Genomic DNA, 72,089 nt, shown 5'->3' with positions numbered 1-72,089 from the left:
AAAAATGAGATAAAAGATGTGGTAATAAATCAATTGAATGAGATAAAACAAGGATGCTAGAAGAGCTAAGAAAAGAAAGCAAGGACAAAAGAGCATGTTAGAACGAATACATTATCATAGAAATAGCAAACAGAGCATAATTTATGCAGTAGCCGACTTGATGTGTGATGTGAAGAACGAGCTTAAGAAAATCACGTAAACTTCAGATGAAAACACAAAGAAATAAAAGCAGTTAGAAGAAGAAGGAAGAGAGGCAGTGAAGAGGCAGAATATCTTTTAGACTGAAGCTGTTGGTTGTCGGCTCCATGGTGGTTCTCAACCCCCTTCTCCCTTGCTCTATATATGGGATGAAAAAGCAAAGTACTCAATAGCTCAGCCTCTTCAGGAAGATATACAGCTTCTGACTTGAAAACATGTTGAAACTACTTTAAGTGAGAGAAGCAAATTGCAGAACTGTACAGAAAAATTATTGTTATGTCACACACACACACATACTGCTATGGGTTGGATTCCACTCCCCACCCCCAGCCTTTGCCCCCCAATTAATATGTTAAAGCCTAATCCCCAGTATTTCAGGATGTGACTGTATTTGGAGATAAGGTCTTTAAAGAGGTGATTAAGGTTAAATGAAGTCATTATGGTGGGACTCTAATCCCATTTGACTAGTGTCTTTATAGGAAGAGGAATTTAGGACCCAGACACACACAGGGAAGGCCATGTGAAGACACAGGGAGAAGATGGCCATCTACAAGCCAAGGAGAGAGGCCTCAGAAGAAACTAACCTTGTTGACACGTTGATCTCAGACTTCTGGCCTCCAGAATTGTGAGAAAATAAATTTCTGTTGTTTAAGTTACCTAGTCTGTGGTATTTTGTTATGGCAGCCCTAGCAAATTAATACAGCGTGTGGGTAGTAACGTAAAACTGGAAGAGAATCTATCAAACTTTTGTTGAGATTATTTCTGAAGGGGTGGTTCTATAAAGGAATTGTAACTATACAATTCATTTTATACGTTTTTGTTTGAGTATATTGCACTAAGCACAATTTCTTCCTTAATGGAAGTAAGGAATTTTTAAAAAATTAGGTAGGATAAAAGAAAGGAAAAAAGCTAAAACACATAGTGACCAACATGTCTCTGTACATGGCCACATGTTTTCCTCTGAGTTGTCAACAATGCAACTCACACAAGTACATCTTGTTGCTTACACAGTTCAATGTGTCAAGGTGATAAAAGCCCAGATCACTGGTTAAGAGGTACCCACCTAGTACTGATAGGTGTATCAGTCAAGAATTTTCCACCTGTCCTCACAAAGGTGACATTGCAAGCATTCTAATGATTCAAAATATGGCTGGTCCCATAGGGCTGTTTTTCTATCAACACTCAATATCACAGGAAGTGCAAGCAAAGGCAGTTTTATGGCTCCAGGATCAAATTGTACTCTCCAGTTAGTCATACCTCTCACCTGGCCTGCTTCGCTTGTTTATATACTTGTCTGTTCTCTGCTGATACTTACATTTGCAACCCCAGTGTAAATAGACTCAGCATGCAAGGGGGTAGGGGCTTATGGAGTGAGACCCTCTTCTTCTTTCTCTCCCTGACCTGTGCTTTGAGCAAAACCAAAGGAGTGGTGCCTATGACCAACTATGGAAAAACTCAGTATTATCTACTTAGTATAGTTCGGTCTGGGGGCAAGAATGGAGGGTGGGAGGTGTTTCCTGCAGGGGGTTGAGGAAAGAACCTGGATTTCGTTTCTCCTAACATGGACTGAGTACTTACTATATGTGAGTCTGCTCTGTTAAGTGCATTTCATTTATTATTTTATTTAAGCATTGCAACAACCCTGTGAGGTAGATTCTGTTAGAGTCTCCATTTTTATAAATGGGGCAGCTGAGCCTGAAGGAGGTTAAGAGTTGGTCAAATCTCTCAGCTAGTTGAGGTAGAGGCAGGATTTGAACCCATGTTGGCCGGCTCAAAAGCCGATGTTTTCTTAATCACTGCACCTTGTATAAGAAGGCTTGCCATCAAGTTCTAGTGCAGCTACTTGCTAGATGAATGATTGTGACAAACCACTTCCTGTCTCTGAACGTAATTTTCCCCCTTGGTAGAGAGGGGGCTTCACCTAGGTACCCTCCAAGGGCCCTCTAACTTAGCCATGCCAGGCTCGGCCCCATGCCATCGTTTTGGTGAACGGTCTGTATGGAAGACCACCAACAGATGAGCCCTTGCCTTCGGCCCAGTATTTGGAGTATAGATATTGTTGCCAGGGAAGATGGGGTGTCTTCTCTGCAAGATCAAGGGCTATGACCCACTCCTAGCCAGGCTGCGCTGCAGGATCCTGGGGAGTTTTAGGACCCTGCCTACCTCCTCTTCCCTCACCATCCCTACTTCTGCCTCTACTCTCTCTCCACTGCCGGCTTCTCAGCATTGTCCTGCCCCTCAGCTGATGCCTAAAGATTGACAGCTGCATTTCCAAACCAGTTAGATATGTCCCAGACCCACCTGCAACTAGAGGTATTGGGACCAAAGAATCTGTGATGAGTAAAGCCCTTCTTAAAGGGCCATTTTCTAATGCGACTTCCCATCCTAGACCAGACTCCATAAAGAAGATGACTGTCATTCCCACCCTACCTGACACTTCTCAGGTTAACACAACCGAGTAAGCCATGCTTTTCATTTGTTTGTTTTCTGGCCGCTTGCCGGATCTTAGTTTCCTGACCAGGGATCGAACCCTCGCCCTTGGCAGTGAAAGCACGGGAGTCCTAACCGCTGGACTACCAGGGAATTCCCAAGCTGTGCTTTCTCTAAAAGCCACTTTCTCAACAGTACTCCATGGCAGGCTTTCCTTGGAGAAAGAGTTGTAGTTGGTTTTCTTCAAGGTTTTCCCATGCCGGCATAACTCCCATCTGCATTCTCTCCCATGTATGCCCAAAACTACCTGGGAAGGTAATAGAATAGAGGGGGTTATAGTTGATATTTCCTGAACCCAGACATCTGCGTGCAGCATTTTAGGACAAGAGAAGTCCCAGGGATAAGGAAGAAGGGCAGAGTGCATTTATTTCAAGTCCATGCTGGGGACAGTGGCAGAGAGGCTAAGACGCTGTAGAAGCTAGCAGGGCAGAGGTCACTGAACTTCCCATGCTCAGGGGTCACCTGGACGGACTCCCTCAGGGTTCAAATGGGAAACTGAGGCTTGGAGAAGGGAAGGTATCTGTAAATCAGTGACAAAACTGGATTCCTGAATGTCATTTCAAGGTCATTTTCACTGCGGCCCTCGTTGCATGTGAAAATTGCCACCTCCTCCTCTCCGACTGCACAGCTTAGAAGAGGCCAGTGCCTGGTGGATCTGGGTAAGGTTGTGTTTTCAGCCCTGATCTCTGGGGTATGCACAGGCAGGGCCTTTCAGAATCCAAGTGACACTTTCTTCACTTGGCCCTTTTAAATTCAGAACTTTTCTTTTTTTCCTTTGGCCACATCACAAGGCATATGGGATCTTAGTTCCCTGACCAGGGATTGAACCCATGCCCCCTGCAGTGGAAGCATGGAGTCTTAACCACTGGACCACCAGAGAAGTCCCTAATTCAGAACTTGTGTTAAAAAAAAAAAAAATTGAGAGCTATCAGAACTTAGATGGCAACCTATACAACTTAGTCAAATTACAGAACACCAACATTCTCTCTCTCTTTTTAAAAAAATGTAGTGGTTATTATAGATTTTTTTCCGAAGTACCTGGCTTTACTGGGGGCGTGGGGGAGAGCTAGACTGGGAGTTTGGGACTGACATGTACACACTGCTATATTTTAAATAGATAACGAACCAGGACCTACTGTATAGCACAGGGAACTCTGCTCAATAATAACCTAAATGGGAAAAGAATTTGAAAAAGAATAGATACATGTATATGTATAACTGAATCATTTTGCTGTACACCTGAAACTAACGTAACATCGTTAATCAACTATCCTCCAATAAAAAAAAAAAAAAAAAAACAAAGCACGTGACTTGACTTCTTACTCACCAGACTTTCAAGACTCTCATTGATTACAGCTGAAAGGCCAAGTCCTGTTTGCTGACTTTACAACCCTCCAAGGTCTGGCCACGTCCACATTTCTAGTCTTATCTCCCACTCTGCCACCCTCTACGCTTTGTCCAAGCTAAACTTTATTCTTTTTCATGGATATGCCCAGCTTTATCACACCTCTTTGCTCACATGATAGCCTCCCCTGCCTGAAATGCCACATCTCTAAATCACTCCCATTTTCCAGATCTACCTTTGAAATCCCTCTTCTTTGAGACCTCTCTTCAAATTGGGAGTGACCTCTCTGCCCATGTCTGAGCTCCCACTGTAAATTCTCAATTGTTTTTCTTTTCTTTTTTGGCTGCGGAGCATGTGGGATCTTAGTTCCCTGACCAGGGGTTGAACCCGTGCCCCCTGAAGTGGAAGCATGGAGTCTTAACCACTGGACCACCAGGCAAGTTCCTCGATTCTTTTCTTACAGCATCTATCACTTCCTACCTCACCGCATAGTCATCTGGTAATCTCCCAACTGGACTGTGGACTATGAGGCAGGACTCATGTCACATGAAGCAGCTTTGATTGTCCACAGCACCTAGGATGTATTAGTGAGTAATAAACGGAGGGTACATGAGTACACAGCATGAGTAATCAACTGAGTGAATACAGTTCCAGAGACTCTGAGGCATGAAACCAAAGAATGGGACACAGAGATGGAAGGGAGTGGAGCAGAGCTACTCAAGGGGTAATTTATGGTGGTGTGGAAATTGATTACCTTAGGCTAGAGACTCAATGGAGGGCATGTAGAGAAGGACAAAAATGGAGAAAGAAGTGAGTACTATGGTTGTGGGAAAGAACTGTGGGCTGCCCACCCAGCTGCAGGGAAGGAAAGGGCCAGATATGGCTCCCTCTCCACCCTCTCCTGAAATTCTCATTCGTGTAAGACCCCAAGTCCTACTTGCTTTGCTGATAGTTTCATGGTAGGGGCTAGGGGAGAGGAAGCGGTTAGAGAAGTAAGAGTGGAGAAGCAATACTAATCAAAGAGTGAAGTGACAGTTATGAGAATCATGAGACCATGCCCTAATGGGGTCATTGCCTCAGGGGGATTAGGAAGCAGAGATGCACTTTTACTGTCATAAGGTAGGGTGTGTTTTTTTCCCCCCTCTGAAAGAAATAACTGGGATGAGGTGAGACTTCTGCTCTCAGGGGCTGGGACACTGACATTGTAGGGAAAGGTGGTTCCAGGTAGATGAGATGGCCAAGTGCCAAGTTTGGAAACTTGTCAGATGTAACACTCAGTGATATGAAGACACCTTGAGAAAAGGGGCTGTGTGTGCATGTGTCATGTAAAGATAGAGCTGTGTAGCTGGAGGGCTCCCACATTGGATGTGACAACAGCTGAGCATAACACTGTAGAGGAGTAGCACTATATCCCCCATCAGGCTCTGGTGAGAGGGCATTTTGTGTGTGTGTCGGGGGGGGGGGGGTACATGGGCCTCTCACTGTTGTGGCCTCTCCCGTTGCAGAGCACAGGCTCCGGACGCGCAGGCCCAGCGGCCATGGCTCACGGGCCCAGCCACTCTGCGGCATGTGGGATCTTCCCGGACTGGGGCACGAACCCGTGTTCCCTGCATCGGCAGGCGGACTCTCAACCATTGCGCCACCAGGGAAGCCCTAGAGGGCATGTCTTGATAGTCAAAGCACTTTCTTCGGTGGCCAAGGTCCTCTGGGTTTCTAGAACACCATACATTGGTGAAAGTGGTGTCCAATCCCCATCATGTTTTTGCTGATGGATTAGAACAGCACAGAACTGTGGACATAGCAAGTATTGGAATTTCTAGCCTCTCTAAGGGAAGACGGCAAGGGAGAAGGAGGTCTGGAATGGTTATTGTATGAGTTTTCTATGGATGCTGTGACAAATTACCACCAACTTGGTGGCTTAAAAATACAAAGTTATTATCTTACTATTCTGGAGGTCAGAAATCGGAAATGGGTTTCACTGGGCTAAAATCTGTGTCAAAAGGGCTATTTTCCTTCTGAAGTCTCTAGAAGAGAATCTGTTTCCTTGCCTTTTTTCAGCTTCCGGGGCCACCTGCTTCCTTGGCTTGTGGTCCCTTCCTCCATCTTCAAAGCCATCAATATAGCATGCTTAAATCTTTTCTGCCTCTCTCTTCTACACTTAAAGGACCTTAGTAATTACTGTAGGCTCATCTGCATAATCCAGGATAATGTCTTGGATTTTAAGACCTGCTGTTTAGCAACTTTAATTCCCCATGCAACCTTAATTTCTCCTTGCCATACAATAGAACATGTTTACATGTAACATAACATATCCCCCCCTGATCCAGGGATTAGAATGTGGACATCTTTGGTGGGGGGCGGAGAGGGAGCTTTTCCTGACTATCACAGTAAACAAAGACTGTCTGCCATAGAAAAATGGAGAAAGTATCCTTACCCTTACTTTCCTTCTGTCATTCTCATCAAGTAAAAAGATCTTTGGATTCAAAAGAGAAGAATCAACACTGTTTGGACTCAAAGCTCAAGATAAATGAAGAGGCAGTATGAGCTCTGGGCTCCTGGATCAGAATGGAATTCACCCCAAGATACTAAGAGAATTTAAGAATGAGATTTCCAAATTGCTCATGGAGAGCTTTGAGGATTTATGGGGGCTAGTAAAAGAGTTAGAAATGGACAAAACCAAGTAGCAATTTTTAAAAGGGAGAAGATAGATTCTCTAGACTGTAGGTGAATGAGTTCAACATTGCTTCTGGAAATAATTTTGAAAGAAGTATGGAAAAGAAGGTTTCAAAGCATCTAGAAGAGTTCATCACAATTATGAAACAACATGGGTTCATCGAGAACAAAACATATCAGACAAATCTTATTTCCTCCACTGACATAGTTTCTCCATGGTAGATCTAGACGGAAGATAGACATCATACATCAGCAGGCTGTAAATATGTCACAGAGTTTTGTATGGTTCACCTGTACGTCATCAGTGGTGTGCTGGAGCAGGCTCATGCTGGCTCACAAGAGCTATCTGTGCACATTTCTCGCCAATAACATGTTCAGTGGCATCACATTTATAGTCTGGAATCTGCCATGTTGGAAGTAGTCACACCACGGAAATCATCAAGCACTACAAACCGTGTTTCCCCCCCGCCCACCCCCTGGGCTGTTGGTTGTTAAACATTTACCAGCACAACATTGCCTGTACTGCAAGTATCTAGCACAATGCCAAGACAAAGCTTGTGCTGCATAACTGTTGGCTGAAGCAATAAATAACCTGAATAAGAAGCTTGGCACCGTGTCCCATAGTATGATTGTGGTCAAGAAAGAGACATCTTAACTGGTTGCCAGTGCAACAAGTATCAAAAGGTGAAGAGAAAGAAAGAAAAAGAAAGAAAGAAAGGAAGGAAGGAAGGAAGGAAGAGAAAGAGAGAGAGAGGGAGGGAGGGAGGGAGGAAGGAAGGAAGGAAAAAGAATCTACATCAAGTTGAAGAGAATTTTCTAAGAGTGGAATAAAAAGCTCTGTCCTTTGTCCTGTGAGTCTTGAGAAATCTTTGTACCACCAGGAGAGAGTGAATATGTTGTACGATACAAAGAAATCTTCACCCACAAATGAACTTATCTATGAAATAGAAACAGACTCACAGAACTGACTTGTGGTTGCCTAGCGGGAGGAGGTGTGGGGGAGGGATGGATTGGGAGTTTGGGGTTAGCAGATGCAAACTATTGTATATAGCATGGATAAACAAGAAGCTCCTACTGTATAGCACAAGGAACTATAGTCAATATGCTGTGATAAACCATGACGGAAAAGAATATAAAAAGGAATGTATATATATGTATAACTGAATCACTTTGCTGTACAGCAGAAATTCACACAACATTGTAAATCAACTATACTTCAATAAAAAATGTCTATTTCTTATTAAAAAAAAAGAGAAGTCTTTGCCATCTGGAAGGATGAGCTGAACCTAGTGAGATGAAATTTCAGAGGCAAATATAAAGTCCTGTTGTTGGAATAAGTGAAAACTAAAATAATTAATCATGCGGGCTTCCCTGGTGGCGCAGTGGTTGAGAGTCCGCCTGCCGATGCAGGGGACACGGGTTCGTGCCCCGGTCCGGGAAGATCCCACATGCCGCGGAGCGGCTGGGCCCGTGAGCCATGGCCGCTGAGCCTGCGCGTCCAGAGCCTGTGCTCCGCAATGGGAGAGGCCACAACAGTGAGAGGTCTGCGTACCACAAAAAAAAAGAAAAAAAAAAAAACTAATCATGCATGTACAGGACGGGGTGGCGGTGGGAAAATATAGCTTAGCAGCATGAGATGTGAAGAGTGAGTCTCAATTCTCCAAACTGGTCGTATGATGACTAAAGCACTGTGTCCACATCCAGGCACCACATAGCTGAGCATTCAGAGAAGAGTGACTAGAGTGATGGGAGATATAAAACTTGTTACGTGAGGTGTGATAGAAGGAATTTGGAGGTTTTCGTTGGAGAAGAAAAGACTCAAAGGAATATAATGTTGACACCAAATATTTGGATGACTATTACAGAGACAGGGCCATCACACTGCTCAACTCCAGGGAGCACCATTTACATTGTAGTCTACGTGAACTGCAGCACCCGGAGCTGTGCGGTGCGTGTCTACACAACCAGAGCGCTACTCCTGCACGTGGGCAAGGGGTTGCTATTCCACATAGCAGAAGTCCCTGAGATTGTAGTTCAGCTCAGTTTCAACAAGAACCTCGAAACTTCTTGGATAGATTCGAAGCAGAAGCTGGAAGGTCACATGTCTTGGAGGTACAATAGGTGATTCTGGCAACAGAAAGGCAGAAGAGTTTTATTGGATGACCTTTAATATTTTTCCAATTCTGAAATTCACTAACACAAAAGATGGGAACTATCATTTATAGAGCTTCTCTTTGTGCTAGGCATTGTGTTAGATACTCTGTATACCTGATTTAATTTAATCTTCAAAACCTCCCTACAAAGTGGATACTATTATCCTTAACTTACGGATGAAGAAACTGAGACGCAGATGAATTATTTGTCCATAGTCATCCAATTACTATGTAGCTTAACCAGTATTGAAATCTGGGATTATATGACTCCTTGTTTCTTCCTGGACCACTGGGGGTTGGGAGGAAAGCTAACCACTTCACCCCCTCTAGGACTAACTGGGTAACCGGGTGACCAGTGTCGATATCAATATTACAGTCAGGGGACTTGTGGAAGGAAGTTCACAGGAGAGAACATGGAGCCATAGCTGTGGGCTCTGTTGACTGGCCAGTGGTGCCCATGCCTTGTAGGAAAGATTTTATACGTTGCCAGAGTCCGTTTTGCTGGATCACACTCTCACTTCGCGCCTTCCCTTGTGCTGTCAACATCAATTCATAATGCCCCGAAGAGAATGAGGATGCTCACAGAAACACAGTCCCTGATGGAATCTACCTCTTTGGATTAAATGATGTGAGGCAGGAGTCTCTTTATCCTGCCTCTTCACCTAAGGCACTGAAACCCAGGTCTTGATGGTGACTCTGTGGGCTCATAAGTCAGCCCCAGGATTGCCTGCCGGGAGCCACTGACAGCCTGGAGCAAGTCATTGGGAGCTATCACGCCGCTGATAAACTGGGAAGTGTGATCTTTTTTTTTTTTTTTTAATTTATTTTTGGCTGCATTGAGTCTTCGTTGCCTCGCGTGGGCTTTCTCTAGTTGTGGTGGCAGGCAGGGGCTACTCTTCATTGCGGTGGGCGGACTTCTCATTGCGGTGGCTTCCCTTGTTGTAGAGCACGGGCTCTAGGTGTGTGGGCTTCAGTAGTTGTGGCTCGTGGGCTCTAGAGCTCGGGCTCAGTAGTTGTGGCGCACGGGCTTAGTTGCTCCGTGGCATGTGGGATCTTCCCGGACCAGGGCTTGAACCCATGTCCCCAGCATTGGCAGGCAGATTCTTAACCACTGAACCACCAGAGAAGCCTGGGAAGTGTGATCTTTGACTCATCCATCCATTACACAAGTAATCGGCACGGTAGCGCTTGGGTGTGCACCATGTGTCACCACATGCTATAGCCACGCCTTTCCGTTGCTGGATTAGCTGGCCTGGCTGGCTCTTGAAGCATTGGGAAAATGTTTGTTGACTTGGAAGACTCAATGCCTTTTCTATTACCTAATGAGCCATATCAAGACTGCCATTCCTACCTGCTAGTAATCCAGTGTGAGAATTTGGCTGTGGGCTGATGTTGTTTTGTGCAATTCCTTTGAATTTCTCTGGAGCCACCCACTTGACATGTACTCACATCTAGGATTAAAGTCTACTTATTATCAGAGGGTAAAAACCTATCCTCACAGTGAGCACAGCTAAAATTACAGTCAGGGACTCATCTCTCATTTCCTTTTCGGCTCTCAAAGGCACAGTTTATTTTTGGACTTGCTGTTTTTCCATCTGAATTATCTCCCTGCCATCCGGGCAGTCTAAACCCCATCATCATTTTGTTCCCGCCCTTACCCCTACCCAAATTTCTTCCGAGTCAGTAATTTCACCACAGGATCATAAAAATTGTCACTGCAGATAAGGAAATAAAGCAGAGGAAGGTTCGTCTTACATAAAAGAGCTAGTGAAATGCTCTTGACACCCAATTACCATGTTCCCTTAAATGAAGAACTGTTGTAATGTGTGTCAGGAATGATGGGAATGAAATTGGTAAAAAGCAGTGCCTATCTTTATTTTTTTAGAAGGCTCTAATGTTGCCTTGGAAGTCACCAAGCCCAGAACTTTATGAATAAAGGCTAAATGAAATGGTGAGAATGCCTGAAGGGGGACTATGATATACACTGGGTAACAACCCATGGTAGGTTCTGACCCCCAGCTCTTCAGACGATTCCAGAGATGACCCTAAAACAGAGGGGCAGTTTGGGTCTAATTCTTTGTAGGCAGCGTCTGCTTCCCCATCTCGCACCATGTGCCCTGCACTGGGAGGTCTGCCTCTTTCTATAGGATCTGTTTGCTATACATCATCTTTCTGCACAAGCTGAAGGTACTGTGTTTTTTTTGTTTGTTTTTTGATTTTTTGTTTTTGTTTCTGGTTGTGCCACACAGCTTGTAAGACCTTAGTTCCCCTACCAGGGATCAAACCCATGCCCCCGTGCAGTGGCAGCACAGAGTCCTAACCACTGGACCGCCAGGGAATTCTCTTGAAGGTACTATGATGCTGAGTCTGGCAATAGCTGAGTGAGGCCAGCACTCTGAATCTCTAACCCAGGGACTCTTAGGATGCAGTCTACTGGGATCCTTCTCTTCTAGTAGTTGTATTCATTACAGATTGTGGTGATATAAAGGGGTTTTAAATGCTCTCTGGACAAAACAGTTCCTTCCTGCTTGAGGTCAGAACTGAAAATGACTTCTCCATTTGCACAAGGCTCTGGCATCTCCTGTGCACCGTTACTAAATGCCTCTACAGCCATAGTAAGTTGAGATATTGCTTTTTAATCCCCCTTTGCCCAATAGCTCTTATTGCATGGTCACAGTTCTCTCTTCCTCTGGCAAGTAAATGCTGGAGAGGGTGTGGAGAAAAGGGAACCCTCCTACACTGTTGGTGGGAATGTAAACTGGCGCAGCCACTATGGAGAACAGCATGGAAGTTCCTTAAAAAACTAAAAATAGAAATACCATATGATCCAGCAATCCCACTCCTAGGCATATACCCAGAGAAAACCATAATTCAAAAAGATACATGCACCCTAATGTTCATTGCAGCACTATTTACAATAGCCAGGACATGGAAGCAACACAAATGTCCATCAACAGAGGAATGGATAAAGAAGATGTTGTACATATATACAATGGAATATTACTCAGCCATAAAAAGAATGAAATAACGTCATTTGCAGCAACATGGATGAACCTAGAGATTGTCATACTGAGTGAAGTAAGTCAGACACAGAAAAACAAATGATATCATTTATATGTGGAACCTAAAAAACGGGTACAAACGAACTTAGTTACAAAACAGAAGTAGAATCACAGATGTAGAAGACAAACTTATGGTTAACAGGGGGAAGGGATAAATTGGGAGACTGGGATCGACATATACACACTACTATATATGAAATCTGTAACTAATAAGAACCTGCCGTATAGCACAGGGAATTCGACTCAATATTCTGTAATGACTTATATGGAAAAAGAATCTAAAAAAGAGTGGATGTATGTATATGTATAACTGATTCATTTTGCTGTACACCTGAAACTAACACAACATTGTAAATCAACTATACTCCAATAAAAATTAAAAAAAAAAAAGAAAGACAGAAAGGCAGAAGAATTGGTAAATAGTTTGAGTTCTCCAACTGCCATCTGTAAGAGAGGTCAGTGAGGTGCTGTCTACGTCATTCTACTGGAGAAATCAGAGGAAGGTTTGATGGAGAGAGATGTCACCTTGCCTATATCCATTCTCCATCCAGACAGGCTGTGGGCTACCACACTGGTCATCTCATATCATGACTGCAGAGAATTCCAAACACTGCTTCTTCCTCATGAGAGCCATCCTTAATGGATACTCCCTGAAAGAAAGAGATTCAACATAAAGTTTGCTCCATGGAGGAGTATACCTATAGGCTAAAGCCCTAGAAGTGGAACCATTAGGTCAAAAGGCATGTGATCTGTAATTTTCATACCCCAAATTGTACCAGTTTATACTTCCACCAACAGTCTATGAGAGTGCTTGTTTTCCTGTGCCTTTGTAAATAAAAAGAGCTTTTAAACTGCCAGTTTTATAGGTGAGAAAATTAAATAAAATTAAAATTTAAAAAATTAAAATTAAATTTTAAATTAAATTTTAAAATTAAATTTCACCTAACGGTGAAAATTCATGTTTTACCACCAGAGACTCTTTGGGAGGAGACCTGGATTTTGCAGATGCTTCCTAAGGATTTACTCATACCACCCAGGGACAAGGGGATGGAAGAGGAGAGAAGAGTGGCAGAGCGCAAAAAAGGGGTGAGGAGGATAAGGAAGTAGCGTAGCAGTCGGGGCAAATCAGAGTGAAGCTAGAGGTTATATTTCTGAGCTAATATGGGGACATTCCTGCTCTCTTCCCACTCAACTTACCTCCTTCCATCCAACACAAACATTTCCACCCAGCAGCTCCACTTCCTGTAAATAGGGAGTTTATGCTCTGGGCATTTAAGCATTTTCACTGCTCATGCCATGTTAGACCTTAGGACAGACACTAGACACGGATGCAATGACTGCCCAAGAAATCCCTGCTTAGAGTGTCAGGGAAAAAAAGGAGCTGGTGAGGCTATACCTGAAGGTTTCTAAAGCTGTATCATGATTATTTGAGATGGAAGAAGTGACCACAGGGAGTTCTGGGTTAATCAGAAGACCTCAGAGGGGATAAAACTATTGGATCAAAAATTATAATACTAATTTATATGGTTTGTACAGGTGCCATAGCCAGTATAAAAGCTATTGGGTTAGCGCCTTTGGGTTGTAAGGTACAAAGGGGTTCACCTAGACTACCCTGAGTGTTGGTAGTTTATGAAGTATACGTTTTAAGAAAGGGTGGGGGCTTCCCTGGTGGCGCAGTGGTTGAGAGTCCGCCTGCCGATGCAGGGGACACGGGTTCGTGCCCCGGTCCGGGAAGATCCCACATGCCGCGGAGCGGCTGGGCCCGTGAGCCATGGCCGCTGAGCCTGCGCGTCTGGAGCCTGTGCTCCGCAGCAGGAGAGGCCACAACAGTGAGAGGTCCGCATACCGCAAAAAAAAGAAAAAAAGAAAGGGTGGTATCTTGACCATACAGCCAGATCTCTGGCGAATCTATAAACAGCACAATAGCTAGCCACCCCAGGGCCCAGAACACAGTTTGGTAATTGGAGGGTAGTACAGGATCCTACATGGGTCTGACAACTGGGTGATCTCTAACCCTCCCTCAGCAGCAGGAGAAGCTGATTTCTACCCTAGAGCTTCACCATCATTTGAATCCGGCTCTTCCATCTTTTCTTCTACTGTCCACAGCCCTACCTAAAAAATGCCCTTTATTCTCCACCTGACCTCACAGCCTCTGCTCACTCATGGTTTCAGCTCATGCCTCTTGCTGCCTGTTCTCTGTGCCTTTTGCCCCTCCATTCAACTGTTCAATGTCCAATGTCTCATATTCAAAAATCCTCAAAAGACAGAATCTCATTGATTCAATCGGTCACTGGAGTGCCTACTGCCCAATTTAGAGAGTAGCACATAACCTGGCTACCCTTGTATCAGATACCCATTCAGGGATGGCCAGGCTAGAGGGGTCACCAGTGTGAGCATGGGACCTAAAAACGAGAAAGCTTTAGAAGGGGCTCATGAGTATGGGGCTGAAGTCGTTAGACTTCTTTAGGACAACCTGACTAAAAGTCTGGGTTTGCATCCCAGCTTCCATATGATGGTAACTGCTTCCCTTATGACCTTGACAGACAGGCCTGTCAGGTATGCAGGTATTTATTGTACATCATCTCTAAGGTTCTTCCTTGACTGGTGATTCCATGGGTCCCCAACTAACACACCTACTCGTCCAGGCTACTAGTCCTCCCTCCTATATGATTGCCTCACTTACTGACTATTCTAGATAAGACAGAGACCACTGTCTCTCTTTCCTCATCAGAAGGGATTATACGATCGCATCAGCTGATGATCCATGACGCAGGATGTTGCTATGTAGGAGGCACAGTGCTGAGAGGGACGAATGTGTGCTCCCCTTCCCTTACACTGTCACAGAGAAGAGGAGAAAGTATGGGCAGATATGTCCAGCTCCTCTGTGCTTCCTGCGGGGAGGAAGATGGATTAACCAGAAGAGTGAGAATGTGGAAATCTTCTTTTGGAGCAGCCTACTGTCAGCAGACGCAGGTTCTCTGCTCCTTCAGGCAGTGAACTTACCAGTGTTCTGCCCCTCATAGAGGGAGGACTAAAATGCAGGGGATAGATAGTAGGAAGTCTCAGAGGTGAAGCTATGGTCTCCTTTATCAGCCAGAGAGCTAGTATTTTGATCTTGGACTGTGTAATGCCTATGATTAAATCTCAGTGGCTTTGGGAGCTGGCTTAGGAGGGAGGAGTATGGGTAATGAGCATTACCTCTTTCCAAATACACTGCCATCCCTAGGCCTCTATGCTGAGAGAGCATATGCCACACCAGCTCTGAGTACAGGATATGGCGATTTGCCTTAAGGCTCCCAAAGCAACATGAGGAAAGAAGGACATCCCGCAGGAATACTGGCCTCCAACCAGGGAGTCCCAGGTGCATGACTCTATCCAGAAAGATGCTCCTTCCCTCATCTTCCTTTGTGGCTTAATGTATTGAAAAAACGCACTGGTTTCGGAGTCAGGGGATTTGAACTCAAACTTCAGCTCGGCTGGTTACTAGTTGCATAACTGCACGCAGGTGAGTCTACTTCTGAGACTCAGCTTCTCCATCTTTAAAATGGGCCTTGGAGCGCTTCCCTGGTGGCGCAGTGGTTGAGAGTCCGCCTGCCGATGCGGGGGACGCGGGTTCGTGCCCCGGTCCGGGAAGATCCCACATGCCGCGGAGCGGCTGGGCCCGTGAGCCATGGTCGCTGAGCCTGCGTGTCCGGAGCCTGTGCTCCGCAACGGGAGAGGCCACAACAGTGAGAGGCCTGTGTATCGGAAAAAAAAAAAAAAAAAAAGGGCCTTGGAATACCTACCTCAGAGAGTCCTTGTGAAGATTTCATTCAAGAGAAAACAAGCGGGAACCACGTTTGTAAACGCTGCCGAGGGGAGTGGTTTCCATCAATCCTGAGGATGAGCACAATCTCCTTACCCACCCTCCTCCCTCTGCTTTTCCTATTAGGTCCCTGTGGTCCCAGGCAGGAGGTGAAAAAGACACAGTAGTTCTCTCCATGACTGTAGCATTTCTAAGTTTCCCATGAGTCCCTTAATATAGAGCAAAAGAAGAACAGGGGCCTCAGCCAGGCCAACTGGGGCTAGATTAGCCTGGCAGGTGGGAATTCTGAAAACAGTGGGGAATCCACTTGTGACTCTTCTCATCTGTAAAATGAATATAATCATGCCAACCTCATAAGATTCTTGGAATAAATAGGCTCATGGGTCTGGCATGTGATTAGATCATCAAATGTTACTTCTCTTCTTTCCATCAAACACGGAGTAAGACACTACTCTTCAGAAATGTTTCCTATAGAAGGAACATGTTCTGCATAAGTGCAACTTTTGAGGACCTCACAACAAAGGAAGTTAGGGAATGTCAAAGACAACCTTCAATCCACACAGAGAAGATACTCTCATGTGACCTCTAGACAGATTTGAGTTTGATCGTTCTTTCATTCAAATACCAGAAAAAATGATGAGCAGTGACTTTTAAGAGATTAAAAATGGTGATTAGAAAGCCATGTGAGTTCCTTGCCCACAGTCAAACCAGGAATGAGACTGCAAGGCATGTCTGCTATCCTGGATCTAGACACCTGATCTAGTCTAAGCCTCAGTGTCCCAACACAGACTAGAGCGAAGGTCTCTTCATTGGCCTTGTCGTGACCTTAACTGAACTTGTCTCAAGTCTTTCCTTTATATAGTTTCCCTACTGCTACCAGTTTAATTCTCCCAATGTAATTGTCAGTTCCCTGGTCAGAAACCTGAACCAATTCCACAATCACACTTTCTAGACTTTCCTTCCATTCCTTCTTTTCATGTATCTTTCAACCCTTTCAATGGAACGAGTCCCTATATGGCTCAGGCAGAGTCACCAGTTGCAAGCAACAGAAACTGTCTCTGGATATTGGGCAGTTTGCAGACCAAGAGAATCAGCCACAGTTCCACATTTCCGGGGACCCAAAACCATGCCACAGAACTGGTTTTATGAGAAAATCATCTAAGTTGTTTCCCCGGGCACTAACCAAATACTGTGGCTTCTCTGCTGCCACTTCTGTGGGAGAAATTCGATTTTATTGCAAACACAACTGCTGCCAGTATCTGTGGCATCTCTTTACCAAGAATTCAGTCTTGAGGGCTCTGAGAGTCAAGTTACTTGTTACTTTATCGACAGAAAAACCATGCAGTACTGCTTCCTTACGTTGGGCACTTTGAAATCTATGTCTACATGGATAAGCCTTATTGGTGGAGTCTGGGTTACTTACATTTTATGCCACAGTTGCCAGAAAAGCTGGGAAAGAGAGTCTTTTGGGCTTTCACCTTGGGGACGTTAAGTGGGACTTAGAAGGTGGTAAATTTCCAAAATATACCAGGGCTGCTCAAAAATTTACTGGGCAGCTAGAAAATGTGACAAATATCTACAGTATAGTCAATCTTTTGTTTGCCCAGCGAACAAAGCATATATCATTTTTGTATTCTTAAGCTTACCAATAACAACTTTCCTACCTGAGATAACGCAACTATCCCTCAAATGAAAACAGGCTTATCCTCTGTCCAAAAAAGGAGTCAAGTCAAGTTCTCATCAGTTAGGGCATCCAGCTTCAAGCCCAGGATCTCTGTGTGATGTATATTCTTACTCTAGTTCCATCTGGGTTCTATCTTTATATCCTGTAACCTATGCATTATATTGTAAAGATAGCCACCGTTACCACACCCTCCATATAAATTAGTAGGGGAGTAGAAAAGAAGGAAAAGGATAACTAGTTATGACACATCATGGAAAAATTACAAGTACACATTATATCCTCCCCTCACCACAACTAGTCAAATGGTCAGAGTTGGTATTTATATGTCTTCTTTCCTCCATCATCTACCCCATGCTCCTTTGCCCTCAGTTAGCATGTTGGCTGGTTGCTTCTATACATGCTATGGTGACATAAATCTTTATTTGCCTGTATTTGGTTTTTGCAGTTTTCGCTTAAATTTTACTGGACAAAGAAGTACCGGGAGGTATAAGGTATATCCTGGACTTCAGACGTACTCTTCCCTGCCTCCGTTCTATAACAGCAACTCTATTTCTCCTCGATTATCAGGATACATCACTCCCATCCACACCATAACCCCTTGTTCTTCAAGTAATATAAGAAGCCCCAAATGGCCAAGTAACTGTTTCAGCTTTCACTTCAGTGGCATCCTTTTTGTGTCCCGCGTGGACAGATTTCTTGATTGTTTATGAAGACTTCTAAACTAGCAGAGTTCATAGTTGTGAAAATTGGCACCACATTTTTTTTCTAAGTGTGTTATTAGATGTAATAGTGAAAGATGCTACAGCCACCATTTCTAACCCTTGGCTACAGAACCTACGTATTTGGGCTATAGAAGAAATAGCACCACAGGTTCAGAGCATGTACTTCAGCCCAAATTCTCAAGGTCTTGTCTTTAACCCTTGCCATAACTGAGTCTTCAATAAACAATTTCACTTGTCTTTAAGGCTGGCTGCTTCTGGGTGACTGGGATACATGGTGAGACACCTGAATCCCATGAACACCAGCCCATTTTCTTCTTAAATGTTTAAATGAGTTTCTTGGTCAGAACCAATCGAGTCTGTGACACCTGGAAAAAGCATGGAGAGAAGGGAAGACAAATTAAAACCCAGAAAAAATGTCTCTCCAGGGAGGACTATCCTCTGTAATGGAAGGAGTCCAATGAAATTAACCTGCCACCAGGTAGCCTACTGGTCCCCCTGCGTTATATCATCACATCAGGGGTTTTGGTTTGGTTTTACTGCTAGTAAGTGAGCATTCAGTAATAGCAGTAGCCAGGCCAGCCTTGATGAGGGGAATCCATGTTCTTGAGGTGTGCAAAACCTTCATTCTTGCCACCATGACCTCCTCTGCAGTGGAGGCTTTTGGTGAGTATTCACATGGGACACAGCCTCACACTCTCACATGTCTTGTGAGGTTCTTCAACAAATTTCTTCCATTAACTTTTTGCCATCAATATGTTTTGGTCATTCCAACTTCTTGAACTCTGGCCAAACCATTAGCCATTTCCCATGAATCTACATTGCACGTTCCCTACGAATCTACGCTATAGATCCATGCTGAGACCACCTTACTTTACAGGCAAAGTTCTGCCTATGGGAGGATTTCTCTCTCTCACTTAAGGATGGTCTTTCAGGCCTAACCTTAAGGGGGCCTAAAAGGCTTAGCGTTCTACTTCCTTCTGATGCCAGAACATCACAGAATCATCTGCATTAGGCCAACTAGTTATAAAAAACTCTGCATGAGGTCATAGATATGTGTCAAGGAAGAGGTGGCAGTGTGACGAGTAGAGGCACACTGAGAATTTGAGTAATCTGAATTTGTAATTTGTGCCTTTGGGACATTTTGATGGGGTGTTATTAAGTATGCTTGGCCTTACGGCTTGGTGGATCAGATAACTTCCAGTCCACAGTGGACAGTCCATATTGTATGAACTCGGTGTTCACTGATAGGAATCCAATCACCATGTACTAGTAACAAGCCAAGACTGCCTCTCCAAAGGAGAATAGTTACTCGCCAAAGAGTGCTTGGCTTTTCTCCAAAACCCAGGGGACTCTGTTGTGGTTCTCCAGTTGAGGTCTACTACAGGTGCCATAGAGCATCCTATATCTACACACACACCTCAAACACCACTGGGTCCGCAGGAATCCCAAGTGCTGAGTGTTAAAAACAGCTGTGGAGTATGTTCCTTGCTCTGGGTCCTGCTCAATCCTGAAAGCAGTAAAGGAGTCAACAGCATGCTTAATTGTGGTATATAGTGCCTCTAAAATCTAAAGAAGTAATGTGTTTCTTTCTTCTTCCTTTCTTTCTCTTTCTTTTTTTTTTTATTGAAGTATAGTTGATTTACGATGTTTCAGGTGTATAGCAAAGTGATTCAGCTATCTATCTATCGATCTATTCTTTTTCGGGTTGTTTTCCATTATAGGTTATCATAAGATTGAATATAGTTTCCTGTTCTCTAAGTAGGTCCTTGTTGTTTATCTATTTTATATACAGTAGTGTGTATCTGCTAATCCCAAATTCCTAATTTATCCTACACCCCTCCATCCCACATGTGCTTCTTTCTTAATGGTAGAAGTTACAAGGTACAGTCACTCATCTTTTCCTTTGAGGGTGAGATCCCAATTCCTGAACTTTATGAGGGATTTGTACTTTAATGAGGTGGCAGCCCCCTATCTTTTCAGGGCATACATCTCTCACTTTAGGCCCAGATGTGTCCTTTTTTAATTTTATAATTTGTTTTTATAATTTAGTTTTTTATTTTTGGCTGCATTGGGTCTTCATTGCTGTGCCTGGGCTTTCTCTAGTTGCGGCAAGTGGGGGCTACTTTTCATTGTGGTGTGCAGGCTTCTCATTGTGGTGGCTTCTGTTGTGTAGCATGGGCTCTAGGCACGCGGGCTTCAGTAGTTGTGGCACATGGGCTCAGTAGTTGTGGCTCACGGGCACTAGAGCGCAGGCTCAGTAGTTGTGGCACACAGGTTTAGTTTCTCTGAGGCATGTGGGATCTTCCTGGACCAGGGATCAAACCTGTGTCCCCTGCATTGGCAGGCGGATTCTTAACCACTGGACCACCAGAGAAGTGCCTAGGCACAAATGTATCTTACCCAAAGTATCTAAAGCATCTGCTACATCCTGGCCTCCAAGCCTTATTAGTTTGATGTCATCAACATAATGAGCCAACACCACGTCCTGTGAAATAGGGAGAAAGTCAAGCATGGACTAAATCACGGCACAGATGCAGAGTTGACATAATCCCAAGGCAAAACAGTGGAGGTGGACGGCTCTGCCTGCCAGGTGAAAGCAAATTGCAACTAATGCTTTCTTCTTATTTGAATGAACAGAACAGTTACTGCATCTATAGTTGCATACCAGGTGTTAGGAACTGTGCTGATTTACTCCAGCAAAGAGACCACATCTGAAACAGCAGATACAATTGGAGTCACTACCTAATTAAACATTTAATAATCCTCTGCAACCAGCAAGGGAACTGTACTCAATATTTTGTAATAACCTGTAAGGGAAAAGAATCCGAAAAAACTAGATGTATATGTATGTATAACTGAATCACTTTGCTGTGCACCTAAAACTAACACAACTTTGTAAATCAACTATACTTCAATTTTTAAAAAATCACAATAAAAAAATAATCCTCTGTATTGCTTCGAGATCTATCTGACAACTGCATAGACAACAGATATGTTAAAAAGGAATACAAAAGGAACCATAACCCCTGCAACTCTCAGCTCCTTTTTGATTTGACCGCACACGCATTTCTGAGAATCTTCCAGGAATGAGACATTTTTTTGGCTTGTTCTCATGGTGGGGAGGGGAAGCTCTAAAGCTATGCTGTCCAATACCATAGCTACTAGTCACATGAGCACTTGAAACGTGGTGAGTCTGTAATGAAATGTTCTGTAAGTGTAAAATGTGCCCCCTGTTTTGAAGACTTAGTACAAAAATAAGTACATTAATAAGTTGTATGTGGATTATATGTTGAAATGATAGTATTTTGGATGTATCAGGTGAAATAAAATGTCCTATTAAACTTAATTTTACCTATTTCTTCTTCTCTTTTAAAAATATGGCCACTAGAAAATTTAAAATTAGATTTGTGGCTCACATTATATTTCTATGGGACAGTACTGCTTGAAGGCTTCATTTGCTTTTCTTACTGTAATAGCCCTCTTGACAGAGGTTAGGAAACAAATCTGGAAACTATGCCAATGGCTGAATTTATTTATTCCAGCTATACGGTCACCATAAGATGAGTTTGGGGTCTCATAGGGCCCATGGTGAGGCAGATTAAAATGAAAGCATTTATAATCTGATCGCCATAAGGCTGCCACTGACTGGTAATCCATCGTGGCATTCTAGTTTCCCATTATTTCAAAGCCAAAGGTTGGGATATTTTCTTTCCCTAAGTGTACATTTACCCTGATCAATAGTTGTCTTTTGGAGAAGAGGAGGAGGAAGAGGCACATACAAACCTGTTAAGTTATCAGAGTCCTTTGTCAGGGGTATGCAACCTTCCTTTCATTTAAGGGGCTCAGAGTTTCTGAAATAAGTCAGGCCTGGGAATTGAATGAGGAAGTGGGATTCTCTATTGCAGCAGCCAAAGTAAGGTCTCTTTCCACCAGACTGGGTTTTTTTTTTGGTGGAGGGGTGGCGGGTGGAGGAGTGGTTCCTAAATCAAGTAAAACCTTGTGGTTGGCTGCCTATGTTTCACTTCTGGATCTTCTGTTTAGTTAATTGGCTACAGTCAAAGAGTCAGACCAGATTACCACAGTAGCACCTTTGCCAATTATGATAATTATACACACCATGACTCGGAGTGTTAAGTGTGATATTTGGCCTTGCTTAAGTGTCCTGCCCTCATCCTATTACCATTGTCGGAATCAAGGAGACAATTTCAGCACAGCTAGCTCCTCCCATCTGCATCCTTGGCCTACATGTGCTTTTCAAAGTTTCTAGGTCTTCTGAACCAAAGTATTTTTCAATGGTTTGGTGATATGAGTACAGGGGGCTCCATATATGGGTTCTGCATCCACGGACACAGAGGGCCGACTGTCCTATGCCATTTTATATAAGGGATTTGAGCATCTGCAGATTTTGGTACTCACAGGGCCTGGGGAGGTGGGGGTGGGGGCGTCTTGGAAGACATCCCCCCTTGGATACTGAGGGATGACTGTATATTCCTTTTTTTTTTTTTTTTTTTTTTTTTTTTGGGTACGCCGGCCTCTCACTGTTGTGTCCTCTCCTGTTGCAGAGCACAGGCTCCGGACGCGCAGGCCCAGCGGTCACGGCTCACGAGCCCAGCCGCTCCGCGGCATGTGGGATCCTCCCGGACCGGAGCACGTCCCCTGCATCGGCAGGCGGACTGTCAACCACTGCGCCACGAGGGAAACCCTGACTATATATTCTTGATCTTTATTGCGAGGAGGGCTGAATCACCCATGGTAAATCCATGCCCAGATTCCTGTCTTCCGAAGTCTTTTTATTCATCCCTCTTTATTATATCCAGGAATTTCTGACTTCTTGGCTTTATTTGGTGTTGTCCATCTTTGAGTCAGTTTGAAGTCTGCCAACTGAGGAAAAACAGTTAGACTCACTCCAGCTGCTGGAGCTACCATTTTCATCCAACAATCGCTGGAAAGAATATCAGATCGAAAAATGTAGCCTAATCTTTGTTTATGTCTCTCTTTCCTTGGCCAAACCCTTAATCTCGCATACATTCTCCAGGGTTTTGCTGATAAATTAGGAAAGACTTAAAGTCTTTTTATATCTTAGCCTTATTCCAGGTTCTGGGTCCCTGGGCACAGGCTAGGCTATAATTCTCATTGTAAGTCTGGAGACAATCAGAGATGGTAAAAGGATGGGGCATGGAGAGAACTGGCTCCCTTTTGCAAGGTAAATCCCTATAGCAAGGTCTCTGTGGGCTCCCAGACAGGAGAGGAGGAGGGGGGAGGGGAAAGGGGAGGGGGAGGGGAGGGGAAGGGGAGGGGGAGGGGGGAGGGGAGGGGAAGGGGAGGGGGGGAGGGGAGGGGAAGGGGAGGGGGGAGGGGGAGGGGAAGGGGAGGGGAGGGGAGGGGGAGGGGAGGGGAGGGGAGGGGGAGGGGAGGGGTGGGGAGGGAGGGGGAGGGGAGGGGTGGGGAGGGGGAGGGGGAGGGAGGGGGAGGGGAGGGGTGGGGAGGGGAGGGGAGGGGAGGGAGGGGAGGGGAGGGGGAGGTGAGGGGAGGGGAGGGGGAGGGGAGGGGAGGGGAGGGGGGAGGGGAGAGGAGGGGGAGGAGGAAGTGGGGGAGGGGAGAGCAAGGGGCAGATAGTTGGGGGAAGGAGGAGCTGGACCTGCAGCCAAGAGAGGCTCAGTGGGGATGTGGGATACTCTGAGTCACATGAATTCCCCCAGGTCAGTGCTTGGCACCTACTTCTTTCTAGTCACTGCCCTAACTTTTGCCCTAGACCTGATGAAGCTCTGAATTTAACGGAGGTTTGAATTTAACATGCTGTAGAATCAAACTTTGAATATTAGGAGGCAGCAGGGAATGCCAAGTTGGTCATCATATTCAAGAGTGAGTAGGAGACTGGATGGGGAGATAGAACCAGTAGCACTGAGAGCCAGTCATACGCAGAAGCAATTGGAGAATGATGTCCGGGAGAGCTCAGGTAAAGGTGGGAAGTCAGATGAAATGGCTGTGATCCTGACATGGACTTGTCTTGGGTGTCAGCCTCCTGGGACCTTTGGAGCCGGGGGGGTGGGGGTAAGACCCTCGTAAAGGCAGACTTAGGGTTGGTATGAAAGAAAGATGGATTCTCATTGCAGAAACTAGGCAGCTTACAAGTGGTACATTCCCATCTGACCTGTACAAAAGGAAAAAAACAAAAGTTTCCACCCACACTTAGGTCACAGGGGTAGATAGGATTTCTGTAAATAAACAGAATTCCTCACTGGGATTAGAGCAACAACTTTCCTGCTGGCTTCTCTACCTTCAAGTTCATCCTCTCTACAGGCTCATTCATCTCCACACAGCAGCCAGGGATATCTTTCGTTCTTTTTGATGCAGACCATTTTTAAAGTCTTTACTGAATTTGTTAAAACTTTGCTTCTGTTCTATGTTTTGGCTTTTTGGCCGCAAGGCATGTGGAATCCTAGCTCCCCAGCCACGGATCAAACCCACACCTCCTGGGGTGGAGAAGGAGAAGTCTTAACCACTGGACCGCCAGGGAAGTCCCAGGGATATCTTTCTAACACACAAAACCTTTAATGGCTCCACTCTGCCTTCAGGGTAAAGCCCAAACTCTTTAACTAGGCTCTCAAGGCTCAGCAGGCTGCATCCTTGCCGACCTCTCCATCCTCATCTCATTGTCCCCACCTCCATCCTTACCCCTATTCTCAACCCTACAGCTTTTCACCGAAAGCTGACACTGAATTTCTTACAGGACTCTGGAGCAGATGGGGAGAAATGTTCTTTAAAAATGCAAAGCCTTCTAATGAGGGTGGATGCTGTCAACAGAAGGACCGTAATCACAAATTTTCTGCTAGGCCTTTTCATCACTAAAGGAGAAATTGTTCCTTTTGCTCAGCTGAGCGTCTTGATGGATTTTTGGATGTGCACAGGTGAGCCTGGAGCTAAGTCTGAAATCTGTAGTTAATCTGGCCTGTGTGAAGAGTGAGATGAATATGGGTAGGGAGAAAAAAAAGACGAGGCGCTGAGAAGGTAAAGAAAGGAGACAGCTAGGTTAGAGAGAGAGAGAGAGATACTACTGCTAGTAAGAAATCCTCAGTGAAAGAACAAAGGACTTTTGGGACTTCCCTGGTGGCTCAACAATGAAGAATCCGCCTGCCAATGCAGGGGACACGGGGTCAAGCCCTGGTCCGGGAAGATCCCACATGCTGCGGGGCAACTAAGCCCATGCACCACAACTACTGAGCCTGCGCTCTAGAGCCTGCGAGCCACAACTACTGAAGCCCACTCACTTAGAGCCTGTGCTCTGCAACAAGAGAAGCCACAGCAATGAGAAGCCTGCACACCACAAGGAAGAGTAGCCCCAACTCGCTGTAACTAGAGAAAGCCCGTGCACAGCAAGGAAGACCCAACGCAGCCAAAAATAAATAAATAAGAAAAGAACAAAGGGCTTTTCGTGTCTAAGAGGCAAGTTCAAGTTGTTTTTTTGTGCACTGCACTCCCTCCTTCAAGACTCACAAACCTAAATAAAACTTTGAACCATTTTTACTTCTCCATTTTCTTCTTTCACATCCCTACTCCTAGGTTTTGAGAGAAAAGAATTTTAGCTAAGGCTATTGAAATTTCCCCTAGAGTAGGTCTTATGTTATTCAAAAATTCTTATTATTCCAGGTCACACTAGCACTGTCCATTTAGATTATGACTAATACAAGGTTCATTAATCACCACCATTTTCCTGTATTTTTTGTCATCTTCCATGCAGAGGTTTTTGTTTGGGGTTATTTTCTTGAGAACTTTCTTGACAAATTTCCTCAGAGTACAGGGGTGTAGATTTTCCAAGGCACTGTGTATTAAAAAATGCCTTCTTTTTGCTCTCATATAATGATTTGACTGGATATAAGATCTTCAGCTCATAATCCATTTCCCCCCCAAATAGCCTATAGATATCACACCTTTGTCTCTCAAGCGCCTCCAGTATTGCTGATGGCCTCTCTCTTTTTCTTGCCAAGAACTTGTTCTTTCTGGCTGATGAGGGTTAAATTAATCCTTGAAGCTCAGAACATTCACCGGGATACTTCTTTGTGTGAGTGTGTCTTTTCATTAAACCCACCTGGGACCAGGGGAGTCCGTTAAATGTAAATAGTCAAGTCTTTCTTTAGTTTTCTTCTATCTTCTCCTTTCTCCTTCTGGAACTCCTATTATTAGACTAAGTCTCTGCCTAATTGGTCCTCTATGTGTGGTATTTGTGCATTTTTCTTAGTAGTTAGTCTGCTTTGTTTTCTTTTGCTTTGGGTTATTGGGACAACCCCCTACACCCACCCCAAATACTAATTTAGTTTTCAGAAACTATCATTCTCTTTCATTTCTGCATTGAATCTCAATTTAGAAATCGTGCTCCTTAGTTGCATAATTTCATTTTTTATGCTCTAATTCTATCTTCTCAAAAGTTCTCATTATGGTTTTTCCCTCATTATGTTTTAATTGAATTTCACTTCTGTGTCTCCCATGAATTCTGCCTCTATTGCCCACGTCTTCTGGCCATTCAGTTTGGGCTCTTCCCTAAAAATGACATGTTCCCTTTGTTTGTAGTCCATTTGCCTGATCATTTGGCAACTCGGCCGCTGGAATCCCTCAAGCAGAGTGGACTGATCGCCACTGTAACGTGGGCCAACAGTACTGGGACTTTTCAGTTTAGGATTTAGGTTGTGGGGAGAGGTCATTGTTCTCAGATGTAAGAAAGCTAAACCTCCCTTCTAGCGCTCCTGGCATCAGTGCAATCACCTCCATTTCCCCCAGAGATGGTTACTGCAAGGAAGAGGAGGTAAGGCAGCCAGATCGGGATCCTCACCCCTGGGTGTCAAACAATAAGCTCTTAGCTGTGTCTGGACTCTTCATTTGTTGCCTGACTTGTCCTAGATGGGAGGCGCTGAGATGAGGAGTGACTGCACAGGTTGTCATTTTCCCAGAATTCCCTAAGGATGGGCAAGGGCAGCACTTCTGGCCCAAATCAGTGGGACTCAAAGGCCAGAGACTGCTTCCTACATTCCCTTGGCAGCTCTGGTTCAACCTCATTAGATACAGCAATGTTACTCCTCCACCACAGTTTTCCCCCTGGGCTGGTCCATGAAAACAAAGTAAACATTTTAAATTCCGGTTACACTGGTGATAAGTTCAAAATCTGCAGTTTCTCAGAATCAGGGGCATAGAGAATAGACTGGTGGTTGCCAAGGGGGAGGGTGTGGGAGATAGATGAATTGGGAGTTTGGGATTAGCATATGCAAACTGGTATATATAGAATGGATAAACAACGAGGTCCTACTGTATAGCACAGGGAACTATATTCAGTATCCTTTGATTAAACCATAATGGAAAAGAATATGAAAAAAATGTGTATATAAGTATAACTGAGTCAGTTTGCTATACAGCAGTAATTAACACAGCATTGTAAATCAACTACACTTCAATTTTTTAAAAAGACAAAAAATACTGCAGTTTCTAAGGAAAAGATGTTTTTTGCGGTATGCGGGCCTCTCACTGCTGTGGCCTCTCCCGTTGCGGAGCACAGGCTCTGGACGCGCAGGCTCAGCGGCCATGGCTCACGGGCCCAGCCGCTCCGCGGCATGTGGGATCTTCCCGGACCCAGGCACGAACCCGCGTCCCCTGCAACGGCAGGCGGACTCTCAACCACTGCGCCACCAGGGAAGCCCAGGAAAAGATGTTTGAATTGAAAACTTTGTTAACTTTTCAACTAGTTTTCCTTTGTTTCTGTCTCTTTCGTTACCAGACCTCTTGTTTGCCAATCAACATCTGCTGTTTCGAATGGCCCGCCTTGCAGACTCCTGGGTGTCCTGGCAACCTCTGGGGACTACACTCCTACTGGGCCACAGTCTGGTTCCGGATCACAATTCCAACGTGTGGAGGGGGAGGTTTCTTCCCACACTGCCCAGCAATGCTCGGGACACCAGCTAGGTGTCCAAAAATTCAACTCAATTCTGATACTATCTACCTGGAGATAGCATCAGATCCCACAGGTTAAGGACTCAGTCCCATAATACTGCCCAGCCCCCTCTTCAGACACCAATTGTAAGTCCAGGTTGTCACCTGTGCCTCTGACCTACTGGCTATAGATGGGAGGCTCTCACGACCCCCTCCTTGGGTTCAGTTAATTTGCTAGAACAGCTCTTAGAACTCAGAGAAACATTTTACTTACTTGATTACTAGCTTATTAGAAAAGGAACAGGCAGATGGAAGAGACGCATAGGACAAGGTGTGGGGAAGGGGTGTGGAGCTTCCAGGCCTGCCATTCTCTCCAGATCTCCATGTGTTCATCCACCAGGAAGGTCTTCGAACTCTGTCCTTTCGGGTTTTTATAGAGGCTTCAATACAAAGACACGATTGATTACATCATTGTCTATTGGTAATTGATTCAACCTCCAGCCCCTCTCCCAACCCCGATGTCAGGGTGGGAGGGGTGGAGCTAAAAGTGCCAACCTTCTAATCACAGGGTTGGTTCTCCTGGCAACCAGTCCCCATCTTAGATGTGGTCCAAAAGTCACCTCATTCACATAACAAGACACCTTCGTGGCTCTCATCCCTTAGGGAATCTTAAGGGTTTTAGGAGCTTTGTGCCAGGAATGGGGATGAAGACCAAATATATGTTTCTTATCATAAACCACAATATCACAGCCACTTCACCTAGAGATCGACAAAATGAGGCCCTAAGAGCAGAGTCTCAACCTTCCTCTGCCCAAGGCCACCACCCTCCTCTGCTCCACTGTCCTTGACTTCCATAAAGTGCATCCCCAAGTGATAGACCTCCACTGAAATGTTCCTCAAAGTGTACTGGAAGGTGCGCGCATCGGAATCTCAGGAGAGCTTATACAGGCTGAGAGTTCTCGACTTCATCTCAGGGGAGTAGGGCCCTGTGGTTGGCATTTTAAATAATTTGTTTTCATACTGCAGTCTGGGAGCCATGGAAGCTATACAGCCTTGTGGAAGAAAATTCCCTTTCAGATGGCCAGTTCTAGCCCCCCACACTCACTGCTTTGAGTGCCCCAAGTCAGCAAACACCTGGGAAACTGCCTCTGAATTATACAAAACCAGTTGTCCATTAAAAGAATGATAGCTGGGAACATTCCAGCTGGGTAAAATTCCTTGAGTGTTGCCCATGTCGTGGGTGCAACTCATTCCACAGAGCATGTGCAATGCCCTGCCATAAACGCCAGGTTCTCTCAGCCTTGGGATTTCATGGATATTCTCGCAGGAATGCAGGCCTGTGTCCTGAAGTCTTGTAACTGCCTGCCATGCCTTGCAGCTCAGTCCATTGGTGCTAACATTCTGGACAGTATTATATGGGCTACACTAGCACTATTTATAATAATTCAAATTAATCAGATTGATTTTCTCCTTGAATGCTAGAATATTCACTCTGAACCATCAAGGGCTGAGGGTCAGTTGTCCTAGAAAAGCTCATGCAACCCTCTGCATTAGATTGTGAACAATTCTCTTCCTCGAGCCTTGAAGGAAAGAAGAGCTACTTTGTTGACTGGGTAGCGAAACTTTCGTTTTTACTTAGTGACCACAGCCTAACACTGGAGATCCTTATGATACTAACACAAAGTTTTTATTGAGAATGTGCCTTTGCATATATATTATCGCCTTTAATTCTCAGATCAACCTGAAAAGGAGGTAATGCTGGTGTCCACTGAGGCACAGAGAGGTACAGGGAGCAAGTGGTGATGCCAACAAGTGGATGCAAGCAGTCTGGCTCCACAGTCTGCATTCTTAACTGTTGTGTGATTAGCTATAGGCATAAGATTCATGATCAAGGCATACTTATCCTTATTCATTAATTCCTTCAATATAATGGACTTCGGTGTCAGGTCGTAACCTAGGTGCTTGGGACACAAAGTCGGATATTACTGACCCTCCTTGCTGTGACATTCCCAATCGAATGATGAAGACAAACAACTGAAAGGTCAATTAAAATAATGAGCGTTGGGATTCCCTGGTGGCACAGTGGTTGAGAGTCCGCCTGCCGATGCAGGGGACACGGGTTCGTGCCCCGGTCCGGGAAGATTCCACATGCCGCGGAGCGGCTGGGCCCGTGAGCCATGGCCGCTGAGCCTGCGCGTCCGGAGCCTGTGCTCCGCAACGGGAGAGGCCACAACAGTGAGAGGCCCGCATACCAAAAAAAAAAAAAAAAAAATGAGCGTTAAGTGAGGGGTGAGGTTATGGAGGCACAGACACAGGGTGGGGGAGGGGGGGCGGTACCTAACCCACAGTTAGATAAGTCACGGAGGAGTTGGCTTCTGAGTCCCAAGGTCAGGGTGGGGGGTTAGTTAGAGGAGCTGGGGGACCCTGATGAGGAAGCAGAGCAGAACAAAGGCCCAGAACAGGAAAGGGCAGATGTCAGGGAAGCTACAGGAAGTTTACTACCAGGAGAGTTTATATGAATGGGCTAGGCAAGTGGCAAGGGACAAGACTGGAGGGATTGGCAGGGACCTAACTTAAATGGCCTCTGCGTGAGAAAAACTTGAGCTTTATCCTGAAGGTCACACCAAGCCATTCAAGCTTTTTAAGAGGAAGAGTAACTAGGTCGGTCAGCTTTTCTTCATATTAAAAGGATACTGGTGTCACAGGAGCGATGATGGCTTTGCCTGCCACTCAGCTCTCAGATCACAGAGGCCCAAGTTCAATTGGCACAGGGGCCGCAAACCTCCTGGACAACAGCATATCTGGCCAGAAAGAGTTTGTAAAGAATTATGAAAATGCTATGTGCATCTCTATGGTGTAACTGACTAAAACTGACTTTTAAAAAAATGTAGAAAGTATGAACTATTACCAATGAAATAAACCGAAAATGTTATTGAAGTGCCAGGCCCCTAAAGTTTTAATGATAAATTCTTTCAAGCTTTCAAGGAACAGATAATTCCTAGCTAAATAAATTTTTTTTCTAGAGCATAGATTAAAAAAGAAAAAAAATAAAAGGCCAATTGACTATGTAGTTAGCATAACCTCACTCTACAGCCTAGAAAATATTTCATAAAATACTAGCAAATAAAGTTCAGAAATGTATTGGAAAAACAGTACCCAAAAGCTTTTTTTATTTTTATTTTTTTTGCGGTACGCGGGCCTCTCACTGTTGTGGCCTCTCCCATTGCGGAGCACAGGCTCCGGACGCGCAGGCTCAGCGGCCATGGCTCACACCCAAAAGCTTTAAGTAAGCCTTATTTCAGAAATGTAAATATATGTAGACTCTGAAAATAATGTTACTTCAGAACTGAAAAGGGTTTTGTGCTAAAAGAGGGAGGGAAATAACATTTGGGAAAACTGATCTTTGATCTGGACACCTGTGTGGGCCATTTAGTTGCACAAATGTTAACCAATTATTTCCATGCCTACCCCGTCTTGCCTTGGGGAAATATCCGAAAGGCAAAGATTTTAGCCGTGTGTTCTGGTTGGCAATGTAAATTGTTTCATATGGTTAAAAAGAAAAGAGGTGTGTAATAAGCAATAGGAAAGCCTTAAGACTCTCAGGTAAATAAGGTTAAGAAGTGGAAGAAATTTCAGTGGCTAAAAATCATACATAAATAAAGAATACTCAATCATAACCAGTCACTTAAAAATCTATAAATTAGACGATGAGGTACAATATTTTCATCTGTCAAATTTAAAAAGATTTAGAAAATGGCAGTCCCGAGTTCTAGCAAGAATGCCAAGTAACGAGCATTTACACACAACCTCTCTTGAAACATTTCGGCAATACGTGTCAGCACACTGGAAGGAAATAATACATTAACAGTGACTTTTATTTTTTCTTTATTTAAAAAATTGAGATATAATTCCCATACCGTAAGATTTGCCTTTTAAAATGTACAATTCAGAGGTGCTTTCTTGTTTGTTTTGTTGTTGTGCAACAATCATCACTATCGAATTGCAAAACACTTCTATCATTCCAAAAAGAAACCCTGAATCTGTTAGGAGTCCTCTTTCCTCCCATCCTCCAGCCTCTGGCAACTACTAATCTACTTCCTGTCCCCATGGATTTGCCTACTCTGGACATTGCATACAAGTGGAATCATACAGTATGTAGCCTTTTGTATCTGACTTCTTTTACTTAGCATAATGTTTCCAAGGTTGTGTTGTGGCATGTATCAATACTTCACTGTTGCAATTTCCAAATATCTGTGCCCATAGCTTTCATTTCTTCCTCACATGCTCCTTAAATCCCAATGATCTGACTTCTGCTCCTTCCACTCTACTGAACAGCCATGTTTTTTGTTTTTGGGTTTTTTGTGGCCATGCCACACAGCTTGCAGGACCTTAGTTCCCCAACCAGGGATTGAACCCAGGCCCTCAGTATTGAAATCATGGAGTCCTAACCACCAGACCGCCAGGGAATTCCCAGAGCAGCCATTCTTACAACTTTTTTGGGCACAATGGTTACTCTCAGGGTCAGGAGCGATTTCTGGCTCTATCTGAACATCCCACCCTTTTCTCTTTCCCTGAAGAGAGTATAATGTAAAACAAGACAGACCATCCATAAAGAAGCTATGTTCTCACATGCTGACACTTCACCTATCATTATGCGACGATTCACAATGGCCTGAAATCCAACAGCATTGGTGCCCCTGCAGGAAGTATGTCTGCTCCTGAACTCACCAGCCATCGTTCCTTTTCGTCCATGACCCCCCTGACCACTTCCTTCTTGAAACCTCTCTAAGGCACCCGTGGCACTCGTTTCACTACTTCTTCTTTGAAAGGGGAGAGGAGCTAACCATCACTTTATATGCATTAGCTCCCCATTTCCACATGGTTAATAAACGTAGGCTCAGAAAGATTAAGTAAACTGCCCTAAATCCCATAGCTACCAGAAGGCTGTCTGACTCCACATTGGCAGCCTCTTTCCCTGGATGCTTTTCTCCCATTGTATGTCTAAATAGGTCCCCAAGATTCTCGTCCATTGACACTCTATCTTTGGTTATCACATTCATTGTCTTCAACTATCACGTCTATGGAAAGGACTCCCAAGTCTCCACTTCCAAGCCTACTCTTTTCCGTGCTCCAGAGCAGCCTGTCAATGGTCTGCATAATTCTCTAATATCCTGCCTATGTTCCTTCCACTGGCCTGGTGTTGGTCAGCCATGAGGGAAGATGACGGAGGTTCCAGGGCTGATGACAAGGGTAAGAAAACAATGGAAACAAGGTGGCAATGAGAGGTGTGGAGGCAGCAGTGGGGGCAGAACAGATACTTCCAGTCCTGGTATAAAGAAATGATATCCTTAAATTGTTTAATTACAAGTCCATGCTGTTAGCACGGATGTCTTAATGATGAATCGACTAAACAGCAGAGCACATGACACTACCCACAGTCTCTGCCAATCTCTCCCAGGACAGGGCAGGGGTCGTGTAAAGTGTTTAGCATATTTTGGTTCTTAGGCAAGTAGCTGCTTAGGAAACTGTTAAAGTTATACATTTTTATTTGTTTTTAGAAAATGTGGAGATAGTGATTGTAAGGTATCTTGCATATATTAGGTTTTTTGTTTTTTTTTGTTTTTTTTCCCAGTACGCAGGCCTCTCACTGTTATGGCCTCTCCCGTTGTGGAGCACAGGCTCTGGATGGGCAGGCTCAGCGGCCATGGCTCATGGGCCCAGCCGCTCCGCGGCACGTGGGATCTTCCCGGACCGGGGCATGAACCCGCATCCCCTGCATCGGCAGGCGAACTCTCAACCACTGCACCACCAGGGAAGCCCCCAGATATTAGTATTTTTAAGGCAAATTACTCAAACGCATTCCTTGCAGCTCTGCAGGGATAACTGCTCACCATTTTGCAATGTTTGTTTCCTTTCCAACAAAAAGAAGTTGGTGTAGTCATAAACTATAACTTGAAATGAATAAATAATCCAAACACTATATCCTACTAAACATGAGAAGGAAATGTCTTAACTATTTTCATAAACATTAACAGTTTGTGGTATGTACTAATCTTATCTATCAAATAATATATGTAAAGCATTTACCTTAAACTAGCTTTATAATTATTCCTGTTTGGCAGGTTTGAATCTGGTTCTCTAAAACAATGTTAAGAGTTGGAATATAGATGGTTATTGAAATTATGGCTTTTTAAAAAATTTTAAGGTTTATATACTGAGTTTTAAAGCTGTTGTAGGCAGAATTTTAAACAACAGGATCTAGTGGAGTGACCGATGATGCTGGGACCTGATAGATGCAGGGGCTACACCCAGCTCAGCCGACAACTGTCCACCTACCCTCTGTGACCACAGCTTTCACAGTGGGTGTCTCAGCTTTTCACTCTAAAATAAGGGCAAGGGCTTTTCAAAGTTTGCCTAGCTATAAAACTCTAAAAGACTTACACCAACTTTTTGTTGATCGTTTCTTAAATGTTAGTGTTAGAAGCATACTTTACAAACCAGGAGGAAAGAGCTTGTTTACTGGGTCAAGGTGCTAGGAGTGGGGCCCCTGGCAGGCCACAGCCAAACCCCTTCTAGAGTCTTTCTCCCCTGGGACGAGCTCTCCATAGGAGCATTCTTCTCTCACGGGCTGGTGGTAAAACAGGCCTGGGGGTGCCTCTAAGCTTGGGAGGAGCCTGACCCTGGACAGTGTGTGGGATGACACGTAGTCTGTTTCTCTGTTAGATGTCCAGCAGCAAAGCCATTCCTTTCCTTTCCTTGGATCTGCCTTTCCTCGCCATTGGGGTGGTAAGATCTCAAAGGCTGAGTTCAGGTTGTAAGCGCAGGCGAGAGGGGACTAAAGGACGACTGAGTCTTTTCTAAATGTTATAATGGGCCAGAGCTTCTCAAATCTCCTTGCACAGAGCAAAGAGCAGTGCTCAGGCTCCACCCAGAATAATTAAACCAGACTCTGCAGGCAGGGCCCAGGCATCTGTATTTTTTTTAAGTTCTACTGGTGATTCTAACATGCAACCAATACAGAAAAGCCTGACTTTTAAGTTATACATCTCACCTGTAGCATGGGTAGAGGGACGATTTCAAAATTAACACTACAGAATTCTTCAAATAATTCTGCTGTGAATGGTGGAACATGTTAGATTATTTATAAAAATATAAAAGACAAGAAATGAAAATACATTATTGCTAATGTTTTGATTGTATTCAAAGTTTTATTTTTTGAACAAAAAACTTAAGACAATGATTTTAAATAATAAACATGGTATATTCTAGACACTTGGTGTTTTTTTTTAGACAGTTTATTAAATTTGGACTCCTACAGTTCTGCTGTGATGCTTTCTTCATCATTATAATAACATTTATATTATTTCTTGCCATTTTATCATTGCTCTAAACTTGCTAAACAAAGAGTCACTCTGTCTGGTTAAGTGAAGCTTCACTGGAAGGAAATACTCCACTACCACATTAAAAACACACATATACAGAACAGTCATTTTTTATATTTACAAACACAAGAAGTCTGTCCAGCCATTTGGGTTTTGTTGTTACACTGCCCATACCGAGATCAGCAAAAAGCTAAGGAATAAGCAAGATTTCACTTCAGCAGTGCAAAGGATGGCATCAACCAAACTTCGTTAAACAAACCAACAAATTACAAACACGGTCAGCAAAATTCAGCTTGCATGATACTGACTTAAAAAAATAAACAGAGTGGGTCACAACTAGACTGGTTTTCGCTATGCAACTTTCCTCAGGGAACAATACTACCCCCGTTTCACGTAGAAAGGAGTATGCATCAAAGCCTTTGTTCATGAAGAAAATGCCCTTCAAACAAATTCATCATAAGGCAAAAAAAAAAAAAAAAACAAAACGGAAAAACTGAATGAAACAGTTTGGCCCAGAGAAAGCTTGTATATACTGTGTACACTCAGTATACACCCATTTACAGATATACTGCAATTTAAACCATGTATATACTCATTAGACAATTAAATGAAATTGGCTCAGTGAAAAAGTGTCCATTTTTTATAAATATGTAGTTATTGCTAATATGTGACACATTATGCTTTGACATGGAAATTGCAGTAACTTAAGAGTTTGAAGCTGCCATATTGCCAGTGTCAGCCCTGCAGCAGGCATTCATATGGACAACATGCCATCCAATCCTGAAGAAAGAGCAAAACGTCCACTACAAAAAAAAAAAAAAAAGAAAAGAAAAATGAAAGGCTTATGCACTGTCCCTTACATTTCTGCCTATTCCTTTTTTTTCTTTTAAACAAAAACAAGTCCAGCTCACCACAAGTTAAGCACAACCTGACAAGCGAGTTCAGCGGCATCATGGGGAGAGAAGAGTGAAATACAGCATGCATTTACAACCAGAACTGCTCTAGTCTATTTTGTCATACAAACTGGAATACAAAAATCCAATTTAAATAAGACTAGACTAACAGTAATAGTAAATTAAAAAACAAAACAAAACAAAACACACACACACACACACACACACAGACCTAGTTGGATACTGATTAATTTTAAGAGTAAAACTCATCCTGTCCCCTCTTAATACTCTACTGCAATTTATTTATTGATGGCTAGAATATTTATTTACTTAAAAAAGATATTAAATACCTGTATCATGAAATTACATTCTTTTTTAACAATAAGACAGACCGTGTAAGAAAATAGCTCATGTGTGAAATGTGTCTGAAATGCATTTTTCCTCACAACTATCAAAACATCCATTCACACTAAAACAAACCCCCCACCCCACCCCCTGCAAAAAGTTAAGGAAAGATGGGATGGGTCAGGTGAGGAGCAGGGAAGGAAAGACTTACCAGCACAGTGATTAACAATGGTTCAAGACAGAACCAACAAGAGTTGGTCAAAAAGATGCCTTCAAGACATGGCTACAATTAAAAACCAAACTCAACCACTTTTGGTTCGTTGCGGTGAGACCGAAAAAATATTTCTCACAGATTCATATAAATACTAGACTCCAGCTTTTTTGTTATTATTATTTTTAAAGTTTTTCCATTTGTTTTTGCAAGGCCTAGCTACCATATTACAGTTTATATTTCCTCTGCAACGACTACAAGAGGTAGGCATAAAGCATGAAAAAGTTTCTCAGTTAGTACCTCACTGCAGGCAGTTCACTGCATTAAACCTTTCACTTTAGACATGAAAAGGGACTGCACCTTCTGGTCTTTTCGAGCCCCCCAAACAAAGCTGTTGCCATCCCATACATATTCTAAATGAGTGTACTCACCAATAAGAAACTTTCTCTACTGAAGGATACTGTCATAGTGTTTGTTGCAGAACATTCATATATATATAGATAGATTTATTTATTTATGTATTTTTAAAAAGTAAACAAACAACCAACAACAAAAACCGAACCCAGGTTCCTAGAACCAATTCTCTTGATTCTCTACTTCCACAAAATAAAGTATAACGATTTGGCCAAGACTACAGATGTGTTTTTTTTTCTTTTCTTTCCTTTTCACAGATACAAGTGCCATGCAAAATAAATTAGAGAACAGATACCAAAACATACATGTGATAAAACTACTGAAGGTAGATTTTTTAAAAGCATTTATATAAACATAATTTATAATCCTCTTTTTTTCCTTATGTACAGTCACAAAGCTGTAGTTAGACATCTAGGATTTCCTCGGCTGTGCCTCCACAGCGCAGTCTGTAGCGACCAGTTCTCCAGCTTATCGTTGGGTCCCATAATGCCGACAAAAAAATGTATATTGTCATGGATTCACGGATGAACCAAGCTACAGCATAATCAAGTTTTGAAAAACACAGTGTGCCACCCTAGGAATTAAAAAAATAAATTATGGACTGTCAGACTGAAGACACAGTTTAAGAAATGAAATTCTTCAATTTCACTCTTTTAAATACACTATATAAAGTCAAGTCTGCTTCTTAAGATAATTCAACTGTCATGCTATATTGGTTAAGGAAATGTTAATTAGGAAGAAAAGCAGCATTAAAATAACTGCTATCCTAACATATTCTTAGTTTGAAGACTTGTTGATTTGCTTAACATCATTCTTTTTTTTTGAGCCTTAATAAAAGTGATTGTATAATCAGCTGAAAGTTGAAAATCAAGTTCCATTTTGTGTCCACGTTCCACTAAGGAAAGTAATGCTTAAACCTGATTTTAACCTTCACTGGGAGGCTGAAGAATGGCTCAGATAGATTTTCTTCAACTTCTTCTAAATCAAAAGTGTTTTAGTTCCACCAAATGACTGCCAACTTTCCCAAGCCTATCCACATACCTGGACACCCCTGAGTTGAATGTAGTCAAATATAAACCATGCCAGGCAATGACACATGAAAAATACCATAATATCCCATCTGAATACATGGTGGGCTGCCCATCCAATAATTAAACTGGCAACAAAGCATTCTGAAATTGGCTCACAAATTATTGTTGCAGGAAGCATGTTAATTCGCAATTTGGTCCACCTTAAACAAACAAACAAAAAGGGATTTTTCTTTAAACAACAGCCTGGTTACAAGACTAATCAATTTTTCTCAAAATGATCAGCATTTTATCCTGTTATATAAAAGCCTTTTATATAAACTTTAAAGAGTATTTAATGAATCTCTTTTCTATTTTTATTTAGTATCTCAAAGAAAAAAGTCTATCAATTCATTTGTATGGCCTATACTCTGATGAATAAAGATCATAAAATTCAAAGGGTAGAAAGTTAGAAAATAGAGATTGGCATAAAAAATTCAAAGTCTCAACACCTCTTTTTTGAAAGCTTTCAGTGTTACAAAGGAAAGAAAATATACTTAGACAAATTTATTTTAATAAGGAAGTTAACCTCTCTTTTCTGGAAATAAAAATCTGACTTTTAGTTTTTTTGTTAAAACCAAGTTAAAACCATGTAAAAATTACTCTCCCTTCCCCTTTTCTTTTAATAAAGTATAAAAAGAAGAAATCCAGCTGATTTACCTGATCATTCTGGATTGAAACTGAGAAATTGAATACGAGCCAGAGTTTTGCATTGCAACTTGAGTGGACATGGCAAACCTCCAACCTCTGAAAATTAAGACAATTATAAAATGAGCTATGATGATGAACACATGCAAGCATGACTGATTATGCATTTATTCATCCCTATAAAGAGTAAGAAGCGTCATTTCAGTAGCCAAGATATGGAAGTACACACACACACACACACACACACACTAGAATATGACTCAGTCATAAAAAAAGAATGAAATCCTGTTATTTGCAACAATGTGCATGGACCTAGAGGGTATTATGCTTAGTGAAATAAGTGAGACAGAGAAAGACAAACAGTCTGTTATCACTTATATGTGGAATCTAAAAACTAAAACAAATGAATGACTAAACAAAAAAGAAAAGACTCACAGACTTAGAGAACTAGTGGTTACCAGTGGGGAGATGGAAGGAGCAAGGGGTAAGATAGGGGAAGAGGATCAAGAGATATAAACTACCTTGTATAAAATAGGCAACAAGGATATATTGCACAGCACAGGGAAATACAGTCATTATTTTGCTATAACTTTAAATGGAGTATAATTTATAAAAATACTGAATCACTATGTTGTATACCTAAAACTATATAATACTGTAAATCAACTATATTTTAATTAAAAAAAAAAGTGAGCAACTGTCAGTGTTCAGGGTGAGCCTCGTCCCAGGATAGCACCCTACGTAGGGTATATCATACTTGTACACATTTTAGTCATTACAGAGGCCCATGATAGTACCGCCTAAGAAATGGAAGGAACAACCCCTCAGTTCACAGTTTAATAAACTTAAAATACAGACATTCTGAAAGCACTAAATAGAGTGGGTCCTGTATTTAATAGTTTAGTCTCTGAACACTATTAATCAAAAAAAAAGGGCAGGGTGTGAAACCAAAAGTGGTATTCTGTATCTCATGAGAAACGCTATGAAACCATGGACCACATTAACACCATCAGGAGAGAAGTTTAAAAACATACTTCACATCTTTAGTAAATTATCAGACAAGGAAATGACCCCCTTTAAAAAAGCAAATGAGTGTCACTGTGTGATACGAGAAATGTTATTAAGCCAATCATGTGAATCATTAGGTGGCTTCTTAGCAAGGTATGAAATAATCTACTGAGAAATTTCAAAATCTGAAATCATATTCTTTAAATTTTCACCTACCGGCTTATGACTGCACTGACATTTTTAATTCTTCTAAAACACATAAAAATTTACATCCATAATAATGAAAATTTATAATCACAGAGAAGCTTCAATTTAATAACTTCAAACCATGCAGTTTTTTTTTTAGGGTTTAAATGTATTTATTTTATTTTTAAATTGAAGTATAGTATAACATTAATTTACTATGTTGTGTTACTTTCAAGTGTACAGCAAAGTGATTCAGTGTGTATGTATCTGTATGCTATACAGTAGGTCCTTGTTGTTTACCTGTTTTATATAGTGCATATATGTTAACCCCAAACTCCTGAGTTATCTCCCCCACCCCTCCTATCCTCGTTGGTAAACATAAGTTTGGTTTCTATGTCTGTGAATTTATTTCTGTTTTGTAAATAAGTTCATTTGTATTGTTTTTTTAGATTCCATCTATAAGTGATATTATATGATATTTGTCTTTCTCTGTCTGACTTCACTTAATATAATCTCTAGGTCCATCCACGTTGCTGCAAATGACATTATTTCATTGTTTTTTATGACTGAGTAATAGTCCATTGTATATTCAGACCACATCTTCTTTATCTATTCATCTGTTGATGTGCATTTATGTTGCTTCCATGTCTTGGCTATTGCAAATAGTGCTGCTATGAACATTGGGGTGCATGTATCTTCAAATTAGTGTTTTCTCCAGATATATACCCAGGAGTGGGATTACAGGATCATATGGTAACTCTATTTTTAGTTTTTTTAAGGAAACTCCATACTGCTCTAGAAACCACATTAATTTGAAGAATGTAGAGAAATTAGAACATTTATTTGCTTCATTAGTACATAACTGAATAATTAATAGGAATTACATTCTAAAAGTATTAAACTATTCTGTACTCACTAGCAAAAAATAAAATAAAATAGCTCTTAATCCATGGGTTTAACAAACAGAGTAAACCAACAGAAGTTAGGAACCAAAAATGTAACAGCCTAATTTAATTTAGTTTTCTTACCGGTCAGCTATTGCTTTGGCCATAAAGTAATCTTCAGCAATGTACTGAGCAAAAGCTATAAGCCCTCCTGCTTGATCTAACACATCCTTTCTCATTAAACAAGACATTCCCGTCACACATTTGAAACCAGTGACATTGGCAGAGATATAGGACCTTGGATGAGAGGTTCCAAAATACACCTGCCAAAACAAAGCCAAAAACGTATGTATACAATTAGAATTTTATGTTAAAAGTATGATGTTTATAAATTCTTTTTCCTAATGAATTTCAGTATGATTGGGTGAATATTCTATTATTCTTACATAAATTACCTGAATAAAAAGTGGTACAAAGTAATATTTACATATAGCAAGCAGTCAATAATTTCTTATTTGATTGACTACACTTGTTATTATCACCATTACAAAGAAGTATTTACTTCTAGGAGGGAAAAGTATATTTTATTCTCAAATAAATACTGTCTTCTCTAAAACTCCAAGATTTAAAGATTTACTGAAGTAAAACTTAATTTGGATTTGAATCAGACAGGTAAAAAATATCACTCACTTCATATAAAATATTAATATTTAATGTGTTGTTTTCAGAATGTTCATGTAGATATACACACATCTACATATATAGGTATACGTACGTACATGTATATGTGTATATGTATGCATGTGGCTACACACATGCGTACATTCATACACACAATATTTATAGGTACATCAACCAATAGAACAATCCTATTTCTTAATTCCTTTTCTTGTGTCCTTTTATATAGCTAGCTATTTCCTGCCGGTGTCACTGAGCTTCCCAACTTCCCCATTTTTCAATGTATTTTTCATAAATAGGGTGGATACTAATATTCTGTCTTCCATTTTACTGCCCTTTTCCTAGATGTGCTTTGAAGTAATGAGAAATGCAAACTACTAAATTAACGGTAGAATTAAATGGTCATCACCCAACTTATCAGATATAAAACCTATTTATTATTTACATCTTAGATATGCTGCCTTTTGTAATTAGTCATCTCTCTGTATCCTAGGGGAATTGGTTCCAGGAGCCCTGTATCAAAATCCACCGATGCTATGTGCGTATTATCTACACCTGTCAGATTACTTATAATACCTAATACAATGTAAATGCTATGTAAAGAGTTGTAAATACAATGTAAATGCAAAGTAAAGAGATGTAAATACTATGTAAAGAGTTGTAAATACAATGTAAATGCTATGTAAACAGTTGCTGGTGCAAGGCAAATTTACACTTTGCTTTTTGTAACTTTCTGGAATTTTTTTTTCCGAATATTTTCGACCTATGGTTGGTTGAAGCCAAAAACGTAGAACCCATAGACTTAATACAGTTAACTTCAGGTAGCTCATCCCAACTCTCAGCATAGTCTCAAGCTTCTGGGAGATTAGGGATCTGATAACAAGAATATTATTTAATACATTTTTATGCGGGCCTCTCACTGCTGTGGCATCTCCCACCGCGGAGCACAGGCCCAATGGCCCACAGGCCAAGCCACTCCGCAGCATGTGGGATCCTCCCGGACCGGGGCACAAACCCGTGTCCCCTGCCTTGGCAGGCGGACTCCCAACCACTGCGCCACCAGGGAAGCCCAAGAATATTATTTATAACCATTGCACTTACCTGTTCTAGTGTGGCGGCAAAGCCCTGTCTGTCTGCTACATAGGGCAGCCCGTGAACCAGGCCTACTTTCTCTGTCATTTGGTTAACCATGTCCGTGAGTGTGTCTGGAATCACTAGGATGCAAAAGAAAAAAAGGTGCAGAGGGAGAGAGGAAAAAATTTCCTTTTAGTAAAGTGCCCACTAATGTAAAATATAATTTATGAGTTATTAAATTCTTAAATGTTTTTCTTTGTATGTGGGTCTAATAAAATGAATCTCAATCACTTTTCTGAGTAGAATACAAAATTTCAAAGAGGTTAACTTATGGTAGTGAATTTATTCTGGACACTTGCAGGTTGGTACATACCTAATATGTAGCAGGGGCAGGATGTACCTTGAAAACTTTAACAGTCCGTTTCTGAACCTCCCAACTGGAATAATGGACAATATGTCCTAGTACAAAAGGTACAGGAGCAGAGGTCAAAGGGGCTCAGTGTTCACTATGACTCCTCCATTCCAACCATAGGGAATGAGCCTCCTCTTTCTGGGGGTATGAGATATTCTCTCTCAAAACTGCTAATTGGAACTGAATGAGAATATACTTGACAGAGATTGATACACTGAAAACATAGCAAATATATGATAGTAAATAACTTAAGATAGCAAATGTGAAAAATGAATGTAATCTCTGACCATGAATTGATAGATTTGTAATCTAATTAAGTAGGAGTGCCACACTATTAATTTTCAAATTTGCACATTTCAAGCTGATAAAATTTAAATCATTTCCCCATTTTTAAATAGCAAAAATATCATATCATTTTATACGACTTCATTTTTATTTCCTTCAAGTATTTAACAACTAAATCTACTGTATAAAAGTGTATTTGGACCTTAAATACAGGTAGTCTGGGTAGTGGTTCTCAACTGCTGCTCTGTAGGGGACATTTGGCAATGTCCAGAGACAGTTCTGGCTGTCACAACCAACAGCGGCTACTACTGCATCTAGTGGGTAGGGGCCAGGGATGCTGCTAACCACCCTGCAGGACAGCCCTGACAACAAAGAATTACCCAGCCCAAAAGCGTTGAGGTTGAAAAACTTGCGGTAATTAGAATATAATAGAATATTATAGAATACCAAAATTATTGTAAGTATAAATGTTTAAAAATGCAAAAATACAAATTATAATGTCAATATATTGATATTGACATTGTAATTTCAATATAATTGAAAACATTATTATTGAAATAATTCCTGATAAAATCAGCTAGGTAAAAAGCCATGAATGTATTCTAATAAATGTATGTAATTCTAGTAAAATATGCACCTATTAATTTCTGTCCCTTTGCATGAGACAGTACATTGCACATGCCACAAACAGATTAAAGTAAAAGATGTCACATGAATAAGGGAAAACTTACACCTAGAAAAAGCTCATAGACTATATAACAGACCACGACTATTTTTTTTTTTTTTTGGCTGCATTGGGTCTTTGTTGCGGCACGTGGGCTTTTCTCTAGTTGCAGTGAGCGGGGGCTACTCCTTGTTGAGGTGTGCAGGCCTCTTACTGTGGTGGCTTCTCCTGTTGCAGAGCACGGGCTCTAGGCGCGCGGGCTTCAGTAGTTGTGGCGCATGGGCTTCGTTGCTCCGCGGCATGTGGGATCTTCCCGGACCAGGGCTTGAACCCGTGTCCCCTGCATTGGCAGGTGGATTCTTAACCACTGTGCCATCAGGGAAGTCCCGACTATTTTTTTTTTTTAATAGTTGGAATTTTCTCTTCAAAATGAAAACATTTTCATACACGTAACATTCTAGGTTAGTATAAAAAACATCAAAATCTTAGTAAGTATAACTTGACATATTACCACGAAATAATGATAAAATGAATTACTTTATTAGGCAAACAAATAGGACTGATAAATGTATTCTCAGACTGCTCTTGGCATTTTATCATTGAATGAATAGTTCTGCAAAATAAATAAGAAAAACCTCACCTCTTATTCCACTATCACAAATCCATATAAGATCATACTTTGCAACTTCATATCCTGGCATTAAATTGTTAATTTTAGGATTAATGCCAACCTTTTTGCCACCTAAAAATTTTAAAGTACAGCAGTGAACAATTCATGCAATATTGGAAATATTTTCTATTATACATATACATAGTAGAGAGTAGTAAAAAGTACTTGCAGATTTAATAATTTAAACAAACATACTTTAACATTATGTTTCTCTTGAGACACAGATGTAGAGAACAAACTCATGGACACCAAGGGGGAAAGTGGCATGGGGTGGTGATGGACACTGGTGGTGGGATGAATTGGGAGATTGGGATTGACATGTATACACTAATATGGATAACTAATTAAAAACATGCTGTATAAAAAAATAAAATTAAATTAAAAAAAAAAAGAAAATAGGTGAAACCATCATACTTAAAAATAGCCAAAAAACCCATTATGTTTCTTATTATTCATAATAATATATTTAGAAAAAAATTGTTCATTCTCAAAAGAAAATTACATCATTAATCTTTGAAAATTCATTAGTTTCAGTTTTCTAATTCTTAAGTGCTTGCATTAATAGTAAACATTAATCAATATTTAATAGCAAATATACCTCTAATTAGTCTTTAGAATAAGCCTGTAGGCTTTTGGAAAAATATTCTTTTTGCAATATTACAAAAATGAATTCTATCCCTCATTCCCAATTATAATCAATGAGATACAGAAAAGGTCATAGATTGAAAATATTAAAGAAACAAAAATAACAGGCTCATGTCTGACTGACGAGTAAAACATGATTTGGGGTAATTCTGTTAATCCCAGATATGAAAAAAAAAACTTTGTCTTTATAACTTAAGTCTTCTCAAAAGGACAGAAACACCTTTCACTGTATCTAACAAACACGCATAAAGCAAACATGCTAATAACTTAATGGGTGTCTAGCACCCTAATCTATAGTTTAATGCAAAGAAGATTACTGATATTTAATACATTAAAGCAAAAAGGTTATTGTAGAATTTGTTACTTACCTATAAACAATCTAGCATCAACATTTGGATATTTTCCAAGAAGCTTCTTACACACATCAATGGCTGGATCATCATGATCTTGGACACAGAGGAGTACTTCATACTAGTCAAAGAACACATTTTACGTAAATTAACCTCTTTTCCAAAGATAATCACTTATTATTAGTATTTACTGATGGATCAAAAAGCATTAAGAAAAACAAGCAATTGTACCCACAAAGTTTAAAAGTTAAGAGAGTATTCATAATGGATGCAGACACTTAAAGGATTATCAAGTGTTGCTTCAACTGAGAGCAGCTTCTCCAGAAGGGGCTGTCTGCAAGCCAAAGAGAGAATGAAGAGATTGGCAGGGCCCACAGCTGAAGTCTTGCCACTGCCAGATAGGCATGGCCTAATAATTCAACTGGATTCCAAGCTTCTCCATGGGCTTCATCACTGAAGATTTATTAGATGCTCACAGGGTGCCTAGCAGTGTGAAAACAACACAGAAAGCAACCAAAATGAACACACCCTTCGTTCTCTAGAAGCTTTGTCTCTGAACTTAATATCATTTCATCAGGGTGCTAAAAATTACATACTGAATACCACTACGATAAATTTAAAGAGGTTTCCCAAACTCTTCACAAGGACAAAGTGAGATTAGATTTTTTGTTGTATAATAATTTTCTGAAGTAGAATAGAATCTGATTTGATTAAAAATGTATCCTGAAAAGCACACTTAGCCTTTTAACTATGAAAACACCCAGGATTTTATTTTGCCCAGACCCATGTTTACTCTTATTTTTTTTTTGGCTGCACTGGGTCTTCGTTGCTGTGTGCAGGCTTTCTCCAGTTGCGGCAGGCTGGGGCTACTCTTTGTTGCGGTGCGCGGGCTTCTCATTGCGGTGGCTTCTCCTGTTGTGGAGCACAGGCTCTAGGCCTGCGGGCTTCAGTAATTGTGGCGCTCGGGCTTAGTTGCTCTGCGGCATGTGGGATATTCCCGGACCAGGGCTCGAACCTGAGTCCCCTGCATTGTCAGGCGGATTCTTAACCACTGCGCCACTGGGGAAGCCCTATGTTTACTCTCTGATAGTACACTAAGGAAGACATTTCTTAGTACTTGGCTGGCTGTGTCAAAATTACCCTCGGACAGTTTTTTTAAAAAGAGGATACTGGGCCCCACTCTTAAACTTCTGAATCAGAGCATCCGAGGGGATTCTGACATGTAACCAAGTTTATAAAATCTTGAGCTCTAAGATACCATGTAGTAAACTACTAAATTTTTTAAAAGTGTTTGCTTTCACACATAAAGATGCTACTCTATTATTCTGTGGGCTATGTATTCTAAGCAGTAATTTTTTTCAATAGTGGTGATAAATTCATGCTGACTCAATAGCAGATTTCCTACCAAACCTTCTCTCTAAGACAGATTGAACATTTTTAAGCAAAGGAGGAAGGTTAATCATGTCCATGAGAAAATAACAAAGCTATGTGTTCTAAAAAATACAAAAAGTTGAGGACACAATTTTTTAGGTGTCTAACATACAGGGACTAAAGCTAAGGTAATGGGAAGGCCTGTTTGATTTACTTCCATTGATAAGCATACACAAGTAAAAAGTGGAAATAAAATGTGTACAGTGCCTTGAGCACAATAATTACTGTTCACCTAATATATTGATATATTATGTCAGCAAAAAGTGGCAGCATAGAATTTAGTGGTCAAGCACATAAGGACCAGGACTAAGGTAGATAAAGAAAGTTTAGCTAACAAGGTAAGATTTTTTTTTTCAAGTGAAAAAAAAGTTTTCTCAATAATTAAGTAGAGACCTGGATGGACCTGAGAGTCGGTCATACAGAATGAAGTAAGTCAGAAAGAGAAAAACAAATATCGTTTATTAACGCATATATGTGGACTCTGGAAAAATGGTACAGATGAATCTATTTGCAGGGCAGGAACAGAGATGCAGACGTAGAGAAGGGACGTGTGGACACAAGGTTGGGGGAGGATGAATTGGGAGATTGGGATTGATATATATACACTACCATGTGTAAAACAGATAGCTTGTGGGAAGCTGCTGTATAGCGCAGGGAGCTCAGCTTGGTGCTCTGTGAGTGGGATGGGTGGGATTGCGGCGGGTGTGGTGGTGGTGGTAGGAGGGAGGTCCAAGAGAGAGGGGATATATGTATACATATAGCTGATTCACTTTGTTGTAAAGCAACTATACCCCAATTTAAAAAAAAAAAAAAGTAAAGGGGAAAAGCAATGTATACTTTCCTCATACTTTCTACCTATAGTTATTACATATTCTATCCAATATCTACCTCTCATGATGACTGACCAAAATTGCCACCTTAGAGGTACTGAAATGATTACGCAACTTTACAGCCAGTGGTCTCCAGAGATCAGATAAAAATCTGAGAATGGGATGGGCACCATTCCTGCCACACCCTGAAACTTCTTCAAGGGTTGACTCTTAAGTCCCATAAAAAGTCAGCCATCCTCCCTACCAAAATGTTTGCTTGAGCCAACAAGAGGCAGACCTTAACCATGAAGATTAGAAAGGTTAAGTGACTTTCCAAAGGGTGTAAGTAACAATGAGCTTTCCTACTACAGTGAGTTGCTCAGTCAGGCTTGCTCTAAAGAGTTCATTGTTTTTCCAAACATAGCGTAGTTTTATGCTTTTATGATTTATACTGTTTTACAGGTATAAGTAAATATAGTGAAAGAATATGTTTATAAGTAATACAATTCCATAAAATATTATTAAAAACCTACTCTTGGCTTTTTCCTCAGCAAGAGAAAACTCTGTAATATGTAGTACTAGACATCTACTCAATGGGAAGAAAAAGGCTATACTAGGTTGTAGCAAAAACTTTTTCAGAAGTATATGGTGTTAGTATAAGTAAGGGAGGCATAGTTTACCTTTATCCAAATGCAAGATTTAAAGTTTTTGTTTTTATTGATTACACCTCTTAAACTTAATTTCAAATGAAAAACAAATACCTCCTGATAAGCCAGAGTGCAGATGAAATTCAATTCACTTTATCTAAAAAATGTTCAGACTCTTATTAAAGATATAACTTTACCTTAGATGTGCCTGATATTAAAAATTATACCAAATTGGAGGTAGTATTCCAAGTGTTTTCTAAAGTATTAGATTTTAACCAAGAATCTTCATTTTTCAGCTAGAATCTCTATGTTTGATCAACATTTAATTTGCTAGGAATTTCTGTACTTAAATAGTTAAATCACTCCGACTACACTGCAATTGGTAAAACATAAGATATTAAGTTGATTAAAAGTTTTGGTTTTTTTTTTGCGGTACGCGGGCCTCTCACTGTTGTGGCCTCTCCCGTTGCGGAACACAGGCTCCGGACGCGCAGGCTCAGCAGCCATGGCTCACGGGCCCGGCCGCTCCGCGGTGTGTGGGATCTTCCCGGACCGGGTCACGAACCCGCATCCCCTGCATCCGCAGGTGGACTCTCAACCACTGCGCCACCAGGGAAGCCCTAGGGTAAATTTTGAGTGAAAGATAGATGCTTCCTTTGAGTGAAAGGAAGATGCTTTGTAAGAAAACTGCTCTGAATTCAAAGTTTTGATAAGTTATATCAAAAACTTACTTTCAAGAACTAGGTAGTTTACATGATTTTTCAAATTTATTTGGTAAAACACTAATCTTTCAGACGTAGTAGTTTTATTACATGTATCGTGCCAATCTTTCAATAACTGAACCTATTTTCAATCTTTTTAAATTCTTTACTGTCATCAGTGACAATAAAGAATCCAAGTATGGCACTGGACTTCAAACATTTTAAACCCATTCTATATTTGCAAAAAAGAAAAGAAAATCACAATTACCATAACCTCACTCTGTTAGTAACTCTGATCATTCATTTAAAAATTCTTCATATGGCCAGAATTTACTAAAGTAAAGCCATCAAGACACTTTAGATGCAGATTACTGAATCCTCCTACTATGGCTGAATTTCTGCCTAAATGCCTTCTCCTATGCTGATGCCAAATGAGTACTCGATTTTGTGAAAAATGAATTGTATTCATTTTTTTTATTCTTATATTTTTTCCAAGAATTTTTTTTCCCCAAGGAATAAATATCAATATAAGGTGGATTTACAAGATATTTAAAGCATAGATGTCTTTCAGGGCACTTAGTATAATAACAGTCTCACCAAAATTTAAACCTAGAAATTCAGACCAAGTGTCCGTAATAAATCTTCTTGCACATGTCTAAAATTAAATGAAATTTTAGTATTTCAGTATGTTATATACATATTTCCAAATGGCCTATAAGGTTCCAAATCAAATAACAGAGGAAGGAGTTACATCCAGAACAAAAACGTTTCCATACCTTTATAAAACAATGTTCACATTTGACAAATGGAGAATATTAAAATGTGCTGGGCCTGGCAGTTACACAAATGTTCATTTCATGACTATATGCCTCCTTGATGACACAAACAACTCGTGTTCACACTCAGATTTGTGCAATTTCAGTGGTTTAACTTCAGTCTCCTATAGAATTGCCATTGCTTTTGGTCTTTTAAAAAGCAAATATAGTGCAGTGAGATCAACATTTCCTTTTAGATTGCAGGTACTCTGCACTTTTGCTCTGCTTTCTAAATGTTCTTTTTACACAGCTAACAATTCTTTTGTAATTAGAAAATAAAATTATGAACTAAAAAAGAATGAAAACAATCCCTTGCATATAATGTTATTCATTTTTGTAATGTGTCAAAACAGCTTCCTCCTCAACCAAATAAATGTCTTAATGACATAACTTAAGCGGAAAAAGAACTTAAGTGGAAAGAGAACTAAGTGGAAAACTAGAGCTCTGGAGATAATTCCAAACTGTATAAAAAAAAACTTCATTCAGAAGAAGAAATCAATTATTGATTCATCCCAAATGTTCATAGTTAATGGATACATATGTTCCTGGGGTTATTTTAAGAAACTCTTTAAACCCACACTAACTTCCAAAACCATTTTAAATTCCATGACTATTATCTCACAAGAGCAGCAACATAAAAATTCCATAACTAAGTTTTAAGAGTGGTTGAATAGGGAAAGGGGAAAGGGTTGGATGATGGTTAAAACACTGAAATTTGTGAGATTAAGTTTCACAAGGATAAATGCATATGGTTCCACACTATGCTCTGAAATTTATTCATAATCAATGAAAATATTCTTTCATTCACAAAAATAAATTCTCCTTTACATTCACGTATATAAGGTGAGGCTTGAAAAACTTCCATTTTTCTTATTGCAAAGCTTATTTTACAATTAATTTTGTTTCTCATCCTTCCTGAATTATCAAAGGCCACTTTTTTGCATTTTTAGTTTGAAAAAAAAAATCAAGTACCAATCTTATTTTTTCTAATTATATATTTAATTTACTGAAGATAATGCATGCATATGATTCAGATCTCTAAAATTATTAAATATATATACACACACAAAGTAGAAGAAATACATAATTTTCTGCTACAAATTAGCTTCAAATGCCTAGACTTCCAAAACTCCAAAAGCAATAATATAGCAACACTAAAAAATAACTGAATGATACTCATGTCTACACACTGAATAAGAGATGAATTAAGGCTACCATGTCTGTGTCTTCTTCTTAAAAGAAATGAAATAACAGTGTGAAAATCAGTCACCATGAGAGTGTGGTGTGTAGATGTCATCTTCTTTCTCACTACTTGGGCGACATTGTTCTAAAGAAATAGGAAGGGAAGAGTCTCCGACTGGCAAAAACTATGGAAAAACCGAGGCAATGATGGTAAAAACTGAGGAAAGTGAGTAGAGACCACAGAGGGAAAATTAAACTGGACTGAAAATCAAGCAGGTAGAAATTTAGACATATTTTCACAAGTAATCTACCACTGCTAGAACATGCTTTCAAAAGCAGCATCTCAAATAGGCAATTGAAAAAGTTGCCATAAAACTAAATACAAAAATTAAGGAATACTAAGTTTTCCTAAGAAACTAAAGGGAAGAAATAAAAAGAATACTCCCATCTCAAGAAAACTGAAGTCTCCAAGGAAGGAAGTACATTGAGTTTATAGATAAATAGATTATATAGATAAAAGATATAAGCAATACAATTAGGTATTAAACCCCAGAAAAATCAAGAAATCAAAAATTAGGTGTTTTTTTTAAACATCTTTATTGGAGTTTAATTGCTTTACAATGGTGTGTTTCTGCTGTATAACAATGTGAATCAGTTATACATCTACATATGTCCCCATATCTCTTCCCTCTTGCATCTCCCTCCCTCCCACCCTCCCTATCCCACCCCTCTAGGTGGTCACAAAGCACCAAGCTGATCTCCCTGTGAAAAATCCGGTATTGATGAAGCTCCACCTTACCACTAATTCTAACCCCAAAAGTCAGATTCTCAAGGGGATTTATCATTAGTTCTAGCTGTCCTGCATCCCATTTCTGACCACTGAATATTGCTTTCTCACTTTCACTGTGACTCTCATGGAACAAGATCTTCACACTCAAACTACCGGGCACTTAACACTGTCTGCATTCCAGGAGCTTCATTCAGGGATTTCTAATTCAGGTTGACATACAGGTAGTTAGAAAAGGAATTTATACCCCTTCCTCAACCCCCCATTTCTGTCCTGTGATGACAACCACAACTACTACTACTACTACTACTACTACTAGAGCATAAATATGATGAAGCCAACACCATCATGCATTTTTAATACCTTCACCTGATACAGTGTCAAAATTTCTCTCTAAGTGTTTATTATAAGAAAAAAAAAGTATGGTCTAGCCCATTCCTATGAGTACAACACTGTACTCACCTTGGGATAATCCAATTCAAAGAATGTTTCCAAGTTGTTGATTAGGTTAGGATCTATTCCTTTCAGTGGTTTCAGAAGAGACACCCCTGGGAGCTTGCTATATGGTTGTTTGTCTGTTGCCTTCTTGTTTAGGTGTAATCGGCTAAAAAGCAAATGATACATATATTAACGTACATTTCTGGAGACTATATTAGGGCCAAGTCTATATAAAGTATGTATCAAGCTACCAATAAATTACTGAATTTCTTTTTAATTGGCATCTTTTGAAAGGGATATCTGAAAATGAAAGAAAGTAGAACCAGGTAAGCTTCCAGTTGAGGAAAACCAGAACTAAACAGAGTGAATGAATGTTCCAGCGAAGGCTGAAGCTTAAGACTGCTGTTTACTGCCGTACTCTGAGAGCCCAGAACAGTGCTAGGCCTGGAGCAGGCATTCAATAAATACCGGCTGAAGAAACAAATGACAATGTTAGCCCACACATTAACTGCCCTTCCTCCCAAATCGTCATCAAGGTGGCCAAAGAACTATAAACATAGCAGGGAAAAAAACAACAACCCTATTTGCACCAGAAAAATATGGAAAAGGAACCAGAAAAATTTGAGAAATTTCTGTAACAAACAGTCCACACAACCACTGATTGAAAGAACTACCAAGCCAGCCTGCCTGGCAAGCAAGAAAATGGGATATCTATCAGGACTCCCAATGCTCACCATCTCTGAATGGCAGGGATGGAATAGAGGGAAATTGAAGGTAAGAAAAAAAATCTCAGTGATGACAGAAATGCCTATTACGGACACTAGAAGATATACCAGTGCCACCAAATCACAGAGAAGTTGGCCAAGGTTCTCAGCGCTGCTCCATCCCATGGGGAATGAGCTCCTAATGGGGGAAGCCATGCCAATTAGAGAAGAGAGAACGTGCTCCAGTTCATGTCAGGTTGTCACGATAAAGAGAGGAGATGCCCTTCAGCAGAGTGCTGAAGTTTCTAAAGCAAGTCACTAGAGGCGTCTTCCCTCCTTCTCATTAGCAAGTCTCCAAGCACTCAACAGTAATTAGAGGCTGGGACAATCACGGGGCCAACTGCAGGATATTTTAAGACACAATTCTTCCACATTTTAACATCTCTGAAATCAATGGCATCTTATAGTTGCTGGCAGCCAGATGGCGGCCCGGACTTAATAGCATGAAAACCAACCCTTCCAGAAGATCAAGAAAACGCCAGTATCAACGCATAGTGAAATATACTATTCATCTATGAATGATTTCTGGAAGTACACCAGTACCATCATCCACAGAAGTTAGCCACAGGCTCACTCCCCTAATTAAGGCAGGGGTGTGCTGCAGCAAACATCTCAAGTTTCAGATAAGGCCATAAGCAGGGGTCTCCAACCCCCCCACCACCACCCCCCACCACCCCGTCCGAGGCCCGTTAGGAACCAGGCGGCACAGCAGGAGGTGAGCAATGGGCAAGTAAAGCTTCATCTGCGGCTTCCCATCGCTGGCATTACCGCCTGAACCATCCCCTCCCCTACCCACGATCCATGGAATAATTGTCTTCCACCCGTCCCTGATGCCAGAAAGGTTGGGGACAGCTGCCAGAATGCATCTTTACGGAAAGAAAAGCAGGCTACTACCTACAATGGAAAAAAATTTAAACCAACCAAAAATTTAAAGAACAGTGTGGTCTCAATTTTTCATCCATAACATCAAACGCCAGAAAATAATGAGTACCATCTACAGCAGTGCTGTTCAGTGTGGCAGTGGTCCACAAGTTGCTTTTTACTGGCCAATGATGAAAGAAATGGAGAGCAAGCACTTAGAAACTTTTACAGCAGTTTGACATTGCCATGCCATCCAAGCATATGGTCAGTCATTTATTTTCACTGTAGTTTACTAAAGTATCAATCCATGACAGATTGGAAAACTTTTAAAGAACTGATCCTTTGCCACAGATAGTTTGGAAAATATTGATCTACAGAGTTCATCTAGAGGGCTGGAAAGAGGTAAAACCATGATCTAAAATTTATATAACCGCAAATATGACAACTATTCCATTTCTAACAAAATAGTAGACTAGATGTCTGGAGAAATCCACCCAGTACAGAACATCTAGATTGCCAGAAGGAAAAGTTTATGTTATATATTTAATTGGTTGAAACAGTTATGTATCCACATGGTTCAAGTCACTAAAAATATTAAGAGGTTCATATAAAAAAGTCCCCCTGTCACTCCTGTCCCACATCTGTCTTGTTGCCATCACCACCTGCCCAGCATTATTAGTTTCTTACTTATCTTTCCAGAGATTTAAAAAAATGCATATTCAAGCCAAAACATACACACACGAAATTCTTACATAATATTCATAATTTTCTCTCCTCCTTCTTAATACAAGCACACTAAAAGTATGTTTTTAAATATATGACTAAACTGTTAGAAATAAAAGGAAAGCGTCCCGAGTCAGAAATGAGGAGAAACCCCTGAGTGAGTGGTGCTGGAGACAATACTTGCACTGGGACCATCTGTTGGTCCCTAGTGACCTAGAAATGGTGACAAGCCTGAGACAGGAATGATAGTAAATCTGTCTGAAGAACCTTGAATAAATATGGAATCTCTTACAGGCAAAGTAGAAAACTTCTGGACCACAGAGGGAAGATGGGGATGCTGCCTATCTTGGATTTAGTCCGAAGCAAAATGGAACAAAAGCAAAAAGGCTCCCTGGAGAACACCTAACCACGCGGGTTTGGAACCCAGAAGGCAAACTATAGGTGTTGCTTGAAAAAAACCTAAGAGATGGAACAAGAGAGACCGTCATATGTGACCACGAATATATGAAAAGAACTACACAACGTCTAGAAATGAAAATGGCAATCACTGACATCAGAAACTCAATAGACAGGTCATAGTGAAGTTGCATACACACAGTTCAAAAGACAACTGGAGAACTGGAATCTAGATCTGAAGAAATTATCCAGAATGCAGCACAGAGAGAATGAGAGGCAACGACATTGAAATCATGAAAGGGTTTGAGACATGGAGGCTAGAATAAGAAGTCAAAATCACAGTAATTTTTATCTACTGGTCCCACGGTATGCTCATTAAGTGCTATTAAACTGTAACAAAACATGCATGTGAGGTGATGACCAATTATGGAAAAACCTAGCCCACTAACACACTGCATTTGGCGAGGCTTTAGATGAAAAACAATGTTAAACTGTGCTAAACAGTGTAGCGTTGATCCTGTTTTTCCCTTCTTCCCTTTGTCTTCATTAAGACATTTTACTTCAAATGCTAATATAGATATACCTCCTATCCTTTCATATCAAGAATGCAGCATTTTATCAAAGATAGGCTGACCTGCCAAACAACAATGAAGCCCTCTCCAGGTTTACAGTGAAGCGAATTGATGATAAGTACTATATCTGAAATTTCTACTCAAAATCATTATAAGCGCAACTATATCACAGGACCTTTAAAAAAATTCTCATTTGTGCCTCCTCCCAGTATCTGTCTATCTATGTATCTAGTCCTATCCCTCCCTTCCCCCCACCACCTCTCTAACATACAAACACACACACAATTTTCCCTCCACACCCTAAGGGGTCATCTTGTAGTTTGCCCCCTAGCATCCAAGTATCCTACTTTGGAGAGTATTGTTTTGACTTATGTAATACAACGGACATAGCCCCTTGCTACAAATTACTTGAAATGCTTATCAAAAAAAAAAAAGAATATCCGGGGCTTCCCTGGTGGCGCAGTGGTTGAGAGTCCATCTGCCGATGCAGGGGACGCGGGTTCGTGCCCCAGTCCGGGAAGATCCCACATGCCGCGGAGCGGCTGGGCTGGTGAGCCATGGCCGCTGAGCCTGTGCTCCGCAACGGGAGAGGCCACAGCAGTGAGAGGCCCGCGTACCGCAAAAAAAAAAAAAAAAAAAAAAAAGAATATCCATTAAGTCAACACGCGCACGCACACACACACAATCACATAGCACTCTGCTGTGCACACAGTGGTGCTCCGTAACTACTTCACCGTTCCCTTCCTGAACAAATCTATTCTGAGCCCAAATGTACACTAGGCATCATCCTATGCACTGGTGATGCCATGATAAACAGACGGACTCCATACCGTCAAGGAGCTGTGGTTTAACGGGGGAGGCGCCCACATACAGAAGCTCTTCTTTTAAAACTCCTAGAGAGGTCAACAGAGCCATGCTCTAGAGCAAGAATACCTACCTGAACTCTGCCTGCCACACAGACATGATGCCGATGGGTACCTTGGCCATGGCCAGTGTGTTGTAAACTAATTTGTAGTTTCCAAATTATGAACAACAGCCCATGTGCCTGGAGTCTCAAAAGTGGCTTGAATGGTGAAGTCCCCCAGTGGGCCTGTTTCATGAGTGTCTCTGACAGGGTCTTGCAAGGTTTCCTGGTTTCAAAGCAGCTTTTATTTAAGTATCTCAGGTCAGGGTTTCTGCATTACCTAGGTGGCATGAGCATGAGCTTACTGCCCTGACACCTTGCACAGGATTTCCCGTGGGTGCCCGTTTCCAACCCTACCTTGATCAGGTAACTTGCTTTCTTGCAGGATCCTGGGTACAGCACTTTCTCCGTTTCAGCTGCTACACTGGGAATCCACTTCTACTTTCCCATCGTGCATTTGGCTTGAAGCCTTGACCTTTTTGTAGGGGAGCCAGGGAGTACTTTTTCTTGATACGTAACCCATATAGTAAAGTCACGTGTAAGTACACAGCTCAGTGAATTTTCTCAAAGTGAAATACTCATGGAACCAGTACCCAGCTCAAGAAACAGAGTCTTACCAGAACCCCAGAAGCTCATGAATGTACCTTTCTACTAACTACCCTCTCCTCAAGGTAACCACATCCTGACTTCAAACACCACAGACTAATTCTGCTGGTTTTAAAATGTATCTAAATGGGACCCCGTAGGACATACTCTTTTGTGTCTGGCTTCTTTTACTTTACACCATGTTTGTGACCGTCATCCTTGTTGGTACCGTTAGTTATAGTTCATTCAGTCTCACAACTGCATAGTATTCCTTGTATTAATATACCACACTTTATCTACTTCCTGTTGATGGACTTCTGGGTTGTTTCCAGCTTCGGGTTATCACAAATGGTCTGCGACTTTGTCTCTGACTTTACAGAAGTATAAAAACCCCTGACTTCCCCTCTCTCACACCTCAGGACTTCAACTTTTGGACAATATGAAGAAGCAGGAACTGGATTTACTCTCCCACCTGAAACAAACTAACAAAAAAAGCAGACAAAAAATAGGAAATGTTTTTTTAAGATACTGAATATCAGGTAGAGAAGTGATTCCTAAGATATGAAAAACGAATGAGGCGAGTCCTCCAATTGCCTCAGCTTACTATTCTGAGACAATTTCCAGGCCAGGAGACTCCTGGTTTTTTTTTAAACGTTTAGTATACAAAATGCCCACAGGCAGAAATCACAACTTACTGGACCATTCATTCCACAGCCTCAGAATCTGCATTTTTACAAACATCTCAAATGATTCTGATGCAGGCTAGCGGTGAACCACACTTGAAGACACACTACAGTAGGCTGTCAAGTCTCTAGGGTCCAACACAATAGCATGTTCACAAGTTTAAAAAATGTTAAATAAATGAAGAGTAAAAAATGTTGGCTAAATAGAGCTGGAAAGTATGGTTAGTCTAGAGACGAAAACATGGGAGTCACCCACAGTTTGGGAAGTACATAAGCTCTCCCAGGTGGAGCATGCCATTAGCAGGTGGCCACAAATCAATATACTAATATTACAGAACCAGTAATGCATGAGGGAGACCAAGAGTGAGTGACCAGGACAGGAGAAAGAGAGCCAGGAAGAAAGTGAAGTCACAGAAGGGTTTATTTGGCTGGGCTGTTTTCTTTTTGAAAGGGTTCAAGAAAGAAAAACATTGAATGCTGTCGAGAGCACAAGATAAGAACTGAAATGTCCACTGAATTGAAAAGTCCACAGAACTGAAATGTCCACTAGAATGTGTGAACACTGGTGACCTCAGAGTACTCTGGGCAAGGGGCAGGTAGATAAAAATGGTTAAGAAGCAAATGAATGAGAGGTGAGCTGCGATAACAGTGAATAAACACTAGTTTCTCCTGCAACCTGACAGTGAAAAAGAGCCAAAGAGTAGCTAGATGGAGAAGCGTTTTTCAGTTTAATTTTTAATTATTTTTAGTTTTTAATCCTTGAGTATATACGGTCAGGGGAAAGAGCTAGTCAAAAGGTAAATAGAGAAAAAATAAAAATAATTAATGGCATGATAGGATCCACAGTGCGAAGTAGGAGTGAAGGTAAATGTGACAAGAATGAAGGTAAAATGGTGAAGATTTAGAAGAGGTGCTGCCAGTCATGGGTGTCAGAGCTATAAACAGAAACAAAGTATTGCCAGATACCAGCGTAGGCTTAGCTGAGATTTGAGACCATGAATGTGTAGTAGTACCAATCCACGTGGCTGCGTGATTACCTCTGCAAGATTCTGAAAGTTGAGAAGCTGTAAATTATGAGATGGATACCGGATAACAGGGCAGACTGATGATATGAGGGAAGGCAAGGGGCAAGATAACGAAGTGATGAATTGTAATGGAGAATTAAGTGAAACCAAGGAGGTAAGCAGGTAGAGGCCACACCTGTGGATAAATTGCCTAGAGCAGCTGTTCTCAGCCTTGACTGTACATGAAAATCACCTAGGGAGTTTTTTTTTTTGAAAATTCCTGATGCCCAGACCAAATAAATCTGAATCTCCTGAATTGAGACCCAGGCAGCAGCATGCTTTTTTTTTTTTAAAAAAAAAAAAAACCTTCCCAGTGACTCCAAAGTGCAAAGTTGAGACCCACGGACCTAGGAAGGCTAGATTACTGTAAGAACAGAAGAGGGCTGAGATGGAAACTCTCAGAAAGGTCAGCAGTTATGGGATGGATGGAAAACAAGGAGCCTGTAAGGAGCCATACAAGTGGCACGAGAATGGGGAAGGGTTGTAGAAGAGAGAAAGTAGGGGCTCTCCCCCTAGTGAGCTAAATGTTGCCAGTTATCAGAAACGTAAGATTCATAGCAACTGGAGAAATTCCCATACAGATTACCCTATCCGTATGGACTACTTCTGGGGTTATTTTTAGGTTATCACTGGCAGTGTGTATAGCATACTGGTTTAAGAGCCAGGGCTGGAGCGCAACGGTCTGGATTTCTGTACCAGCTTCACAGCTAACTAGCTGTGTATCCTTGGGCAAGGTACTTCCTTATCTCAAGTTGTTGTTGTTGTTGTTGTTGTTGTTTAAAGTGTGAATAACAGTACCTACCTCATAAAGTATTGATAGTTGTGAGAAACAGATAAGATTAAGCCACAAAGTAAACATTTGGTGATAGCTATCACTGGTAATTTTTTTCAAAAACTGCTAATTTTAAGGACATTTTCCACTAAATGTAACTTCTCTGAATTACCATAGTTCTGATAAGAGATTTAGAGATACCAAACATTGATGCAACATATAAACAAAAAGGAAGGACTGGAAATTCATAGATTTAAAGATTATTTCATATATATTTAAAGATTAGGGGGCTTCCCTGGTGGTGCAGTGGTTGAGAGTCCGCCTGCCGATGCAGGGGACACGGGTTCGTGCCCCGGTCCGGGAGGATCCCACATGCCATGGAGCGGCTGGGCCCGTGAGCCATGGCCGCTGAGCCTGCGCGCCCAGAGCCTGTACTCCACAATGGGAGAGGCCACAACAGTGAGAGGCCCGCGTACCGCAAAAAAAAAAAAAAAGATTAGACCATTATGTGGGTTTTCTTTTTTTTTTTAACATCTTCATTGGAGTATAATTGCTTTACAATGTCGTTAGTTTCTGCCGTATAACAAAGTGAATCAGCTATACATATACATATATCCCCATATCCCCTCCCTCTTGCATCTCTCTCCCTCTCACCCTCCCTATCCCACCCCTCTAGGTGGCCACAAAGCTTGGTTTTCTTTTTAAACATAAAGTCAACTCTTACGTATTAAGAAAGATTAAAGGGGGAAAAGGGAATCATCAAAAGTCTCAAATCATGGTTAAAACAGAATAAGTCAAAATATGGGATAAAACATTTAATGTAAAGTTTAAATTATATCCAGTATTTAAGCTAAAATTGTATTCAAGGTTTAAATTACACTCAAAATTTAGGAACCAATTTAAAGTTCTATAGGCGTCATCCAAAAGTATAAAAACAATGCAAGTATGAGAGTGAGAGGCACTAAATGTCACAAATTATTGTTGCCCAAAAATGACCTGTTACTGTTTTATTAGGTGAGCTCTCCTTTAAGACTATTAAATGGGTTCTCAGTTGGGCAGAGGTGCTGCATAGTCCTGGCTTCTCGAAATCCCTCCATCCTCAGAGCCTGGCTCAAAGTGTTGGATTCTGTAGCCACATGAATCCCCCCCTTCCCTTGGCTCTGCTGGAGGGAGAGACTGTCACCCTCAGAGCTGAGAGGCGGAGGCAAGATAATTGCCACAATGCTGCACGTACAATGTACAAAGCAACTACTGGTCACTATGTAATTCAATCAATACCACCGTCTCTCATGAAGATATTTTCAGGCATTCCAAAGTGGACAGTATTCTGTTTTGTTGACCATTAAATCACCACACCTAACACAGTTCCCAAAGCAAAGACTACAATGCAGCCTTCCTCCCGGGGGTCCAGGCCTGAGAGAAAGCCCCTCCCCGCAGCCCCTAATACCCGGCAAGCTCTCAGTCAGTGGCAGCATGTCCAGGCACCAGGACCAGCAGATCCACAGTCTGGGATTTTAATACTTTCCTTAGTTCTCTTGAAACAGAATCTCCCCATCTAACATGTATGTCCATTTGATTTTCAGAAATTTAATTTTATTACATTTTCAGGAACACATTAGGTAAAAGAGGAATGAACCTCTTATATACTAGCCAGTGGTTTTGATTGGCTTCATTTTTGAAGAATAAAATGATCCTGAAACTAAGGGAGCAACTGGGGAAGACAAGAAAGCGGGGTAAATTTTCAATATGTCTCATTTTCCCAAGGAATTATTTCTAAATTACACTTGAAGTTGAGAGCTGGAGTCAAAAGAAAAAAAGAAAATCGAATTCATGTAATTAAGGCATGTCACTGTCAAAGACAGGGAGGGGCAGATGCTCACAGCAAGTTGCCGCAGGGCTGTACCCGCCAGCTGCAAGGACAGGGAACAGAAGGGTAGGTACCATCTGAGGCGCTTTCTCAGAGTAAGAGTCACTTCAGTCTAAAAGGTCACGAGAGATGAATCACGAGCAAGAAAGACAGGCCTTCAGGGTCCTGCTTTCCGTTGCGAGCTAGAAGGACATCTATTCAGGGAACACTTCAAAGAACTCCAAGGGATGCTAAGGAGTATTCCGGAATATTCTGCTGGGGTTATGGCTGCTTTGGCCTGATGAATTTTCATGGCCTCTCTGCCTAAGGGTTTTCAACTTGTGAGCTGATAGGATGGCCTTGTTTTTCCTCGTTGATTTTTATTTCCTAACATCTCAGTCTCTAAAATTGTTACTGTCCTTTCCGTCATTTTAGTTGTTTTATCTTTCAAATCTTTAGTCTCCCCTACTCAACAGTTTATTTAATGGTTTGCACCATTTTAAAATGACTGATTGTACAGTTTTGTATTCGAATTGAGTTTTGGGTGGCAGGGGGGCCTGGAATGAGGGGAAACTTCTGGGAGAGGGCTGGCTGTGCTCGTCCCCTTCTGTCAGCCCCTTGCAGCAATCTTAAGACAGCGCTACACCTCCCAGAAGTGAGGCACAAGAATCTCCCTAGAAGCTTCTAAGGGAGAAGATGGATTCCTTGAGGGCAAAGTTCACCTTGCTCAACAGTCCCAGACTGTGCTGTGCAATTCAGCTGAACCAACTTATCTGACATTAGGAATTTTCTCCTCTGCTCCGTGCCATCAAGGCTGTTAATGTTTCATGTAAAATTAAGTTGATTGCTTGATCAGCAGATCCCCTACTTCATATAGTCCATGCCAGCAATTCTCAATGATAAAAGCCTTCTGTTGTTGTCGTTAGCTATGATTGTGCCCTGGAAGCCTGTTACTGTGTTTAATAATCAGTATGTGTCATGACTAATGTTACTTCCATATCGCACTTATCTTGTCAAAAATGGTACTGCAGCAAAATGGGCTTCATCAGCAACACAAAGCATACCTGGTGCAACATTAACTTTGTAGACACAAGATTCCCCAGAGGACACGGAACAACCAATAGTGAGTTAGCTTTAGAGGAAAACACAAACTATTTCCAATGGACAACAGACTTGTACACTACAAAACACGAAAGATTCCATCACCATAAAAAACAAAGAGGAGATCTTTATTCATTTTGCTCCCCCTCCCTCCCCAAAAAACTCCACTCACTCACCCTTTGGTGACAAGAGTCAGCCCTAGTGTATGGGAAATAAATAGATCAAGGTATTTTGCTAACAGCAACTAATGGCTTTGCAATTTCCCAAAGGGCAGATCTAAGTGTAAAGATTATGATGGCACCATAGGTATTCCCTTTGGAAAACCGTGGGGGGAAAATTCAAATCTAACAAATAATTTGTGGGTTATTACGTTATTGATACGGCCTGTTTCTATTTGAACCACGATTAGTTAGAAATAGTGAGATAAAGATTCCATTTGGTCCAATTAATTTCATTAAAGACCATGGCCACTGAATACATCCCAAATTCTGTCCATCTACCTCAAATCACAATGGCCAAATGACACTAAGTTAATGAGTGAGCAAGAATCCCACCATTACTACTGGAAAAAATTCAAAGATCATTCATTCGACATGCAATAATTGAGTGCCAAGTAGCACTGAAGATACAATAGTAAGACACCTCCTTAAGGCAAGGATATACAATGGAGAAAAGACAGTCTCTTCAATAAGTGGTGCTGGGAAAACTGGACAACTACATGTAAAAGAATGAAATTAGAACACTCCCTAACACCATACACAAAAATAAACTCAAAATGGATTAAAGACCTAAATGTAAGACTGGACACTATAAAACTCTTAGAGGAAAACATAGGAAGAATACTGTCTGACATAAATCACATCAAGATCTTTTTTGACCCACCTTGTAGAGTAATAGAAATAAAAACAAAAATAAACAAATGGGACCTAATGAAACTTAAAAGCTTTTGCACAGCAAAGGAAACTATAATCAAGAAGAAAAGACAACCCTCAGAGTGGGAGAAAATATTTGCCAAAGAATCTACGGACAGTGGATTAATCTCCAAATATATAAACAGCTCATGCAGCTCAATATTAAAAAAACAAACAACCCAATCAAAAAATGGGCAGAAGACCTAAATAGACATTTCTCCAAAGAAGACATACAGATGGCCAAGAAGCACATGAAAAGCTGCTCAACATCACTAATTATTAGAGAAATGCAAATCAAAACTACAATGAGGTATCACCTCACACCGGTTAGAATGGGCATCATCAGAAAATCTGCAAATAAATGCTGGAGAGGGTGTGGAGAAAAGGGAGCCCTCTTGCACTGTTGCTGGGAATGTAAATTGATACAGCCACTATGGAGAACAGTATGGAGGCCCCTTAAAAAACTAAAAATAGAATTACCATATGACCCAGCAATCCCACTACTGGGCATATACCCAGACAAAACCATAATTCAAAAAGACACATTCTGCGACTTCCCTGGTGGTACAGTGGTTAAGAATCTGCCTGCCAATGCAGGCGACATGGGTTCAAGCCTTGGACAGGAAGATCCCACATGCTGCAGAGCAACTAAGCCCTTGCACCACGACTACTGAGCCTGTGCTCTAGAGCCCGCGTGCCACAACTACTGAAGCCTGCGCACCTAGGGCCCATGCTCTGCAAAAAGAGAAGCCACCGCAATGAGAAGCCCGTGCACTGCAACAAAGAGTAGCCCCCGCTCACCACAACTAGAGAAAGCCTGCACACAGCAACAAAGACCCAACTCAGCCAAAAATAAATAAATTAATTTAAAAAAAAAAAGACACATGCACCCCAATGTTCACTGCAGCACTATTTACAATAGCCAGGTCATGGAAGCAACCTAAATGCCCATCAACAGACAAATGGATAAAGAAGATGTGGTACATATATACAATGGAATATTACTCAGCTATAAAAAGGAATGAAACTGGGTCATTTGTAGAGACGTGGATGGATCTAGAGACTGTCATAGAGAGTGAAGTAAGTCAGAAAGAGAAAAATATCGTATATTAACGCATATATGTGGAATGCAGAAAAATGGTGCAGATGAACCGGTTTGCAAGGCAGAAATAGAGACACAGATGTAGAGAACAAACATAGATACCAAGGGGGGAGAGTGAGAGCAGGTGATGGTGGTGGGATGAATTGGGAGATTGGGATTGACATATATACACTAATGTGTATAAAATAGATAACTAATAAGAATAGGCTGTATAAAAAATAAATAAACATGTAAAAAAAAAAGACACCTCCTTACCCTCAAAAGCTTATAATCTAAGTGGGGAAAGAGACAACGGAACACCTATTTGTTTAGATGGGTAAATTCAAGATACTGTGGAAGGACATAGAGGGGGTGCCAATTCCAATAAAGAGCTAAAGTTGACAATAACTTGAATGAGTAGGAGTTAGTAAAACAAAAAGGAAAGAGGGAGAGAAGGGGAAGAAAAGGAAGGAAAGAGAATTCTAAAGAAAATGACATTGCATATTCAAGGAAGGCCAGTAATTCAGTGTTGCTGGAGAAACAGGCACAGGGGATGGCTCAGCTCCTACAGAACTATACATGTCTTGTTAAGGAATTTGAATTTTAACCTGAAGGCAATGGGGAACCATGGTAAGATTTTAAGCACATGATCCAAGATTACTGCACCAGAAAGATTAGGTTACAATAAGAAAAATAAAGTAGATAAGGAGCAAAGCTGTAGGTAAAGATACCAGAGAGTAGAGAGAGTTCAATAATCTAGGGCAGAGATAACGTGTACTGAACTAATAATGTAGGTAGGAAAAGGGAGGAATGATGAATCAAGAGAATCATCACTAAATATTAAAACTCAATTACAATTTCCTTTTTGCTTTTTAAAGCTATCATAATATAGTCCAATTCTGTATCTACCCCAGGCTCAGGTTCAAGGGGCTCAATTGCCTTATTCGTGCACCCAAAAGTGGTTCTGATAGCAATGACCCTGACTGACCAACATCTGTCCAAAGTCCAAGTACATCCTCAGGAATAAACCCAGAAAATAAGTTCTCAATTTACATTCTACTAAGGCTCAGAACATCAATGTATTAATGAATTTAAGGCCAAAAAAAAATCATATTATCTAAAAATAACATTTGAAATGCTAAAATTCACATTAAAAACACAATTACTTTCTAACAGGAAGTTTATCAACGTTATCCTGATAGTGAGTATTTAAACTCCATTCAAAAGCTGTGCAGCAGGTATAAAAGTTGTTATACTAGAAAAATTAGGAAAGGCAGAATTAACTTGAGAAAAAGTCTTCAGGAAAAAGACCTCTGCTTTAGTAGAAGGCAGTTAATATTTATGGATACAAGAAGTATTTCCACCATACCCTGGCACCTCCAGTCAATTAATAGAAAAGATAAAGCCTAACACTAAACATTAGGATACCATGTGTAGAGGGGAGAAAATGATAAATCCAAGGAGGGAGAGGGATGGGGGAGTGAGAGGAGAAAAAAGCAAGGTGTCTTGCTTAGATACTCTTATCTAGCAGTATGGTTCCTAACGGCTAAACAGGGAAGAAAACAGCAGCCCCCAAGCTATCAAACCACACTAGCTCTCAAAAAAGGAAAAAAATCCATAAAGATCACTTAACCAACTCCGCCTACAGAGGATATAATCATTAGTGTTTTTGTTGTTGTTACGTTTTGTTTTGTTTTGTTTTAGGAAAAATAATCTTCAAAATAAGAGCCCTGAATTTCAAATGCTCTAATCTGAATGTTATCTTTAACATTATAGGGAAATTCCCTGGTGGTCCAGTGGTTAGGAGTCGTCGCTTTCACTACCACGGGCCTGGGGTTCAATCCCTGGTCAGGGAACTGAGATCCCACAAGCCATGGCGGCGCGAGGGGGAGACATTATAGGCAAAATCCCACAAATGTCTGCCATCTAAAATATGTTATGAAATGATTAGGCATCAGTCGATACTAAATCTGGAAAGGAGCAAAGCAGTAGGTAGAGATACCAGTGAGCAGAAAATATTGAAAATAATGGTTCTCTAGTTTATAAATCATCTCAATTTTTTAAATTGTAGGCATATAGGAATTGTAAGATATTTATGAAATTGGAGCAAAAAGTTTCATTGAACAATTGTTCACTGTATTAATCACATTCAGCTCCATTTTTAAAATACAGTCCAATACTTAGCTCTTTATCTCATTTTAAGAAGTTACAATACAATAGAACATTGAATCTAAATTATCTAGATACCATTACACACTGTATTTAATTTTGAAAAAATAACCACTGGTTTTAAAAAAGAATGTTTTATCGTTTTTCTCAGCAATTTCACTACAATGTTTGTATTACTTAAACATTTTTAAACATTAGTAGCTCACAGATTATGCTCCTTAATCTGATGACCAGATATGGAGCCTTATAAGGTTTTGAAAATAGGCTCCATTTCCACCAGTTGCAGGCACAAGGTTTTAGGAGAGGACCAATATATGATTATTTTATTTATACTTTACCTCACTTAAAAAGGATTTGAGAGGACACAGAACACCTGTTCAGAAAATATATTCTTCAATAAAATACAGAATGCTTAGCACAATATTTTAACCAAAATATCATTGCCAATGTTCTTTAACCTTGCTTGTCAAACTGTGGAGATTATCAAATTTGCAATTTTACTAAATACAGAAGAGAGGAGAGGACAAAACCTTAGGGCTCTGCTTGAAAACAACTCATTAAATTGGGAAGTATCTTTACTTCAGTAAGAAAGGAATCAAATCAAACACGTAAATAATTTTGATGGTGGGATGAGATGAAAGGAACTTAATTTTTAAAAAGGCAAGATTTAATTTATACATAAACTAAGCTGTTGATTATTTACTTTATGTTCAGTTATCCATTTCAGATAGAAGATTCCTACTCATCTGTTATAAACTAACTGCATTTTCTCTATTCTATTTTCACATAACTTTTCTGAATCTTGTTACTGTCAATATAAACGGTAACTCTATGGGGCATTGGAAAAGAAATACAAAGACTACAGTATCTTAACTAAGCTAAAGTTTGTACTAGTCTCAAAAACTAGAAGTATTTTAAGTAAAAAAGTATTTAAGAAAATTCTGCAGTTTATCATGAAGCACAAAATAACTTAAAACTATTCTGGAGTTGTCACAGTCTAAGAGTATAAACTTCCCCAGATGGTTATTTGAAGTATTAAGCTACATCACCAGTGTGAAAGAAGTGTGGCTTTATCATTATGTATACATCATAGAGGGAAGGGGATCCATCATGGTCCTATGTTGAAAGAAGTCAACTTTCTTCAAATCAAGCTGTGAATTTAACAATTCCAATTTAAATACAAGATTACTTAGAGTCTGAAAAAAAAAAAAGGTTCTAAAGTTCAGTTTAAAATAAAAATGTATAGAAAGTTAAAAATTTGCATAAGAATAAGGAGGGGCTGGCCTCGCCAGTAATACGGTAATAAAGGTAATAATACTTCATTCATTAAAACAGTGGATACTGGTACACTTTGTAAGGGTAAAGTGTAAAAAAAGAATCTAAGAAAACTCAAAATACTAAACGAAAAACATACTTACTATATAATAGTTGGGGGAAATGGAGAAGATAAAAAATTTTACCAGTCAGGAAAAAAAAAAAAAAAGACTTGACTACCTAAAACACACAGGTACACACTTTTTCTCCATGTTAAATACATGTACAAAGTTGAAAGACAAAACAAAACAGAAACAAGACAAAACAAAAAAAAAAACAAGGTGGGCAAAAACTGCAACATATCACAGAAGAACAATCTTCCTATTAAAAAGATTAACACAGCAATACATTGCAGCACAAGCAAAAGACTGAGTATGAAATTTACAACTAAATGTAACTAGTATTAAATATATGAAAAACATTCAATGGAACTAGTAATTAAAGAAATGAAAATAAAAAACAGAAAACAGTAAAAAGCCTGATACTTAGTAAGGGGAAATGGGGACCATCATACAATGTTACAAGGACTATGAATAGATACAACCTTCCTATAGGGCAATATGTAACAAAGTTTAAAATGTGCACCACTTCTGGCCCAATAATTCCTCTTTCAGAATGTAAACTAAGGAGATCATCTCTCAAAGATGTAAGCATATGAATTCATCACCATGTTGTTTGTAATCTTGACAAATTGAAAATAAACTAAATGCCCATCAATAATAACAATGAATACATATTAGTACCTCATAAACAAAAATGTCATACATCTATTAAAAATGATGGAGAGATCATAAATTTATTTTATTTTATTTTTTTAATTATTTATTTATTTTTTGGCTGCGTTGGTCTTTGTTGCAGTGCACGGGCTTCTCACTGAGGTGGCTTGTTGCGGAGAACAGGCTATAGGTGCGTGAGCTTCAGTAGTTGTGGCACGCAGGCTCAGTAGTTGTGGCTCACGGGGTCTAAAGCGCAAGCTCAGTAGTTGTGGCACATGGGCTTAGTTGCTCTACAGCATGTGGGATCTTACCCAACCAGGGCTCGAATCCATGTCCCCTGCATTGGCAGGCTGACTCTTAACTACTGCGCCACCAGGGAAGTCCCTCATATGTTTATTGACATGAGAAAATTACTCAAGATATTTTACATGGACGCTCCATGTGAGCAGGGCCCTGGATGTATTGTTCTTCAATCTTATTTCCAGCACCTAGAACAGTGCCTTGTATATACAAAAGAGCTTCCCAGAAAGTATTTATTAAATAGATGAATTTTGAGGCTGGTGAAAGAACAACCATAATATGGTTCCTTTCTCTCTCCCTCCTTACCTCCCTCCCTTCCTTTCCCTCCCCCCCACAGAAATATAATTGGAACGATAGTCACAAAAGGTTGACAGGTAATGGAGTTTTGGTGTGTGTGTTGAACTTTCTTCTTTCTTCCTCTCCATACTGTCTAAATGCTCTATATAGTAAGCATGTCTTATTTTTAAATTGGAAAAAGTGACAGAATTGTTTTTTAAGAACTCATATATTTAAAATGAACTCCAGAATGTTCAGTGCCTACAGCTCACAAACTCCAAAACCTAAGATCAACAGTGTCCAAGAAGCATTTTTCTTTAATCGTCAAAGAAATATCAGTATGCCTTGTACAATGTAGCATCTTTCTCCAGTACCAGGAAATGCCACACTATACTAATAAAATGCAGCATTTCCAAAAGGAAAAAGCACACTTTTTCTGTAGTGAAAAGGAAAAAAAACTATAAGTAATTAATTTCTTAAAGTTCTCCCCTCTCTTCTACTAACATATACCCTATTCTAATGGGTGGTAAAGATCACTATGCACCATCATCTTTTGGGGGGGCTAAAAATCCAGTGAATCCAAGAGTAATGCGCTCTATGCCAATTCTTTCATATCCTCATGAAGGCTTCCTTCATTTTAAAGACAGTTGAACAATTGAAATATCAAAAGTAGCTACACACTCTATGTCATATTCATCCATTACCCGGGTTTATTTTATTCATAGTCTTTATCACTATCTGAAATAACCTTATTCGGAATTTTATTATCTGTCTCTCCCTTCTGGAATGTAAGATCTTTGAGGACAGGAATTCTGTCGTGCTCGTCACTGTGTCCCCAGTGAAAGGCATCTAATGAAAAGGGGGGGGCACATCTAAACAAGGTAATAAATAAGGAATTGGGAAAAAAAAAAAAAAGGAAAGAAAACCACACTGAAATGTACAAGCTGACATGACTCAAGGCTACAACGCCAGCTCTGACATTTGGTGGACATTTTTCAAGGTGGACAGGTGCTTCACACCTATCTAAGGACACAGAGCTCTTCCAGGAAGAAGAAAATCCACAGGGAGGTCTCCAGGTGGCTGTGTGCAGCTCACCGAAGGGTGAAAACGATCATCACCATAATAGAAACGTGGCCCAGGTCGAGGGAAAAAAAACAAAACAAAACACAATACACCATACATCTTGGCCCAGATGAAAAACCACACGAATCCCCAACACAATCAAACCAAGCAAGCAACCTTCCGCCTGACACGTAAAAAGAGCATAGTCTCCTTTCCCCTGGCTGTGCAGTTGCCTGAAGCCCAGCCATTCCCTCACTCGCCACTTTTCTCTTCCAATGAACCCCCCGCCCCAGCTGATGCACAGGGAGAGGGAATGGGAGGAAGAGTCTGAGAATTAGCTTTCTCCACCCCCATCCGATCCCAATCCCCTCCAAAGAGAAATTCCTCCCACCCTCGCCTGTCCCCAGGCCTCGACCCCCGCCACGGGATCCTCCAGCTGCCCCTCACTCACGTGTAGATGATGGCCATGAAATGCATCAGCCACAGCACCAAGAAGAGGACGAACCCGAAGACGGCCATTCCCTCCAGCGCCAGGTCCAGCAGCGCCATCCCCCGGCCTGGCCCGCTCCGGCCGCCGCAGCGGACAGCGCTCCCGAAGAGGACAGGGTGGGCGCCCGGCGCGGGGTCGCAGAAGTGGAGAGAAAGGTGGCGAGAGGAAGGGGCGGAGGGGGGTGGGGGCGGAAGGGGCGGGCAGGGCCTGCGCGCCCCCGCCCGCGCGCACTCGCTGGCGCGCTGGCCTGGGCGCGCTCGCGGATGCAGGCGTTGCGGTGGCCGGACGCAGTGGGCAGGGCGGCCGTGGCCCCGCGCTCCGGCTCGCCTCTCCACCCCCTCGCGGCCGCCGGCTGGATCCCAAACGCCTGCGCCGCCGCCGCCGCCGCCGCCGCCTAGCCGCCGCCTCCCCGCCGCCTAGCCGCCTCGCCGCTGGGCTCCGGGCAGCGCAGCTCCGTGCCCTCCTTTGCAGCCGCAACTCCGCGTACTAATCGAAACCGCCGGCTCGTGCCCAGACTCGCCGGCGCACCCAGCCCCGCCCCGGCCCTCCGGAACCGCGGCCTCCACCACCCCCCCCGCCTCCGAAGGGCGGTGCGCGGCGCTCCTCTCCGCCCACCCTGCCGCCCTCGCGCCGGTGGCGTCACTGTCGTGAGCGCGCCCCTGGGAGACTTCTCCCCAGGACGCAGGCAGGGTTTTCCCCCACCTACGGGCTCAGGCCTCCGCCCACCTCTCAGTGACCGGTGGAGGCTACCCAGGCGGCCAGCACTGCAGCCCTAGGCCGGCCTCCGTCGGCGGAGCGGGTCCCTGTATCCACCTCGGAGAACACTTTC

At 41.4% G+C, this 72,089-nt stretch overlaps 1 protein-coding gene across 2 annotated transcripts; it reads right to left on the bottom strand.

Annotated features, from left to right (window-relative positions):
- Nucleotides 1-35,232: 35,232 nt before the first annotated feature.
- Nucleotides 35,233-71,765, bottom strand: UGCG (UDP-glucose ceramide glucosyltransferase). Of its 2 annotated transcripts, XM_004324628.4 has the most exons (9): nt 71,222-71,762; nt 52,695-52,836; nt 45,879-45,981; nt 44,836-44,937; nt 42,862-42,974; nt 41,227-41,405; nt 39,017-39,103; nt 38,331-38,520; nt 35,233-37,863 (listed from the first exon to the last, which is right to left on the bottom strand). In XM_004324628.4, exons 1-9 carry the CDS (start codon nt 71,317-71,319, stop codon nt 37,693-37,695), a joined length of 1,185 nt encoding a protein of 394 aa, XP_004324676.1. In that variant the 5' UTR covers nt 71,320-71,762; the 3' UTR covers nt 35,233-37,692. The 2 variants fall into 2 exon arrangements, with proteins under 2 accessions (XP_004324676.1, XP_073662506.1); XM_073806405.1 differs by lacking the exon at nt 44,836-44,937 and having other exon boundaries at nt 71,222-71,765.
- Between the last annotated feature and the right edge of the window lie 324 nt (nt 71,766-72,089).

This window comes from Tursiops truncatus, chromosome 6 (assembly GCF_011762595.2).
Source record: "Tursiops truncatus isolate mTurTru1 chromosome 6, mTurTru1.mat.Y, whole genome shotgun sequence".
Classification (NCBI taxonomy): domain Eukaryota; kingdom Metazoa; phylum Chordata; class Mammalia; order Artiodactyla; family Delphinidae; genus Tursiops; species Tursiops truncatus.
This window is presented reverse-complemented; position numbering and strand designations above follow the sequence as displayed.

What these genes read in the sequence shown, in the direction of transcription:
- UGCG (XM_004324628.4), bottom strand. Translation starts at nt 71,319, where the DNA reads ATGGCGCTGCTGGACCTGGCGCTGGAGGGAATGGCCGTCTTCGGGTTC. An exon ending in TGATGCTAGATTGTTTATAG is followed by an intron (nt 44,938 to 45,878) that starts GTAAGTAACAAA and finishes TAAAATTTTTAG; the next exon opens with GTGGCAAAAAGGTTGGCATT. An exon ending in TTGCCGCCACACTAGAACAG is followed by an intron (nt 41,406 to 42,861) that starts GTAAGTGCAATG and finishes TTGTTTTGGCAG; the next exon opens with GTGTATTTTGGAACCTCTCA.